Source organism: Lathyrus oleraceus, chromosome 1 (genome assembly GCF_024323335.1).
Source record: "Lathyrus oleraceus cultivar Zhongwan6 chromosome 1, CAAS_Psat_ZW6_1.0, whole genome shotgun sequence".
Lineage (NCBI taxonomy): Eukaryota > Viridiplantae > Streptophyta > Magnoliopsida > Fabales > Fabaceae > Lathyrus > Lathyrus oleraceus.
Window position 1 is genome coordinate 411,340,778 of NC_066579.1, and position 72,089 is coordinate 411,412,866.

The following is a 72,089-nucleotide window of genomic DNA, read 5'->3' on the forward strand; positions in this document are numbered from 1 at the left end:
CCAAACCAATGAAACCAATGTTAATTTGTTCAGACAACATATTTCAAATATTCTATCCGCGAGCCCGTCTATTCGAACCAATCATATTAATTTATATAATTTATATCATTATCATAGAAATTAGTATAAGATATTTAACTTTAAGAAAGAAGAAAAATAAAACTTCATTTGTGACATTCACAATCTATATAAAAAATGAAAAAAAGTAAATTTTTTATATTATTATAGTAAATTAGTTGATTAAATTAGAAAATTTTAATTTTTTTTACACATTTGTTTGTAATGTATCTGATCAATCCAACTCAAATCATTTCGTTATTTTCGATTTGGTTTGATTTAGATTTTATCGAAAAATATAAAAATCTAATCTAAATCAATTCATATATTTTTTTTATTGGTTTGAATACTATTAAGTTTTTTTATTTTAATGTTTCTCTCGTTTAGCGTAAAGATAATAATTTATAGAATATATATCAAAATGAGTTTGGTTGGAACTATGTATTAATTTTGAAAATGATGACTTTATAAAGGATAAATTTGGTTGGATTATTTTTTTTTTTTAATTTTTTGTTTATGGGTTAGGTTCTTGCATCCATCTTTTACTTTGCATTTTTCTTTTATTTAGATCATATTTATTTAATTAGAAAATTGAAAATAATGATTTATGTTTATTATTATTATTATAAAAAGAGATTAATTACTATACACTGTCAGTGTAAAAAGTTTTACACCGTCGGTTCATCACCATCACCTGTTTGTATTACTTTATAGATTTTTAAAATAAAAGTCAAACTTCTTTTAATATCCAACGTCTATAATTAAGTGATGGTGTAAAATTCTTTTATACTGACAGTGTATTTCAATTAATCTCTTATAAAAAATATTTATTTATGTTAGAAGTGTAATTGAAGCATCATATAGAGATGGAAAGTATGACTATTTTATATATTTAATTCTCAAAGAAGAGAAATGAATATTTTATATGATAATAGGTCAATAATAAAAAAAAAATCTTACAAGTCAAAATCAATGCCAATGAGCATTTATTTTATTCGGTGTCCTTATTATCATTTTGCTTTCTATAATGCATGTTTTTTCATTTATGCCACAAATATACATTTTGTAATGGATTCTGACTATTAATTTTGTAATAACTTATAGCATTCAATGTATTTTTATCTCTAAAAAAATTATTTTCATTGAATTCAAACAATAGAGTAATATATTATATTATTTATCTAGAAAAAACAATTTTTATTTAAAAAAAAATACTTACAATATGCTGCAATTTATATATTTTATATTTAATATTCTTTTTATTTGTAGGTTAATCTTGAAGTTTATTTTGGTTCCTTCACTTAAAAATATATTCTTATTACTTCTTTAATTCTTCAAAGTCTATTAGATGTGTTCCTTTTGTCTAACTAACGACCAAAAATTCTAAAATTGCTAGTTCAATTTGTCGTTGATTAGATAAAAAAGATTATCATGATATTTTTTAAAAAAATTAAAAAATTAATATAATTTTTTTTATAGTGAAAGATCAAAATGAACCCATAGATTAATATATGAAAAAATATTAAATTTATATTTTATTTTGACTTTTGCAGACTCCACCATCAGAAAGAAAATAATACTAAATGCATATAAGCAAAGGTTAATTTTAAGAGTTAAATTTGATAATAATATAAAATAGTATAAAATTAAAAGAGTTTTATACATGTATTTGTTAAGATATCACTATTTAAATGTTTATGGAATTTTTTTTATCAATTATTAGTGTAATTTGTTTTGAAAAAAATTCTTCTACGATAATCCAAATTTTGTAACTAAAAAAACTATTTTGCAAACAAAATAAGATAAAAATTCATATTCTATTGAGTTTTAAAGATCCTTCATAAAATTTGTAAAAAAAATGAAAGATAAATAGCATTTTTCTCCATTCCACTCAAAGATTAAAAAACCTTCTCAGATTTTGACTAAGAAAAAAGTCTTATATTTGATTAGGTATTTTTTTTCTTGTCTTTTATTTTCTAAATATCAGCTATACTGACGTGTCATTACGTGTATTTATAATTATCTAAAATTTAATATATTTTTTTGTTTTTATTTTCAATTATTTTTAATATATGTAATTATTAAAATCAAATTGTTAGGGCAAGAAATATAAGACTTTGGAAAAGAAAAAAACTTAGAAATACAGTTCATTAAGCTTGGAAAAAATTGAACAAAATAACTTTAAAAACATTGTAATACTTGCACAATGCGTTTGAATATTATTTTAGTTGGTATAACTTTAAATGTGTTTAAATACTGTTTTTAAAAAAAATATTTTTAAAAGAATAAATATTATATAAAATTAAAAATTATGAAAAATAATATGTAATATCCTTCATTTCAATCTTGATTAGTGAAAATTAATAAGAAGTTGTTAGTTAAGTAAATAGAATTTGTGAACTTAATTAAGAGAATGACATTGTTAGTAATTTGAAGTCAATTGCAAACACTTTTGGGTTATTTCTATAGAGGAGTGTGGCATACCCTAGTTTTTTTCCTCATTCAATAAATCAATACAGTCATCTTGACATATGCATCGTCTGCACATCATAGCATGCATTTCAATCTTGATTAGTGAAAATTAATAAGAATTGTTAGTTAAGTAAATAGAATTTGTGAACTTAATTAAGAGAATGACATTGATAGTAATTTGAAGTCAATTGCAAACACTTTTGGGTTATTTCTATAGAGGAGTGTGTCATACCCTAGTTTTTTTCTCTCATTCACTAAATTAATACAGTCATCTTGACATATGCATCATTTGCACATCATAGCATGCATTTCATATTGCATAATGCCTGAAATGTCAATCAGAATAAATTTTCGGATTTACAAACAGATCGGTCAAACTGATTCTGAAATATGCGTAAAATTATCAAAAACGAAAAATTTCAAAATCGAGCTTACAGACGTCGATTTTATTAATGTATGATTTGCGTAGTTTAACCTTGCGTGCGCGTTTTATTTTTAACTGGTCAAATTTTATTTTAAAAATTGATCAAAACCTCTGTTTTCGAGAAGTTTATTTCGTGATTTTCGTTTTGGTGCATTCAGTTTAATTTTTCAAGCATTTTTGTGCACATCTTCTATTCATTTTGAATCCGTTTATTTATATTTTTTTAATACATTCACAAGAAATAAATAAGATTATTCATATTTTCATTAAATTTTATTTTGATTATCTAATTTTGTTTGAATTTTATTTAGGTTAATTTATTTTAATTCATTTTGTCACTAAAGGGACATTCATGAATGTTACCGCTGGGTTGCTTTGTAAAACATGTATTTTGATTTTGTTCATATCCATATGATTTCATTTTTACTGATCATTATGACTTATTATTCAATCTTTGAATTAAATTTGTGCATAAAATAAAATTGATTTATAATGTTATTATTTTGTTAAGCAATTGTATAAGAGATCTTATTTATTTAATTTTGTTCTCTCGTATAATTGAGTTACTATGTCTAGTGATCTTTATAATTTTGATTAATTTGGATTAGCCACAACATCCTTAAATTAATTGAGATTATTTTTTTTTAAGTTTTGAGATCACATAAATTATTAGACATAAAATTGTAATTAATTATATGTGGTATAATGAATTTTATCCTACAAGAATTTTTATTATATTTGTATGATTAATTGGGATAAAATATCAAAATATTTTCATAATTTGCCCACAGGAATTATGAATTGGTACATAATTTGATAGTTTTATCATAAAGTATTAATTTTGGATAGAAAAACAAAATTATATCATGCACGTAAAGTGTGAGGTTTGAAAAATCTATCGCAATTTTTTTTAAAATCTTATTACATTAAAATTTAGCTCATGGGTAATTTTTATGTTGCAAGATTTATTTTATGGTATGTTTATATTGATAATACATACAATTTGGATAATATTTATGCCTCAAATTTTGACATCAATTTTGTTTATCTTTTTAGCTTCTCAACCTGCTAATTTTTCTGATATCCGACGTGATATTCCCGAGCTCAGAGGAGATAGCTATAAGGTGTGGAAGAAAAGAATTCTCCTCCATCTAGGATGGATGGACATAGATTATGCTATTAGGAAAGACGAATCACCTACAATTACAGATGAAAGTACTCCAGCTGCAATCGCACTATATGAGTGGTGGGAGAGATCCAACCGTCTCAGTGTGATGTTCATTAAGACTAAGGTCACAAGTGGAATACGTGGTTCTGCCGATCAACATGAGAATGTCTGTGATTTGCTGAAAGCCATTGACGATCAGTTCGTCACTTCTGAAAAGGCTTTGGCAAGCACATTAATTATGAAACTTTCCTCCTACTGACTCACCAGTGTGAAAGGTGTGCATGAGCACATAATGAAAATGCGTGACATTTCAGCTCAACTTAAGAAACTTGAGGTTGATATGTCTGACTCCTTCCTGGTGCACTATATTCTGAACTCTCTTCCGGTTGAGTATGGGCCTTTCAAGATCTCCTACAATACACATAAAGACAAATGGTCAATCAATGAATTAATGACCATGTGTGTTCAGGAAGAAGAAAGACTTGTAATGGAACAGAGTGAGAGTGCATTGCTGACAAGCACTCGCGGGAAGAACAGAGCTTTCAAAACTGACAAGTCACAAGCCAATCAGAAAGGGAAATTCAAAATACCACAACAATGTGATATCAAGAAAGAAGCAAAGTGTTACTTCTGTAAAAAGGGAGGACACATGAAGAAGGAATGCCCTGGATTTAAAGAATGGCTTGAGAAGAAAGGTAATTTATTCTCATTTGTTTGTTATGAATCTAATATGACCGATGTTAATATTAACACCTGGTGGATTTATTCTGGATCAACAATCCATATAACAAATTCCTTATAGGGTATGCAAAACCTAAGGAAGTCAGTGGGAAGTGAGCGGACTGTCCTATCAGGAAGCAGGATGGGCTCACATGTGGAAGCTATTGGAACTTGCAATTTAATTTTGAATAATGGTTTTGTTTTGAAATTAGAAAGGACCTTTTATGTACCAAGTTTCTCACGAAACTTGATTTCAGTTTCTAGACTTGTACCTTTTGGATATTCCTTTAATTTTAAAGACACCTTGATTGAATTATTTTATAATTCGGAATGTGTTGGGAATGGTATATTGTTCGATGGTCTTTATCGTATTAATTTACAAATCGAATCCATTTATAGTTCAATGCATGTTCAAACTGGCACTAAGCGGTGTAATATTAATGAGAATTCTTCTATGTTATGGCATCGAAGATTATGACATATCTCCATAGAGAGAATTAAAAGGTTAGTAAAATATGGGGTACTTAATACTCTAGATTTTGCTGACTTTGAAACTTGTGTTGATTGCATTAAGGGAAAGCAGACCAACATGTCTAAGAAAGGTGCCAATAGAAGTTCAAGTATATTAGAAATAATTCATACAGACATATGTTGTCCTGATATGGATGCACATGGTCAGAAATATTTCATCACTTTCATAGATGATTACTCACGATATATGAATATTTATTTTCTTAACAATAAATATGAAGCATTGGATGCCTTCAAAGTCTTTAAGGCTGAAGTTAAGAACCGGTGTGGAAAACAAAAAAAGATAGTGAGATCAGATCGGGGTGGTGAATACTATGGTAGATACACTGAGAGTGGACAAACACCTGGTCCATTTGCTAAGTTTCTTCAAGAACATGGGATTGTTGCCCAATACACCATGCCCGGTTCTCCAAACCAAAATGGTGTTGCAGAAAGAAGAAACCGAACATTATTGAACATGGTGCGGAGTATGCTTAGCAACTCTAATCTTCCTAAATCATTGTGGAATGAAGCACTAAATACGCCTGTGTATATTCTAAATCGGGTTCCATCCAAGGCTGTCCCAAAGACACCATTTGAGTTATTTAAAGGATGGAAGCCTAGTTTACGACATATGCGCGTTTGGGGATGTCCGTATGAGGTGAGGATTTATAACCCACAAGAAAAGAAACTAGATTCGAGGACCATTAGTGAGTATTTCATTGGATATGCCGAAAGGTCTAAAGGTTATGGATTTTATTGTCCATCTCATACAACTAGGATTGTGGAGTCAAGAAATACAAAGTTTCTTGAAAATCATTTGACTAGTGGGAGCGATCAAATCAAAAATTCAATTTTTTTTGCATGATCATATAGAGTATGAACCTTCCACTTCAAGTAATAGATTGGTTACTATTTACAACATCCCTCAAGTTCAAATGGATGTTGATCAACCAATCATCGAGACTCCACAAGCTATTGATGATCCAGTAAATCAAGTTGGTCATCAAGATGATGAACAATTAGTTGAACAACAAGATCCACAAGAAAATGTTGATCAAACATTAAGAAGATCTACTAGGACAAGAAAATCAGATATTCCTAATGATTACATTGTGTATCTACAAGAATCTGACTATAATGTTGGAGCTGAGAATGATGTTGAAGCTTTAGACAAGCCATGAGTTGCAAAGAGTCAAATTTGTGGTATGATGCCATGAATGATGAAATTAATTCCATGAAAAACAATGACGTATGGGATCTTATAGAGTTACCTAATGGGGAAAAGGTCATTGGTTGTAAATGGGTCTTTAAAACCAAGAAATATTCATTATGCAACATTAAGAGATACAAGGCCAGACTCGTTGCTAAGGGATTTACTCAAAAGGAGGGAAACGATTACACTGATACTTTTTCTCTTGTATCAAAGAAAGATTCTCTTCGTGTCATCTTGACATTAGTTGCACATTTTGACCTTGAGTTGCATCAAATGGATGTGAAAACAACCTTTCTTAATGGTGATTTAGAGGAGGAAGTTTATATGAAACAACCTGAAGGTTTCTCTTCTAATAGTAGTGAGCATTTGGTTTGTAAGCTTAAGAGATCCATATTTGGGTTTATTGAAAACCCCATGGATCAATGTATATACCAGAAGGTCAGTGGGAGTAAAATTTGTTTTCTCATTTTGTATGTGGATGACATACTACTTGCAACCAATGATAAAGGTTTTCTACATGAGGTGAAACAATTCCTCTCTAAAAACTTTGATATGAAGGATATGGGTGAGGCATCTTATGTCATTGGCATTAAGATCCACAGAGATAGACTTCGAGGAATTTTGGGTCTATCACAAGAAACCTACATCAATAAAGTTTTAGAGAGATTTAGAATGAAAGATTGTTCACCAAGTGTTTCACCCATTGTCAAGGGCGATAGATTTAATTTGAATCAACGCCCTAAGAATGATTTTGAGCGGGAACAAATGAAGAACATTCCATATGCTTCTGTTGTTGGAAGTATTATGTATGCTCAAGTATGCACAAGGCCCGACATTGCATTTGTTGTTGGAATCTTAGGAAGATATCAGAGTAATCCAGGTATGGATCACTGGAAAGCTGCAAAGAAGGTGTTGAGATATCTTAAAGGAACAAAAGATTACATGCTAATGTATAGGCAGACGGACAATCTTGATGTGATCGGCTATTCAGACTCCGACTTTGTTGGTTGTGTTGATTCTCACAAATCAACATCAGGATATATTTTTGTGATGGCTGATGGAGTTATTTCATGGAGAAGTACTAAGCAAACCTTGGTTGCTACTTCTACTATGGAAGTCGAGTTTGTCTCCTGTTTTGAGGCTACTTCTCATGGTGTATGGCTGAAGAGTTTTATTTCTGGGCTTAGAATCATGGATTCTATTTCTAAACCTCTGAAGATTTTTTGCGATAATTCAGCAGCTATCTTTATGGCTAAGAACAATAAAAGTGGAAGTCGAAGCAAGCACATCTACATAAAGTATTTAGCCATTAGAGAAAGAGTTAAAGATAAAATAGTAGTTGTTAATCACATTAGTACTGATTTAATCATCGCTGATCCTTTGACTAAGGGCATGCCACCAATAAAATTTAAGGATCATGTAGAGAACATGGGACTTGGGTCCTCCTTATGATTGTATACATACAGTTTATTAATAAAACTCTTATATTGTGATGTTTTCTCATTTTCATGCGCACATCAGTTTGAGAAAATATGTTACATCTGGACCAAGAGTAAACATTGGTTTTGTTCATCAAGTTAGTTACCACATTACAGATATATACTTGAAAATAGACATGTTGTAATACACATATGAGACTACTCGCTTTAAGAGGGACTATCTCTATGATTCACATATTTATTTCTTGAGTAAGTTTTTTGTGACTCATTTATGTCAATAATCAGTTCTATGGACCAAGTGGGAGAATGTAATGGTTTCTTATTTTTATTATAATAATTATTAATAGTAAAAAACCAATTTTAATGTGGTCCATAGTTTTGGGATTTTGGTTCTGAAAAGGGTATGATTTAGTTTGGTTTAAATGTAAATTGATATGACCATTTAATTGGATGGTAATGAGTTTTAATGGCTTTAAATTCTTGATGGTAGAATCAAGTCTATAAATAGTCTTTGGTCCTCAAAGCTTTCTCTCATCAGAAAAGAAATACACCATCTATATTGAGAGAGCAAGAACTTGGAAGAATCAAAGGAAGTACACTCACAACACTGCAACAATGGCTGGAGGTAAAACCTCTAATTTTATTTCCGCATTTTGTTTTCTTGATCTTGTTGTTCTTTTGTTATCAGGAACATATGATCAATATATAATATTAATCTAACAGATCTTTCATGAAATTGTATGATTTCAGTTTGATAGTAAACAGAGAGACTAAGGGCCTGTTTGATATGGTTTTGAAAAACTGTTTTTTAGTTTTTAAAAATTAAAAATTATAAAATTTGTTTGGTAGTCTAATTTTATAAAACTATTTCTCAAAACTATTTTCTATTTGTGAGTTTTTAAAACTAAAAATCTAAAATAGGTTTTAGAGGTTTTGATTTTTTGGTTTTTAGTTTTGAAAATTAGGAAGAAGACAAAACAAGAAAAAATGGTATTATATTCATCAATGGCAAATTTGTAACCATGTTCAACTTTAAAATAATTTTTGAAAATTAGATTACCAAACATGTTTTTTCCTCAAAACTTTTTTTAAAAACTTAATTTTCAAAATGGTTTTTAAAAACTAAAATCTAAAACTCATTCAAACGAGCCCTAAGTGTTTTCTAAAAAATAATAGGTGACCTTTTTACACAAATAACATAACATCTTTTTGGAAAAAACCAAAAAACAATGCCTTGAATTGGATTCCCTCATCTCACATATTCTCTCCTCAAGGCATACGGTAGAAACGAAGTCACCTACCTTTTTTCTTAACACCATATAACAACTTCAAAATCTCCATTACATAAAAAACACACAAAAACCACTTCTTCATGAAAAGAAACAAGGACCAATAGAAACACATAATAGCTCTCTCCACCATGCATCTCCCTCCCAACTAAAACGTGACCTCACTCTTCTTCATATATTCAAATACATACAACTCCCTCCTTACAAAAAAAAGAGCAGCACCTACTGTACCACATCTCACTCTCACCATAATAACTCCACCATCAACGTCTCTCTTCAAACTCTCATTACTACCTTGAACTCATACTTCAAACATCAAAATCATTCACATAGACTATACATCCTCCATGTAAACCACAAAACTAACATAAATAACTCACCCACAAAAAATCTCCATATTTCCAAACTACAACCATAACAACTCAACACCATAGAAACACTCCCAGTCGATCACTTCATGGCGGCGATTCCGTCGAAGAAATTTACACTTTACGGTATGTTAAGATTACAAAACTAGCAAGAGAAAGTAGATGAAGCTTGACAATAATGGTGGGCATTAATGGAAGAGCAACAAAGGCAAAATTTAAGTTTTCTTGGATTTAAAGACATAAGAAAAGTAAACATGGAGGATATCCGGAAGAAAGAAAAATGAAAAAGTTTGCATAACAGCTTCCTAATCTTTTTCCATCATATGAGCCATGATTCTTTCCCTCTTCTTCGTTTTTCTTTACTCTTTATTATTATTATTATTATTATTATTATTATTATTATTATTATTATTATTATTATTATTATTATTTATTATTGTACATAATGTTATCTTTTTTTTTGTTTTTATTAGTAGAATTAATATTCCTATTTTATTCTTATTTTATTTTTAAATTTGGTTTCAATTACAATATCATTTTAATATTGTTTATTGATTCTATTTGTAAAGCTTTATGTTTATGCATTTATGTATTTTTTTAGATAGTTCTCATGTAAATAATATAATATGATTAGATAGTTGTTGCATAAGGTATGTTAGAAATTGTTTTGCAATATTAGTTCCAAAATGACAAAAGAGTTAAATAGCATTTAATGCTTTGCTTCAAGTCCCACATAGAAAGTGTGACTTAATTGTGTGACAAAAGAGTTAATTTAGTTATTGTTTTGTTTGAATTTTGAATTCAATTTTCATATCTTTTCATGAAATAGTGTCATATATGAAACATTGTGTTTTATGGTGAAATGGTGTTGTTTCATCAAAGGTTGCAAACTTTTGAAACAACATCCATATCTCCTATAAATATGATTCTATTCAGAAAAATAACACAAGAACTAAAAACGTATTTCTCTTCCAAATTCCAGAAAAACCTTCCTTGCATTTCGGGTTCTTCACTTGTCTTGTGCAGACTCGAAATTAAGGCTGATATTATCCTGAGTGTTCTTGCATTTTCCAACTCTAAGACATAATAAAAGAGTGCTTGAAATACTTTTAAGGAAAGTGATTCTCAATCACGATTCAGTCCTGGATCCATTTAATTTTACCGAATTTTCTAACAATCTTAAAAGTATTAGTAACATAATGGCTTCAGACGCTGCTGTTTCAAGCATCAAAGTGATGAACCAGGATCTTGTCAAGTTAGATCGATTTGATGGAACAAATTACACAAGATGGCAAGACAAGATGACATTCCTATTGACTGCCCTGAAGGTTCACTATGTTCTTGATCCCGACCTACAACCAATACCTGAACCAACAGAAAATGATTCCGAAGAACTCAAGAAGGAGCGCAAGAAACGCAAGGAGGACTAACTGCTTTGCCGTGGACACATTCTGAATACTTTATTTGATCGTCTCTACGACCTCTACACAGACAATCCATCGGCAACAGAAATATGGAAGGCACTAGAATTCAAGTTCAAGGCTGAAGAGGAAGGTACGAAGAAGTTCTTAATATCTAAATATTTCGATTTTAAATTCTTAGATTCTAAGCCCATTCTTCCCCAAGTGCATGAATTGCAAGTTCTGGTCAATAAAATAAAGGCAGTAAAAATAGACATCCCTGAGACCTTCCAAGTCGGTGCAATTATTGCAAAATTACCACCTTCATGGAAAGGCTACCGAAAGAAATTGTTGCACAGTTTCAAGGACTTCTCCTTGGAGAAAATTCAGAAACATCTTCGAATCGAGGAGGAATCGAAGGAGAGGGAGAAATCAGAACCCCCTACTCATTTCAAAACAAACGATGTGACCAACAAGGGAAAGAAGAGACATGATAGCATGAAGAGTCATCTTGGACCAAAGAAAGAACATAACAAGTTCAAAAACTCTGGCGGTCATAAAGGTCCAAAGAACGGATGTTTCGTATGCGGTAAACCTGGACACTATGCTCGAGATTGCAGACAAAATAAAGCAAAAAATGAGATCAATGCAATTCGATCAGATGATGACATAATTGCTACAGTGAGCAAAATTATGGCAATCAAAGGAAAAGTTCAAGGTTGGTGGTATGACACTTGTGCTACGGTGCATGTTACTTATGACAAGGCTGCATTCAAAACCTATTCTGAAGCAATTGATGGACAAGAGGTACAAATGGGAAATGAAGTCCGCTCTAAAGTTGTTGGAACCGGTTCGGTCGAACTTAACTTCACTTCTGGAAAGAAAGTTACACTTGTAAATGTGCTTCATGTTCCAGACATGAATAGGAATCTTGTTAGTGGGGATTTATTGGGAAAACCGGGTATTAAATCTGTATATGAATCGGGCAAACTTATTTTGACCCGTAATGGTGTATTCATTGGAAAAGGATATTCCGCAGAGGGAATGATCAAACTATGTACTAATGATAATATTATTAATGAAATTTCTAATTCCGCTTACATGCTTGATTCCGTTTCTTTATGGCATAATAGATTAGCACATTGTGGTATTAGTTCTATGAAGAGACTAATTAAATCTGGACTAATTTCATGTAATATAAAGGATTTCAAAAAATGTGAATTATGTGTTGAATCAAAAATGATTAAGAAGCCTTTCAAAAGTGTTGAAAGGAAAACGAAATTACTTGATCTTGTGCACTCAGATTTGTGCGAATTTAATGGCATGTTGACACGTGGAGGGAATAGATACTTTATTACATTCATAGACGATTCCTCTAGATACACTCATGTATATCTCTTAAAGCATAAAGATGATGCATTTAATGCCTTTAAGACTTATAAAGCAGAAGTCGAAAATCAATTAAATAAAAGTATAAAGGTCCTTAGAAGTGATAGGGGTGGCGAATACTTTTCAATTGAATTTGATGCATTCTGTGAAGAGCACGGTATAATACATGAATGTTCGGCACCACGAACACCGCAACAAAATGGCATGGCAAAAAGAAAGAATCGAACATATCAAGAGATGATGAATGCCATGTTGATGCATTCTAAATTACCCCTTAACTTGTGGGGTGAGGCATTATTGTCCGCCTGTCATATAATCAATAAAATTCCGTTAAAGAAAACTGGTATATCTCCATATGAGTCATGGAAAGGCAGAGCGCCAAATATCGGTTACTTTAAAGTGTGGGGGTGTGTGGAATACTACAAAAACATGGACCCTAAAAGAACCAAGTTGGGTCCTCAAGGAATAAGATGTGCTTTTGTAGGATATGCACAACACAGTAAAGCATATAGACTCTTAAATCTAGAATCTAATGTAATTGTTGAATCCCGGGATGTAGAATTCTTTGAAAACCTTATCACAAAGGATAAAGGATCGGAGTCGGCCACTAATAAAGAATCTCATGAAGATAACTCTTCTCGGATTGTAGAAATACAAACTGAAGGACTCCTATAATCATTGAACCACAACCCGAGCCTAGGATAAGCAAGAGAATTCGGAAAACAAAGAATCTAGGACTGGATGAGATTGATTCTCAATCTATTTCCTTTTATCTTGTTGAGGGAAATTGTAAGAACTTTGTTCAACGCATTCCGATTATTCTTCAAGTGGAAGATGATCCAAAAACTTATAAGGAAGCAATAACTTCAAGGGACTCCACTTTTTGGAAAGATGCTATCCAAGATGAAATGGATTCAATTGTATCAAACCACACTTGGGAACTTGTTGACTTACCTAAGGGATCAAGGCCCATTGGATGAAAGTGGGTGCTTAAGAAGAAATACCATAGCGATGGTACTCTAAACACTTATAAAGCCAGATTAGTGGCAAAAGGATTTAGACAGAAAGAAGGCATAGATTACTTCGACACATACGCACCAGTAGCAAGAACAACTACTATTAGATTGTTGTTTGCCTTAGCATCTTTGAATGATCTTATAATCCATCAGATGGATGTTAAAACAGCGTTCCTAAATGGAGATCTCGATGAGGAAATCTACATGGAACAACCGGAAGGCTACCTGCTTCCTGGAAATGAACAAAAGGTGTGTAAATTTGTCAAATCCTTATACGGACTAAAACAAGCACCAAAACAGTGGCATCAAAAATTTGACTCTGTAATACTCTCAAATGGATTTATTCCTAATTCTTGTGACAAGTGTTTATACACAAAGACGTGCAAAACCACTGTAATATTCCTTTGTCTCTATGTCGACGATATGTTGATCATTAGTAATGATTTAAAAGGAATCTTAGAAACAAAGAAGTTTCTAACATCCACTTTCAAGATGAAAGATCTTGGACTTGTTGACACAATTTTAGGGATCAAGGTTAAGCGAAATAGTGGGGGTTATGAACTTAGTCAAACCCACTATATTGAGAAAATGCTTGATAAGTTTAAACATCTAAACTTTAAGGAAGTAACCACTCCATTTGATCATGCCAACAAACTTCAAAAGAATAATGGAAGATCAGTGGCTCAATTGGAATATGCAAGTGCAATAGGGTGTCTAATGTACCTAATGCAATGTACCAGACCCGACATATCATTTGCAGTCAGTAAAATGAGTCGATTTACTAGTAATCCAAGTAATGAACATTGGAAGGCAATTACAAGGATTTTTGGCTATCTACTGAAAACCAAGGACCTTGGTCTTCACTATGGAAGGTTCCCTGCCATATTAGAAGGATACACTGATGCGAGTTGGATATCTAATATTGGAGACCATAAATCTACAACTGGATGGATATTTACACTTGCTGGTGAAGCAATTTCTTGGGAGAGCAAGAAACAAACATGCATTACACTTTCGACCATGGAATCAGAGTTCGTGGCTCTCGCTTCCGCCGGTCAAGAAGCGGAATGGTTGAGGGATCTTCTGTTGGAAGTTCCATTGGCTAAAGACAATGTCTCAAAAGTGATGATACATTGCGATAGCCAAGCCACATTAGCAAGAGCATTCAGCGAAGTGTATAATGGAAAGTCTAGACATATAGGACTTAGACATTCGTTCGTAAGAAAATTGATTAAGGATGGAATCATTTCACTCACCTACATACGAACATGCTATAACTTAGCAGATCCGTTTACTAAGCCACTGGCCAGAGACTTAGTACGAACAACCTCGAGAGGAATGGGGTTGAAACTCCTTAAATAAAAGTTCCGACAGCGGCAGCAACCCAATCTTATGTTAACAAAACATTAACTTCAAGATTCAATGGGTAACAACAAGTCGTTGAATTGGATGTAAGTCAAGAATTTAGGAAATAAGGTTGACTGTGTTGAATTGAGGGTTGAGGTTTCCAAAACCTCTTAATGAAGTTCATTAACGAAGAAGAGTATCTATTGGAAAGGATGCTATATGAACCTCACCTATGTGAATTTTGAGATGGTGCCGTCTCAAAGTGAGAGTTGGAGTTTCTCTCATGAAAATTTCATGAAAAGGATAGCATATGGCCATAAATAAGTTCTAAGCGAGATATGTAAAGGAAGAACCTTTAAAGAGTGTGTGTAAGGTAACGCCGGTCTGATCCCATGGATTAATGGTTTAAAAGCTTTGCTACCAAACATTCCGATTAAACTTTGCGTTATCCTCACTAAGGTTAAGTTTAAAATCGAAAGATACCTAACTGTATTAACACTTTTTATATTTCACTATCTGGAATGATTTTTGTCATTATTAGAACTAGTGGGGGATTGTTGGAAATTGTTTTGCAATATTAGTTCCAAAATGACAAAAGAGTTAAATAGCATTTAATGCTTTGCTTCAAGTCCCACATAGAAAGTGTGACTTAATAGTGTGACAAAAGAGTTAATTTAGTTATTGTTTTGTTTGAATTTTGAATTCAATTTTCATATCTTTTCATGAAATAGTGTCATATATGAAACATTGTGTTTTATGGTGAAATGGTGTTGTTTCATCAAAGGTTGCAAACTTTTGAAACAACATCCATATCTCCTATAAATATATGATTCTATTCAGAAAAATAACACAAGAACTAAAAACGTATTTCTCTTCCAAATTCCAGAAAAACCTTCCTTGCATTTCGGGTTCTTCACTTGTCTTGTGCAGACTCGAAATTAAGGCTGATATTATCCTGAGTGTTCTTGCATTTTCCAACTCTAAGACATAATAAAAGAGTGCTTGAAATACTTTTAAGGAAAGTGATTCTCAATCACGATTCAGTCCTGGATCCATTTAATTTTACCGAATTTTCTAACAAGGTATACGAGAAAGAAGAAAAACTTAAAAAGCATGTTGCTACTGCTTTAGTTAATTTTTATTTTGATATTATATCAGCGTCATTTTATGGTTTATATACATAGGCGCGCTAATATTACAATTGGCCACTCATGGCCAAGTGGTAGAGGCATTTGGTGCTTCCCACAAGGCCATGGGTTTGATCCCTGAGGCCAACATTTTTCATTTTTTACACTTTTCATTTTCTGGGGAATTTATGTTATATATCCATGAGTTCATTAAGTTTATCAATAACCACTATGGCCAAGTGGCAGAGGCATTTGGTGCTTCCCATAAGGCCATGGGTTTGACCCATGAAAACCCCAGTTTTATTCTTATTACCACGTTTTTTACTATTTTTCACCTTTTTATATTTTGCCGTATTTTCTTTTAATAATTAATTAAACTTTGACTGTTTCTATTATTTTTTTCATGATTAAACATCTAGCCTTGATCTATGGATACAACACTCTCCATGTTGTTATTCCATGATTATTTTGTTGATTTATTGATAGTATTTCGCCGCGTTATGATTCATCGCATACGACATTTTGATTATTGTCAATATGCGCAAACCGGTTTTTGAGCACATTACCTAGGTTTTTGTTTGCTTCTCAATTTCCATTTGCTTTGCACGTCCTTGTGTTATGTGACTTTGATTCGCATTCTCGCATCACGATTTTGATCCGTGTACGTTCCGATTTTATTTCTTTTTATTTAATTTTTGAGTGTGTTGTAAATATAACTTGTTGTGTTTGTTATTTTCTTCACATGGCTTACTCTTGGGTCTTCTTATAATGAGAACTTGATCAATATCAATTTAGTGTTCAAAAGATCTCACCATTTTCCATTTATCATTTTTGCTATTTCCAAATCTTTTTTCAAACCAATGCAAATCAAATATCGATCAAACATCGAGTGATATTTCTTAAAATCAAATATAATATGAAAACCTTTTTCTAAATACACATGAAAGAAGAGGACCATTGAAATCTAGCATTCCGGTGGAAATCCTTGATTGATCGGTCCTGAGCCACGCGTTTTGGGTTAACTGTTCATTATTTTCTTTCGTTCTCTAAAACACTTTAATTAACTTGGACAAAATAAGGGTCATTGAGATCAAGCATTCTAGTGCAACTCTTTGAATAATTGATTCTTATCAAATGTTCGTTGTCCATCAAATAATTTTTTTAAATAATTCAAATGAAAAAGGATCGTTTATATATATATATATATATATATATATATATATATATATATATATATATATATATATATATATATATATATATATATATATATATATATATATATATATATATATATATATATATATATATATATATATATATATATATATATATATATATATGATCGTTGGGATTTTGATATCATGAATAAAGCTCTACACCCGAGCTTTGAAAAAATAAGAGAGAACATATAATTTAGAATTGGAAGTTGTGTAGTGTTAGTTCCCAAGGGTCATTGTGTGTCTAGCATGAAGACTCTCCTAGAGTAGACCTATTTGTAGATCTCGTTATAATACAACTATCATGTCGCATGACGTTGATTCATGAAGGGTCCATGACTCTAGGATCCCATCTTAGAACCAGTTTCTGCTTTGATGGTCATATAATATTGGACTCCAAGGGCCTCTCCTTGTTGCACCCAACATGAAAGTTCCTCTCAAAAGAGACTTTTCATCACTCTTGTCATAAAGTATCTAGCCCGTTGCATGACATTGATACGATTATGGTCCATGACTTTGGTAACCTTATGAAAAATTTAGAAATTGTCTCATGAGTGGGTTTATGGGTAGAAATCCTAGAACTATCTATTAAGAAACCTACCAAATAGGGTGTTCCGAGTTACTCATATTATCCCAAATCCTAACTACATGCGTTGCATTTTCTTTGCGTACCAAAATATAGTAAATATATAGCATCACATTGCATCCATTCACATGTTACCACATTTGCATTCATCAGCATGCATTGCATATAATTTTCCAAAATACCAAAAAACTCATCCATCATTTGTCCATAACCCGCAACTGATTTCCTAACACCTGTATCAGACTCGAAGTAGCTTTTGAAAGATCGTGGACCCTGGAGGGAAAAACCAGTTTGCGTCAAGAGAAGATGTTGACTTGATGAAGAACCAGTTAGTCCAACTCATGGAGGCTATGACATCTTTGACAAATAAAGAGGATAACATTCAACGAACTGTCATCACGAAAAATGTCACTCCATCTCAAGTGAGCGATCAAGATCAACCTCAACCTGTTCAAATCCCTATTGAGAACCCTGATATACAAGAGCATCCCATAGTCCGAGATAGACATTCCTTACCTCATGATGTTATTGAGTATCATAGTTTTGCATTCTCAAAGCCAAATTCCCAAGTGGCAATCCCGGTGAGGAAGACCAAGAGACTAGAGGTTATTGAGATTGTTGAAAAGTACCGTATGTTGAATGAAAGACTTAAAGCTATAAAGGGATGTGATGCTTTTGATATGGATGCTTTAAACATGTGTTTAGTTCTTGTCCTGGTTATACCCCTTAAATTTAAAGTATCCGACTTTTAGAAGTACAAATGGGATAGTTGTCCAAAGCACCATTTGGTGATGTTCTGCCGAAAAATGACCTCTTATGCCCTCGATGATAAGCTAATGATTCACTATTTTCAAGACAGTTTGAGTGGGGCATCGTTGAGTTGGTACATGGAATTAGAAATAAGTAATTTTCAGTCATGGTCAGACCTAGCTAACACATTTCTAAAGCAGTACCAATACAATTTGGACGTGGCTCCCAGTCGGTTTCAATTGAAAGATTTATCTCAAAAGAGTAATGAGTCATTCAAGGAGTACGTACAAAGATGGAAAGAGTTTGTTGCTCGTGTTTAACCGCCTCTCTCAGAGAAATAATTGGTGGATACGTTTATAGATACCCTACAAAGCCCATACTTCGAAAGGATGGTAGGTAGTGCATAAACAACTTTCTCCGACTTGGTGAAAGTTGGAGAACTCATCGAGAGAGGTCTTAAAAGCGGAAGACTCCAAGGTGTCTCGAGTGTGAAGAATATCGAGAGTGAATCCATTAGTGGTTTCCAAGAGGAAGAGGAGTGATCGGTCACCATTTTCACTATATTTTTGTTGCTTATCCGAAAAGAAACCAAGGATTTTGAGACACGGTATACGCATTATGGTACCTTTAAAGTTAATTCTCATTCTCGTAAGTTATTTAAGAAACTTTATTAATTGCCAGTTTTATTTTGTGTTTTCATGATTTTACACTTTGGTTTTCGTGTTTATGAGTTCCAGGTCTATGAAGAAGTCCAACGGACTCAATGTGAGAAAGTGGAAAGTTTCAGCGGTCGAAAAAAGAAGATTTCACAGTTCAGGAGGCCTGACATGGGCCGTGTCAGGAGGAAGGCCAAGAAAGAAGAAGTAATGCCGAAGACAGTGGCCTAACACGGCCACCCGTGTCAACTGACACGACCCGTGTCAGCCTGACATGACCTGTGTCATCCAGACACGGCCAGTGTCATCCTGACACGACCAGTGTCAGCCTGACACGACCATTATTAGCCCAAAACGCTAATTTTCCAGTTTTCGGGATTTTTCACCAGGCTTAAGCTACAGGGACGTTTTGGAGATTTCCACCTTCTGCCAAGGGATTGTCACTATATTAAGAGAGTTTCTACAAGAGAAAAGAGCATCTTGGAATGAGGCGAACACAGAATTGTCAAAAGATCAAGGATTACAGAGATCAAGGAATTCGGAGAGCAGAAGGTTTTCATGAGCGGAAGCGATTGAAGATCCAAGTCATCCAATTACTTGTAATGTATATTTTTTATCTTGAATTTGTTTTGAACAATATGAGTAGCTAAACCCCCCAATGTTATGGGGGTGTCCCTGATTTAGAGTTGTAATGACTATGAGTTTACGATTGCATTTATAATATTGTTTTTACGATAATCTTTTGATGTGTTTAATGCTTTCTCTTTCAGACAAATCGAGAGTGTTGTATGGTTATTAATAAGGTTGGACCGCCATTGATAAGGTTTTCATAAGATTACTCTGCAGTATATATCACCTAGGACTAGGGATACTCTGTGTGAATCAGAGCATTCTTGATATAATAAAGGTTAACTTCACCCTAATTGCCTATGGGCATAGAAATTAGGGTATAATGATTAAACATTTTCGGGAGAAAATACCCTTGAGAACTGGTAGTAATTGATATTTGTTGATGCAATAGTGACTCAGAGTTGTTACAGGGATAAATCATACACCTCTTCTGACATTATTCCTCTTACCTTGCAAACCCTTATTTTTCATTATTATTTTCCTTTGCCTTTATATTTATAATTTTGAATTTAAAAACCTCAATTATAATTTTTGTTTAATTGAACTCAGTATTAACTTGCAGTCCTTGAGATCTACATTCGGGGAATTTCCCCTTTATTACTATAACAGGCAAAATAGTACTCTTGCTATTTTTCCGATCAAATTTTTGGCGCCGTTGTCGAGGAACTGCCAAACTATAGAGTTCACTTTTAGTTCAATTAAAATTTTGTTGCTCTGCAATAAAATTATTTTTCTGTCATTTATATATTTGTATTCACTAATCTGTGTATGCGAGGAGAGTCCTCAGCAGAATTTCTTTTTGACACAGAAATCGAGAGAACCCTTCACTGGAGACGCAGAAACACTACATTGAATTCCAAAGAAGAAGTTCCTTCTAATCACTCCGATTCAGAAAAAGAAACTATGGCTGAAATTCCTCCAGTTCCACCTCTGGAAAGACTCCTAGGTGACTATGGAGGTGTAAACAATATGGTTGAGTATGAAGCTTGCATTATGGGGCTTGAAGAGACCATTGATCTCAGAATCAAATATCTTGACGTCTATGGAGATTCAGCTTTGGTTGTGAATCAAATCAAAGGAGAATGGGAGACTAATCAACCCGGTTTGATACCGTATAGAGATTACGCGAGGAGGATTTCAACTTTCTTTACAAAGGTTGAATTTCATCATATCCCTCGAGATGAAAACCGGATGGCAGATGCTCTTGAAACGTTGACTTCAATGATTGTGGTAAAATTATGGAATGAAGTTCCTAATTTAACTTTTATGCGTCTTGATAAGCCAGCTCATGTGTTTGTTGTTGAAGAAGTCAAAGATGAAAAGTCATGGTATTTTGATATCAAATGTTTTCTCCAAAGTCAGATTTACCCGTCTGGGGCATCTTTGAAAGATAAAAAGACTTTGAGGAGATTAGCCGACAATTTCTACCTGAATGGTGATGTACTTTACAAGAGAAACTTCGATATGGTTCTGCTCAGATGTGTGGATAGACACGAAGCAGACTTGTTGATGACTGAAGTCCATGAAGGTTCCTTTGGTACTCATTCCAATGGATATGCTATGGAAAAGAAGATATTGAGAGCAGGTTACTATTGGCTGACAACGGAATCTGATTGTTGCAAATTTGTGAAGAAATGCCACAAGTGTCAAATTATGCAGATAAAATTCATGTTCCTCCGACATTGTTAAATGTCATTTCCTCCCCATGGCTTTTCTCCATGTGGAGAATTGATATGATTGGCATGATTGAGCCCAGAGTTTCGAATGGACATCGTTTCATTTTGGTGGCTATTGACTACTTCACAAAGTGGTTTGAAGCGGCATCGTATGCGAACGTAACCAAACAAGTTGTTGTGAGGTTTATCAAGAATCAGATTATATGCCATTATGGTGTGCCTAGTAAGATCATTACTGATAATGGGTCGAATTGAATAATAATATGGTGGAAGCTTTTTGCAAAGACTTCAAGATTGCATATCATAATTCTTCTCCCTACAGACCTAAAATGAATGGGGTTGTTGAAGCTGCAAACAATAACATCAAGAAGATCATTCAGAAAATGGTTATGACGTGCAAAGATTGGCATGAGATTCTCCCATTTTCTTTGCACGGGTATCGTACGTCCGTCCATACTTCAACAGGGGCAACCCCTTTCTCACTTGTTTATGGCATGGAATTTGTGCTCCCAGTAGAGGTTGAGATCCCATCATTGCGTGTCTTGATGGAAGTCAAGTTGACTGATGCTGAATGGTGTCAGACCAGGTATGACCAGCTAAATTTGATTGAAGAGAAGAGGTTGAATGCCATGTGTCATGGTCAATTATATCAATAAAGAATGAAGAAAGCATTTAATAAAAAGGTCAGGCCTCGTGTGTTTAGAGAAGGTGACCTTGTGCTCAAGAAGATTCTATCTTTCAAACTAGATGCTATGGGCAAATGGACTCCTAATTATGAAGGCCCATATGTTGTTAAGAGAGCCTTTTCAGGCGGTGTTTTGATTCTTACAACTATGGATGGTGAAGAGCTCACGCGTCTGTCATACCCCAAAATTCGTCCCACCCTTCACATAATCTTATAGGTCACTAATCTCAAACGTTTGCATATCATCTTCATCCATTCATTTCATTCGGATAAGCATGGTTCAACACAAGGAGGTACGTGACTTGAATTCATATGTTTCTTGGTGCATTGATGCATTTGTTCAGTCATTTCATTCAACCATGGTTCAATCTGATTTAAAAGTAGAATCAGTCGAATTCATCCGTTCATTGCATATTGTCATTACAATTAGCATTATGTCATAACATTTTTTAATTGATTTTTTAAGTTTAGATTGATTTTTTGAGGTTGAATTTGATTTTTGAAATTTAAATTTGATTTTAGAAATAATTTCATCTTTTTTCAGATTAGTTCTAGGAATTGCATTACTTTGAAGTTCAACTTGATTTTAATGCCAAAATTGATTTTTTGAAGTTAAAATTGATTTGTGAATTCTGAGTTAATTTTAGAAGTATTGTAGCATTTCAAAATCAAGATTTCTGTTTCGATTTAATTGCAGAAGCTTAATCATTGTAGAATTTTCCTTCTTTTTCTTGATGGACCATAATTGTTGAAAATAGTTAAGCAGATTCATCTTTTTCATAAAAATCCATTTTAATTCAAAATCCTTTTTTTCAAAACCCATATCCATACAAAATCCATATCCATTTAAACCCATTTCAATTGTTATTCATTAATCAATTTTCATAATCCATTTTTGGTTATCTATCTAACCCATTTATTAAACCCATTGTCAATTTGTTTTAATATTAACATTCTAATTAAAAAAAGGTAAAGGAAACAATTGGAAAATAAAACAGCATGAAAAGTCCAAGCTGTAACAACAGCTACACCACTTCCAGAGCACTTTATCCATGAGAATGCTTACGGATTGGCCCGTTATGCCGTCATATGCCAAGAGAACGGACTTGTCCCCATTTGTTGAACCTGAGATCCTTGTTGATGGTTCACACGATATTCTCAAGTATGCTACCATTACCGAGCGTGTCCTTGCCGCAACTTACAAGGCCTTGAGTGATCATCAGTCATCCTTGAAGGAACTCTCTTGAAGTCAAACATGGTGACACCCGGATCTGATGCACCAAAGGTTGCCCCTGAGGTATCGCCGAGCACACCGTTAGAGCTTTACAGAGAACCATCCCTGCAGCTGTTCCAGCTGTTGCGTTTCTTGTCTGGTGGACAGAGTGAAGAAGAGGCCAGTGTTAACATCAATGTCATCAACCAAATCAAAGGTAAGAAGCCATGGACTCTTTCCTTCTCGTTCGGAAGGGCACTTCAACAGAGTAGTACTCTTAAGGCATGGGATGGAAAGACAGAAATGCAAAAGCTGCATAAACAGAACACAGTTTAGCTGTAACAACAACTACAACACAAACGCCAAAACCAAAGCAGAAATGACAGTGTCAAAACGCACCCAAGCCAATAAGCTAGCAGCACCGAAACTCAGCGCCAAAACGTAGCAATACCATGAGCGAAGCACTGCGAAAGGCATAACAGAAAAAACGCAACTTAAGCCAAAGTTGTACAGCTGTAAAACGCGGCAAGAAATGAAATGAAACACATGTTAAAATGATGGCATCAACGAAAAATCAAAACGGCATTGGAAAAGTAGAAAACGCAGCTCCAATTACAAAGGGAATCCACTTCTAAGCTATAAATACCTGATCAACAGAGTTTCCATTTTTCTTCTCCCCTCTGAAAATTTCCCCTTCTTTCGCTCCCCCTCTTTCTGCAAAACCGTTTCTCCCTTCTTGAATCTTCTTCCTACTCTCTCTTCCCCCTTACAAAACCTCTTTCTTCCTTCTTCGTCAGAAATTCCACAATCCTCCACCACTGATAACAACCGTAACAAACAAAATCTCCTCCACCTTCCCTCTAACCTAACAAACTCACCAAAGTCGCGCCACCACAACTCATCCTGGAACGGACGTAACCGGACCGGAGTAAGAGGAAGAAGTTCGATCTTGCCTCTGAGACGCATTAACGCTGCCACTTATCCTTCTTCCCGCACCACAACAATCTCACAACAATTACTGCAAATTGAATTCAAGGCCAAACCGCACCGATTCTCGCAACTCAATATCTCACCACACCAATTCATCACGAAACCAGGCATCGCAATAGAGGCAGATCGTAACGAACCTTCGCGCCTCGATTCATCAACATGGTTTCTTCAGTGAGTTTTTTAAGAAATCCAAGATCCTATCCACGAAGAAACGACGCCGAGCGTAAACCTGGATTCTTCATTTCAATGCCACGATCCAGTAATTCCTCATCCGCTTTATCAACCACGCGCCACAACTAGGGGAAATCGAACAACCGCATCGGACTTCGAAATCAGTGAGCTCTTTTCTCTTCAATTTCTGTTATCTAAGCCTAAGAACGAATGGAATGGAGAATTCAATTTCAATTTCATTTTCTTGAGAAGTTCCTGTAAACCGACGTGAATGATGTGATTGAGTGATAGAGGAAGATGAAGACTTCATTGCCTCTCCTTATCCATCCACTCTTGGGCTTCAGGTCCAAAACAGATACCAAACATATCCCTCCGTAATCTCCATCACGCTCACACACCTCCTATCGGATACACCCCCCATCCAAGGCCCATTTCCAGTTTGTTTTTCACTGTTCGTTAATCATCTTTCAATTAGCTTGTAATTAATTTTTAATTAGTTATTAGAAATATTCAGTAATTAGGAATATTAAACCTTGATTAAACTTTTAGGATTTTAGAATATTGATTAGAGTAGTCTAATAGAATTTTAGAATTTTAGAATTTTAGGAATTAATTAGAAATAATAATTTTAGAATTGTGAAGTTTAATTAGGAATATTAAATTTAGGCTAATATTTTAGATAATTAGATTTTAGTTTTCTAATTAGATCATTAGAATTAGATTAGAATAATTAGATTTAGTTTAGAATTTAATTGACTTTAATTAAGATCTCATAGTTAGAAATTTAAATAGAGATATGAAAATGATGATTTTACCCCTAGACTTAGAAATAAGCTAATCTTGCATGCTTCCATAGCTTTAGGACTTATAGAATTTTCCAATTGACCTAGCTATAGCTTTAGGATTTATAGAATTTTCCAATTGACCTAGCTATTATTTCTCATGTGGTTAATCTTGGTTTTAATTTATGTTTAGATAGAGATAGATTCTAGAATTAACTTTCACTTGATTTGATTTTTATTTCCTACATTCCCTTGTACTTTACATGTACCCCCTCCCTTTCCAATGTATGCTTTTACTTGCTTTGTCTTTTATTGCTTGTTAGCTACTCCATAGGCATTAAGAGCGCTCACCAAATCGAAATCAATAAGCAAACCCTTGATCCAACGTCAAACGGTCTTTTCTTAAACCAAACTCAAAAATACAATAAATACGATTAAGATTGTACTTCACGAGCCTTAAGTGGTAAAGAAAGGATGAGACTGGAGCTTTCCTACACGCATTCTGAATGCTTCGAACACAAGACGTTTGGCTTGGTAGTTCCAGGTATTCGCCTTTATCTATAGTCTTTAGTGCAATCCGAAATCAATAACACTTTCTCAAAACCTAAAAACTATTCAACGCATTCAAACCTTTTGTTTGAGCCTTAGGGCGAGATAATCGAAAACCCTTCTTCAAGGTAATAAAATCAACAAAATAAAAAAATATTTTAAACCCATGAACTACGGGGCTCTGATTTCCCACTTCAACAAGTGGGCATACGTAGGCATGAAGACCCAATCCTTTGCGAGCACACTAATTTAAAATCTACATCTACTCCACAAACCTATGGCAAGCAAACATTCGATAAACAACATCCACATAAGCGCAATCATCCTAGATGGTTCCCATGGAGTACCATGGATGTAAGGGGTGCTAATACCTTCCCCTTGTATAACCGACTTCCGAACTTGTTCGTGGTTGCGATGACCATTCTTTGGGGTTTTCTCGATATTTTCCCTTTCCTTAGGAATAAATAAAAACCGATGGCGACTCTGTTTTTTTTTGCGTAGCGACAGTTGGAGACTTTGCTGGGGACACCTCCCTAAGCAAGTCAAGCCTAATCTAGGTTGCTTCCTCACGTATGTGGGTGCTTATCCTTTTGATATTGCTTGCCTTATTTATTGTCTTTTGCTTTAAATTTTATGATCTATTATGTGGTTCCACGATTCAATGGTAGTGATGGATAGTACTTTGGTTGCAAGAAGCCTGGTGGGAAAGACTCTCTACCCGAGTCTAGAGTGCAAGTTGAGATAGGAGAGGTTGAGTAGTATGGGCCACCATGAAGCTTTTCTCGTAAGGGTCGATACGAGAACCTCTCTTAGAGTATATTCTTTTGGAGACGTTGACGATCGTCAAGCTTTTGACGTAAGCAATCAATGTTTTCATTAGGATCCATGACTCTAAGGACCTTCATAGAACATTGAACCTTCGGCCAATTAAGATTGATGGTCACGTAGTACGGGTCCCCGAGAAGGTTTTCTCGTGTGGGTCGGTACGAAGATCTCACTAAAAGTAGATTTTCCTTGTGGAGTTGTCGACCGGCAAGCTTTTACCGTAAGCGGCGAACAGTCAAGGAGGTCCATGACTTTGGGACCCTTGTCTAGAACCCGGTGTCGATGGTCGTATAGTGCGGGTCTCCGAGAAGCTTTTCTCGCGGGGTCGGTACGAAGATCTCACCCAGAAGAGGCTCATTTGAGGGAGTTGACGACCGATAAGCTTTTGCCGTAAGCGCCAAACAACCAAATGAATCGATGACTTTGGGGTCCCTATCTAACCCTAGACCACAACCGGTGAGATCCCCATTATGGAAAGCAATCAGAGTTATCTTCCATCCTTATCTCAAATCCGTGATATTATGCCAGCTGTGTGTTTAACCCGTGAGAACCATGCTTGTGTATCATTCATCCACTCATTCATGCATTCATGCATCAAAAAAATCTCAAATATAATATTCATGCATCATTCTGCATATCATCAGAAAAAATCCAGAAAACTTACCATTTGGCCCTTCTGTCCAGAATCATCCACAGTCAAGCTGACTTCCCGATATTCATACTACACACGCAGTAATCAAAGATTGCTCATGGATCAGTTGGAAGATTGCTCATGGGAGACTTATGCAAAAAAGAGCGTCTCGGTGGATTGAATACCCGAAAGGGAGATCCAGGCAATAGTTAGAGACATAAAATAGAATATTATCCCGATAAATTGAGTACCCCACCTTGGGGAAATTTCTGCAAAAATTAGGGATTATGACAAGTAACTGCATCCTACTGATCTTCAGTCTTAAAGACATTCTTGAGCATAACGTTTGGTTCTGATTCATCTTCAACCGAAGCCAGGAGCACAGTGGATATTGAAGTCAGTAGTAGGATTAGTCATCATTGTATTCAATGTATCCCTTTTCCATGTAAATTACCATTTTCCAACTTTTGTAAAGATCTATGGGGTATTTTCATTTACAGACCACCATTCTGTTAAATAAAGTCGAGCTTTTACCCAATTGTTTCCACTCTTGTTTATTTCATCCAAATAGAATTAAATTTTATGATGATCATTTTGAAATTGAATTTTTAAATCAAAATCATGTTTTCTTAAAATAATAAAAGCAGTTACTTTTAAGAGCAGTCAATTTCATTTAAAGAATATCAACAGCGGTCTGAGAACAGGTGAGCCCTAAAATGAGAGGCATTGTTGATTCTCCACAAGTAGCTGGTGTGATCTTTATTTCCTCGCCAACAGCTTTTCACCATCTCCAGCTGAGTTTTGTTGGTTTCCCCTGCTGAGTTTGTAGTTGCCTCATTTGTTTTGATGGTGCATTTTGCATAGATCCAACACAAGATTTTGTTTCCCCTCAAGTCGTCAGCGGATTTCATTCAGTACTGATTCTTGAGCAGTATTTCGGGTCCTCTACAAGGTTGTCTCCCATTTGATATAGTGTTGACCAAAAATTCCCCGCAGAGTGGATGATATAGATCCTCGGTAAATCTTTTCCTTTGCCCCAGCCAGGATTGAGCCTTTGAGATGGATAATTCGCATCCATACCTTACCTCTCTTTCTCCAGTTGATTCCCTTCTATTGAGATTGGTTGAGTGTTGTATTGATGATTCAGATCGATGACGTTTGTATCCTTTGTAATCGTTTGGTCAGCATAATCATCATACATATACATATACATTCATAGATTTCATTATTACATTATTGCACTTTGTGATTCATTATTTCTGATCCTCTGCTATGGTGGTATCTTTTCCCCCCGCGCAATTTCAGTGTGTCTGTCCTCTTTCGATTGTAGAGTGTCAGCCCTTAAGCAGAAATAATTTAACCTTTCTCATTCCCCACTGAGTTATTTCCTCGTGGATGATTATTATTTCAGCTTCCTCCCCAGTTGATTATCTGGAGGGAACCACTCCCCCTGAGTTATATCCTCATTGGGTTGAGTCTTTGATTGACCTTATATTTCTAGATCTTGCCTAGATAGATGCCTTTGGGTCTCCTGAGAGTTTGTCACCCAATAACTGGTAATATTCTTCTCAATTTGTGAATATTTTACTTTTGTCCAATACTCAGTAAAAGTAATTTATTTCCTTTTTCTCCCCAGCGGATTCGTTTTCATGTTTCCCCAAGAAGTCTATCCTTGATATGTTCATCCTAACCGATGACGAATATTTTCTTCCCCTTCTTTGAGTTTATCCTTGATATGTTCATTCTAAACGGTGACAAATATTCTCTCTTTTGGTATTCTACCCAGTAAAAAGGTAGTTGTAATCCTTATTTCCTTCCCCAAAGGGTTAATCCTTGATATGTTCATCCTAACCGATGACGGGTTTCCTCCTCTTTGCGGTTGTCATACGGTGAACTGACTTGGGGTGTTTTTCTTTTTATCGCAATGTCGCGGATAGCAAGAGTCGCCACCGACTTTTCTTTTATCCAATAAGGAAAGGTGGAAAAGAACAGGAAAGACCTCAATAGATTTTGGGTTCGGGAGGTACATTATACAAAGGGAAGGTATTAGCACCCTTTGTATCCATGGTTATCCATGGGCTCTTAATTGCTAGATCACTTATATTTTTGTCTGAAAAGTGTTGGTGAATTGTTTAAAATTGTTTCGAAAAGAGAGTTTAACTTTGTAATGATTCTCGTATGAATGTATACAAAGTATTTATCTCGTTTGATTTTGAAAAACAGTTTAGAAAAATATAACTTGGTAATGATTCTAGTATGAATTTATACCAAGTGGTGATTTTCTAGGACTTGCAAAGTGTGAGGGGTGGAAAATGTTTTAGGTTATGATCCAGCAATTGAGAGTTATACCTTCCTGAGGTCGTTATGAACGTTTCCTATCCTTATGAGGGTAAAACTGTCCTTACTATTGAGAAGTAAGTAATTTTACCCTTTGGATGTTTAAGGGTCATCGTAGGGTCATCGATAGGTCATTGAAGGCAACAGTTGTAAAGATACCTTAGCATTCGAAGGGACGATCATCATTTAACCGTAGGCTACACCGAAGGGTCATCGAGGGACAAAATCGTATTTTCGAAGGCAACATCCGAGGGACCATGATTTATTTTATGATGATTTAATCGAAGGGTCTTTGCTAATGTATCCCTACATTCGCGGGACATGACCGTAATACCGTAATATCGTAAGGCAAAAGAGAGGTCCAAGATCACATATTTAAAGGCCATATTGTAAAGTTAATTAGGTGATTATGATGAATCTCCACATTAAAATCAATACATTAAAAATAATACATTAAAATTAATACATTAAAATTAATTATTAAAATTAATTATTAAAATTAACACATTAAAATTAATTAAGCAATTTAGGGTGGATCTTCATAAGGGTATCCCACAAATAAAGTGGAAGGCCTAAACAGCACTCTTTTCCTGGGATATGTGAGCCTTTACAAAATTCAGCAAAACGGGTTAGAATACCAATCAGGGTGCAATCAAGAGTTGCATCAAAGCAGTAATAGTATCAGGTAAACAGAGCATGGTTATAATAAAACGGGTCAGATGGGCAAAGATCAAAACAGAGCGAAAAACAGCGGCAGTAATAGTAACGCAAACCTGTTTGCAATTGAATTGCAACCTTGAATTGGCCGATCGGATCGAATTGAGCGGTGCCGCTGGCTTTTCCTTCAGGGTTTCCTTGAGGGTTACTCGGAATAAGTTAAACAGTAGTCCTGAACACTCCACCACAAGCCGGTAGGATTTGTTCTTGGATTCTTCAACTACACAACAAATTAAAACGAAGGAAATAAACTAGATCCTAACGTAAGGTTAGATCCGGTAAAAAGGTACACAATAGTTTCCGTTGTAGAAACTATTGTGCAAAAAGAAGGAACTAAATGCTAAAAAGGAAATAGGAAATTGCAAGGGAAATAGTGTAGAACTCGTAGGAAAAACAATGCCTAAGCTGATGGAAAAGAAAATATGCAAAAGCGAAAACGGCAAAGGAAAAAATGTGGAAAAGCTTCCCGGGCCACTTTAGGTTTTCAAAGTGGCTATTTATATTGGTGTCATTAAGTAACTGCCTGCTGCCAAAAGGTCTTCAACGTGGCTAATTGCATGGCGTGGATATAGGGCCCAACACTCCTCAACGTCTCTTCAAGTCTCTGAGGCGTTACTTGCGCCCAAAAAGTAGGGGGATGGTGTGACGTTCGTCACACCATGTGTGACGTTCGTCACAAGGCTGTTTTGCGTGACGCTCGTCACGCCCTCCGTGACGTCCGTCACAGGCACAACATTTGTGTCTTGCGCTTTGGACTGGGCTTTGGCATTTGGTTCTTTTTCTCTCCTTTTTGCACCTCCATTTTTACTTGTGCTTCCAAATAATTTCATGTTATCACTAGGCGAGCGTGTAGCGAACAGGCCAGTTTGGGTCATTCGTGAGCTGGGCCTTCGTTCCCTTAAGATCAGTGTCATAAAAAGGAGTCGGAGTGCCCTGAAAAAAAATGTCTTGAAATATTAATGGGCAAATTTTGGGGTATGACAGCTGCCCCTGTTCAATATTCTTGAACCGAGAGAGTAGAATGGTATGTGCCGTTCGTGGTCTGGAGGTGAAAGATTATTGAACACTAGAATGCCCCAAAAATTTGTGCTTGTCAATCAGGAGCTAGTCTTGATGGAGATGGGCTTAGAGATGCCATCCAGGAAGTTTGATGACGAGCTTCCGATTGCGTCGTACGTTAGACGATGTCTGAAGACATGGATGTCATACCGGGTCATACGCTAGACCGTATAGTGGATCCTCCATCATGCTGTTGACTTCGCTGGGGAGTCAGAGTATGCTATATACTGCTGGGGATAAGGGATCAGAATGGATCATACGCTAGATCATATCTGAGTACCAGAGTGAGCTGTTCGTTAGGCGGATGACTTTGATGGGGATGAAAGATCAGAGTGGATCGTACGCTAGATCGTCTCTGAGTTGCAGAATGAGCCGTCCGTTAGGCTGAATCTGCCGAAGAGGGAGTAGTCGTATACCAGACTACCATTCAGAAATGTACCTGTCCGAAGGTAGCATCTGAGTAACAGAACGAGCCGTCCGTTAGGCTGAATCTGCTTAAAAGGGAGTAGTCGCATACTAGACTACCATTCAGAAATGTACCTGTCCGAAGGTAGCATCTGAGGGGATGAAGGTCTAACTTGGTCGTACATTAAACCATATCTGAGCAGAATGAGCCGTCCATTAGGCTGTGTCTACTTTAAAGGGAGTAGTCGTGTACTAGACTACCATTCAGAAATGTACCTGTCCGAAGGTAGCATCTGAGGAGATGAAGGTTTAACTTGGTCGTACATTAAACCATATCTGGGCAGAATGAGCCGTCCGTTAGGCTGAATCTGCTGAAAAGGGAGTAGTCGTATACTAGACTACCATTCAGAAATGTACCTGTCCGAAGGTAGCATCTGAGTAAGGGAGTAGCCGTATACTAGACTACCATTCAGAAATGTACCTGTCCGAAGGTAGCATCTGAGTAAGGGAGTAGCCGTATACTAGACTACCATTCAGAAATGTACCTGTCCGAAGGTAGCATCTGAGTAAGGGGGTAGCCGTATACTAGACTACCATTCAGAAATGTACCTGTCCGAAGGTAGCATCTGAGTAAGGGAGTAGCCGTATACTAGACTACCATTCAGAAATGTACCTGTCCGAAGGTAGCATCTGAGTAAGGGAGTAGCCGTATACTAGACTACCATTCAGAAATGTACCTGTCCGAAGGTAGCATCTGAGTAAGGGAGTAGCCGTATACTAGACTACCATTCAGAAATGTACCTGTCCGAAGGTAGCATCTGAGTAAGGGAGTAGCCGTATACTAGACTACCATTCAGAAATGTACCTGTCCGAAGGTAGCATCTGAGGATTTGAAGGTCCAAATGGGTCGTACGTTAGACCGTATTGGAGTCGGTTGAAGGTCAGAATGGATCGTACGTTAGACCGTATCTGAGCTGAAAGAGTCATATGTTGGGGCTGAATCAGAATGAACCGTACGTTAGGCTGTATCTGATAATCTTTGTTGTATTTGCAATGAATATCTGGGGTGGGCTTAGAGATGCCACCATTGAGAAGATGTCAGAACGTTCGTCAGATGGATTATATCTGAGAGCTGTATTCGAATCTTGAATGCGATCAGGAGGATAATCAGCCTGAAAAATAAAGTTAGTTTCATGCAATGTCATGATGCATGAGATGCAAATGTTGTATGCATGCGTGTGCCGTGATATGATGTGATGAATGAATTATGCGTCTGGAATAAATGCGAGCATTGTATGCATGTATATGAAATGATGTAACGTATATGATGCGGAATGAAAATTGTATATAGGTATGTGATGCACTATGCGTCTGAACATTCTTCCAGGGGACTCTACTGGGGAAATAAATCTCAGTCTGCTGGTCGGAGACATTGGTATTGATGACCCTGTCTCGGCTGGGGGATACTTGATTTCTGTCTGACGATGACAACACTCAACAGAGCCTGGCTGGGGATGGAAGAGATGACCTATCTGTCTGGTGGTGCCGACCTCTTCTGGGGAATAATTGGCGTTGCCGGGGAATCGAATTAGCAACGGATTCATTAGAAAGCATGGTTAGACCTTCTCCTTGGTCACTGAAGTCTTGTAGTAATCGCTATTTCTATTTTAGGCATATATTTTTGTAAACATTGATCATATTCAAATGCATATATCAATTCAAATTAAATCAATGGACGTTTATGCAATCAAAACAGAAAAAGTGAAAACAAAAGCATCTTTTTTTTTTTGGGATAAAATTGTATTGATTTTGAAAGAGGGCCTATAAACAGGCAATTTGTGTACAAGGAGACAGAAATCCTAGTAAGAGGAAATTGTCAAGACAACAAAGAGAAAGCCATGCGGAGAAAGTCCTATTTATTTTAATTCCACTACTGTCATCATGTCTTCAAGCATCTCATCTCCTGCTGTCGGATAGAGGTGATTGGCTTGTTCAGTCCCTTGGAACTTGGTTGAAGCTGACAGAGAACGGGACATAGTCATACGCTTTAATCCCTAATTTTTGCCTGGACCGCCTTTTCAGGTTTTCAGTCCACCGGGATACCCTTTTTTTTGCCCAAGCCGCCTTTTCAGGTTTTCGACTCGCCGGGTGTACATTTTTATAGGTTTATCCCTAATTTTTGCCCGAACCCTTTTGGTTCGCCGGGATGCCCTTACTTTTGCCTAGGTACGTCGCCCTAGCGGGTCTCTGTTATGCGTAGTATTTTTTAACTACGTCCGCGTTCACAGGATGCGGGAAGTCTTCGCCATCCATTGTAGCAAGTATCATGGCTCCACCGGAGAATACCTTCTTAACCACAAATGGCCCTTCGTATGTGGGAGTCCACTTGCCTCTGGGATCCCCTTGTGGTAGAATGATACGCTTGATCACCAAGTCGCCAATTTGATACGCCTGTCTCTTGACTCTTTTGTTAAACGCCTGGGTCATGCGTTTCTGATATATCTTCCCGTGACAAACAGCCGCAAGTCTCTTCTCATCAATCAAATTTATCTGATCGAGCCGAGTCTGAATCCATTCATCCTCGCCTAAGCCCGCCTCTTTCATGATCCTTAGGGAGGGAATCTGAACTTCCACTGGTAAAACGGCTTCCATTCCGTAGACTAAAGAGAAAGGAGTTGCCCCTGTCGAAGTGCGTACTGAAGTGCGATAACAGTGAAGAGCAAACGGTAACATCTCATGCTAGTCTTTGTACGTTACTGTCATCTTTTGTATGATCTTCTTGATGTTCTTATTAGCAGCCTCTACGGCGCCATTCATCTTTGGCCGGTACGGAGAGGAGTTATGGTGCTTAATTTTGAACTGCGTGCAGAGTTCAGTAATCATCTTGTTGTTCAAATTAGTACCATTATCAGTGATAATTCTTTCAGGGATGCCATATCGACAAATAAGACTATTCTTGATGAACCGTGCCACCACATTCTTGGTGACAGAAGCGAATGAGGCTGCCTCTACCCACTTTGTGAAGTAATCAATAGCGACGAGAATGAAGCGATGTCCATTAGAAGCCGTAGGTTTAATCTCTCCGATCATATCGATGCCCCACATTGCAAAGGGCCAAGGAGCTGTCAACACGTTCAATGGAGCAGGAGGCACATGTACTTTGTCCGCATAGATCTGACACTTGTGACAGGTTCTGGAGTGATGGTGGCAATCCGCTTCCATGGTAGACCAATAATACCCTGATCTCAGAATCTTCTTGGCCATTGTATGTCCATTAGAATGAGTCCCAAAAATACCGTCATGCATGTCTTCCATAATCCTTTCTGCTTCCTTTTTATCCACACAGCGAAGCAGAGTCGAATCATGATTACGTTTGTATAAAACTCCGTTACTCAGAAAGAATTTAGCGGAGAACTTCCTCAGGAATTTTCTGTCATTGATGGATGCCCCTTCAGGGTATTCCTGAGCTTCTAAATATCTTCTTACGTCGTGGAACCAAGGTTTCTCCGGTACCTTCTCAGTGTTAAGTTCATAACAGTATGCTGGTTCATCTAACCGTCCAATGGTGATCCTGGGAGCTTCTTTGTCCCATCTGACTCTGAACATAGATGACATGGTAGCTAATGCGTCTGCCAACTGGTTCTCTTCTCGTGGGATATGTTCGAATGTTATCTCTTCAAAGTATGGGATTAATGTCATCACCAGTTCTCGGTAAGGGATGAGATTCGGATGCTTAGTGTCCCATTCTCCTTTGATCTGACTGATTACTAATGCTGACTCTCCGTACACACTCAAAAATCTGACCCGCCGGTCTATAGCAGCCTTGAGTCCCAAAATACATGCTTCATACTCAGCCATATTATTGGTACAATGAAAACATAGTCTAGCAGTGAAAGGCGTATGATAACCCCCGGGAGAAATGATTACCACACCAACACCATTGCCCAATGCATTAGAAGACCCATCAAAAACCATCGTCCATCGGGATCCCCATTCGGGTCCTTCATCCGGTCTAGGTTTTTCATAATCAGTGACAAGCATGACATCCTCATCTGGAAACTCAAAATTCATAGATTGGTACTCGTCCACCGCTTGATGAGCCAGATGATCAGCTAGCACGCTTCCTTTGATTGCTTTCTGGGTAGTATACTGGATATCGTACTCTGTTAAGATCATCTGCCATCTCGCTATTCTTCCGGAGAGGGCAGGTTTCTCGAATATGTATTTGATGGGATCCATCTTAGAAATCAACAAAGTGGTATGATTCAACATATACTGTCTTAGTCGGCGAGCAGCCCAGGCCAAAGCACAACAAGTTCTCTCGAGCAGTGAGTATCTTGTTTCACAGTCGGTAAACTTTTTGCTAAGGTAGTATATGGCATGCTCTTTTCGACCAGACTCGTCATGTTGCCCCAACACACACCCCATTGAATTTTCTAACACGGTCGAATACATGATTAGAGGTCTTCCTTCAACGGGCGGTACCAGAATTGGAGGTTCTTGGAGATATTTCTTGATTTTGTCAAAAGCTTCTTGACATTCCTCATTCCATATTATCTCTTGATTTTTCCTCAGTAGCTTGAAGATGGGTTTGCAAGTAGCGGTCAAGTGGGAGATAAATCGAGCAATGTAGTTCAAGCGTCCCAAGAAACCTCTGACTTCTTTCTCCGTACGGGGAACTGGCATTTCTTGAATAGCTCTCACTTTAGCCGGGTCAACCTCAATTCCTTTACCGCTGACAATAAAGCCCAAGAGTTTACCGGATCTTACTCCAAAAGTGCATTTGTTTGGATTCAATCTCAACTTGTACTTCTTCAACCTCTCGAACAGTTTGTATAAATGATCGAGATGTTCTTCTTCAGTATGAGATCTAGCTATCATGTCATCCACATATACTTCTATCTCATGATGAATCATATCATGGAACAAAACCACCATAGCACGCTGGTACGTTGCCCCTGCATTCTTTAAACCAAATGGCATTACTTTATAACAGAACGTGCCCCATTGTGTCACAAACGTAGTTTTCTCCATGTCCTCAGGCGCCATCTTAATCTGGTTGTAACCTGAGAATCCATCCATGAATGAGAACACTTTGTGTTGAGCGGTGTTATCTACCAGAACATCAATGTGCGGGAGTGGAAAGTCATCTTTGGGACTCGCTTTATTCAAATCTCTGTAATCTACGCACATTCGCACCTTACCATCCTTCTTTGGCACTGGCACCACATTAGCAACCCACTGAGGATAAGAAGTAACGGCTAGGAAACCGGCATTGAATTGTTTCATAACCTCGGCTTTGATTTTCTCAGACATTTCGGGACGCATGCGGCGAACCTTTTGCTTGACAGGACGGCAGTCTTCCTTCGTAGGCAGCCGATGCACCACTATATCAGTATCCAACCCGGGCATGTCTTCATAAGACCAGGCGAAAACCTCTACATAGTCGTGCAACATCTGAATCAATCTTTCTTTTACACTGTTTTCCAAATCTGCTCCTATTTTGACTTCTTTTCTGTCTACCTCAGTACCCAGATTTACAATTTCGAGGGACTCTTCATGCGGCTGTATAGTCCTTTCCTCTTGCAGTAATAGTCTGGCAAGCTCTCCAGGGACTTCACAATCTTTCTCACTTCCATCTTCGGCTTGGTAGATTGGATTTTCAAAGTCATAATGAACAGTAGCGGAATTATTATCAATAGGATCCAGAGTGGATACGGATCTGCAATTTGTTACGTGAGTGTGTGTAAGAAAGCATAACTTGTTTGAAAGACGACAGGAAAAATAAAGAGCGCAATATTCGAATGCGAAAAAGTCCATTGATTTATTGAATATGAATATGCTTATGAAATGACAAAACCCTTAACAAATTAGCTATTGTGCCCCGGGCGTAGACACAATGCTTTAAGAAGTTCACTTGAAAAATTAAAGATTTGCAATACTAAATGGACAATAATAATTACTCCTGACTAAAGGAGATCGGGATAGTGTCTTCAGCCTTCCAATTATTGAGTCCGTCGCCAACTGTTGGGTAGATCCAGCTTTCCAGGTCGCAATCACTGTCAGCATCTTCTACAGCATTGATTTGATCTTTGACCATCTTTTCAGAGCTAAATCCCAGACCAGATTTATCAGACTTGTAGGGTATGCTGATCAGTTGACCCCAGCCAGTACAGCCACCATCTTCAACCACAGCTTGAGCGTCCTTCAGGGAAACCATGGCAGGAGGAGCTCGAATAACCTCGGGCACAAGGGGAGTTGGCTTAAGGACAGGACTAGGCGGAGGAACCACTTCAAATGACTGAGTCGGAGTCTCGAAGAATTCACCATCCATCTCAACGTATCTGAAGGTATGCACACTACTGACAATGTATTCTTCTTCCCCACACACAGTGACGATCTTACCCTCTATTGGATACCTCAGCTTTTGATGGAGAGACGAAGCTACAGCACCTGCCTCATGAATCCAAGGGCGTCCCAGTAAGCAGGAATAAGCGGGGCGAATGTTCATTACGTGAAAAGTAGTGTCGAAAACCTGAGGTCCTATCTTGATAGGGAGAACCACTTCACCATGGACAACACTCTTTGCACCATCGTAAGCACGCACCACAATGTCACTAGGCTTCAATTCAATGCTCTTGCAGTCAAGTTTATCGAGCACGGCTTTCGGTAACACATTCAAAGAGGATCCATTATCGATCAACACATGAGACAGGGTGATCCCTTTACACTCAATGGAGATATACAGGGCTTTATTGTGGTTCTTTCCCGCCGGCGTCAGGTCAGCATTGGAAAAACCTAGGCCACCGTCGACAGTCAGATTAGCAACATAGTTTTCGAACTGATCGACGGAGGTCTCCTGAGGTACATGGGCAGTCTTCAGGAATTTTATCAAGGCATTGGCATGAGATTCGGAAGATAACAACAAGGACAACATTGAGATCTTGGAAGGAGTATGCCCCAACTGTTCTACCACATCGAAATCACTCTTGCGGATGATTTTCAACATTTCTTCCATTTCTCGTTTGGCAACGTCTTCAGTAGTAGCTTTGATCGGTATCTCTGACTGAGAAGGGTTGACTGGTTCCTTTCCTCGGTTTTCGGGAACCGGAGGTGAGATTTCTGGAGAGAAGATCCTTCCGCTTCGAGTAACTTTACTAGTCCCAACAATATCATTAGGATTAGCAGAATTGCCAACTTGCTTTACACCATGGATGTAAACATCACCTCCATAATTCCACGGAATGGCTTTGCTCGAGGAATATGGTACTGGGCCAGGTGTAGTAATGATCAGGGGGGCTACCTTGGGCTGAGCAATGATCTTCACAGGTACTCTGGGAGCAGTAATCTTTACTGGACCTTTGGACCTTGCAATCACAGATACTTCTTCAATAGGGTTTTCCGCCTTAGAAACCCTTTCAAAGAGGATTGTACGATCGTCCATCAGTCGTTGGATACCATTCTTCAATTTCAAACAGTCTTCGGGCCGGAGTATGCAGAGATTGCAATCTTCAGTACAACCTGGAAATAAACCAGCTTGCAATAAATTCCTCTTTATGATCGGGAGAGGATATGTTAAGTCCGCTACAGTAGTGATGAGAGGATTGTCATCGAGAGCATTAACAGCCTTGTCATGATTAGGCATAGGAGCAGTGATGACATTAGGAGTCTCCGGAGGCTCGAACTCAATTTCCCCAGCGTCGATCATGTCCTGAATTTTATTCTTTAACAGCCAACAATCGTTTGTATCGTGCCCGGGGCTATCGGAGTGATATGCACACCTGGCATTGGGATTATAACGAGGCGAAGCAGTGTTGACATTTGCAGGAGGACCTCTGAGAGTGATTAAGTTTACCTTTAGCATACTTTGCAGTGCTTGTGCTAAAGTCATATTGAGCTTGGTAAACTGCCTTCTTGGTCTGTCTTGTCTTTGCTGGAAGTTTTGAGCCGGCGGGGCTGCGATCGTTACTGCTCCAATGGCATGGTCACCATTTTTCTTATTATGATTCTTCTGACCATACACAGCATTCGATTCATTCTTCCCATGGTAGGACTTTTTGCTGCTTGTAGAAGTAGCTGCCTGTAACTTCCCACTCCGAATGCCGCTCTCCACCCGTTCACCCGTCAGTATAAGTTCAGTGAAACCTGATGAAGAACTCCCCAGTAGGTGGCTGTAGAATGGGCCAGTCAGGGTACCCATGAACAGGTCTACTAATTCTCGGTCAGTCATAGGGGGTTTGACCCTGCCGGCCAAATCTCTCCATTTCTGAGCATACTCTTTGAAGCTTTCTTTAGATCCCATGGCCATACTCTGCAACTGCAGACGAGTAGGCGCTAGCTCAGAATTGTACTGGTACTGCTTATAGAAGGCTGTTGCTAAATCAGTCCAGGTGCGGATGTCAGAGCTCTCGAGCTGATAATACCATTCCAACTGAGCGCCAGACAGACTTTCTTGGAAGAAATGGATCCATAGTTTCTTATCAGTGGTATGCGGCTGGATCTTTCTCACATAAGCCCTTAGATGCATCTGAGGACAAGACGCACCATCGTACTTGGTGAAAGTGGGGATTTTGAATTTGCGAGGAATGGTCACATCGGAGACCAGACCCAAACTTTCGAAATCCAGACCAGGCGCCTTCTGACCCTCCATGGCTAGCATGCGTTCTTCCAGCAATTTGTACTTATCATCTCTTGGAGAGTACTGTTCATTTTCATAGTTCTCATCGTCATCCTCAGGGTTGGAGAAATCAGCATTCTCTTCCTCTGAGTCATTCTCCGCCTCCTCTTCTGGACCATTCGGGATTCCAAATTTGATTCCCGTAGCCTGTCCTTTACGCCTTCTTCTCGGGTTAATGAAACTCACAGCTTTCTTGTCTTTCTTCTTTTCAACCAAAAGAGCCTTCAGTTCCTCCTGCCCCTTGGATAAGCTTAGCATCATCTCCTTAAACTGAGCATTCTGAGTCTGGAGATCTTTGACAGTTTGTTCGAGATCCATTTTTCTGTTTAAGAGGCAGACCGTGAGAATATGGTCCTTTAGAACACCTGTTATGCAATGTTATGTTATGCGATGCAATGTATGAAATGTTTTCAAGGACTTTTGGAATTTAACTTTGCGTAAATCACCAACAAGGGAGAAATGTTTATTGCTAATTTTTTTTTTGACCAATATTCATTACAAAAAGAAAAATAATAAAAATACAATGAAAGCTCAAGTCTCCCAGGGGCGACTTCTTTTTGGGCGAAGATATGCATTGAGTCTTCGTTCCTCATTGAGCTGACTGGTAAGTTCTAACACTTTCTTCCTTTCTGCGACGAACTGAGTCTCGAAAGTACCCCTTTGTTCTCTCAACTGGATCCGGGATCTCTTTAGTTCCTCAACGTTGGTAGGCATATCTGGATAAGGAATGATCTGAGGAGCACCTCCTTCAGCTTCAGGTTCGACAATCTGAGGTCCGATTGCAAGATATGGCATGACAAGTTCACGAGCTCTGGCGCGTACCCATCTGAGATAAGGTTCCATAGGAATATAGTTTTTCTGTCCTAAAGTGCTTCTTTTCACCATGCCCCAAGCTCGTACAAACCTTTGACGGAGACCTTGAGAATCGTTGTCATAGTCGAATACAATGCCTTCGATGATCATTTCATGTGGACCATCTCTTCGAGCATGCCCGAACTGACGTAGGGCTAAGGCAGGATTATAAGTAATACCTCCCCTTATCCCCAGGAGTGGTACATTAGGGAATTCTCCACAACGGTCGATGATGATAACATTTTCTCTGAGGTTAGAACACCAACGGATGTCTGAATGGGAGAGTGCCATTATCCTTTGAGACCACTTCAGATTTTGATCATTCTTTAAAACTGATTGAGGAAGGTGCGAAATAAACCACCTAGACAATAGAGGTATGTAGCACATGAGAGTCCCTTGCCTCTTCATGGTACGAGTGTGGAGGGAATGCAAAATGTCTCCCAGCAAGGTAGGTACAGGGTTATGAGTGAGAAATATCTTAATAGCATTCATGTCTATGAATTGGTCTGGATTAGGGAATAACACCAAGCCATAGATTAGCAATGCCAGGATGTCTTCGAAAGCACGGACATTCATAACTTTTAAGAATTCTCGGGCCTTATTTGTCAGGAATTTGGCAAGTAAACCCTTAACTCCACTCCTCGTTACCCAATTAGCTTCGATGTCGGACTTCGTCATGTGTAAAGCTGCGGCAACTTCTTCAGACTTCAGAATCTTTTCTAAACCACTGAAAGGTATTTGATCAAGGATAGGTATCCCAAGCAGCTGGGAGAATTCTTCTAATGTGGGTACCAACTGATAATCTGGGAAAGTGAAGCAATGATGTTTAGGATCGAAGAACTGGAATAGGACTCTCATCATATCTTCCTTGAAACCAGTGGTAACTAAGTTGAGAAGATGACCATGTTTCTTGTTGAACTGAGCATGATCGGAAAGTTCTGACACTAAGTTCTTGAGTTGAGGAGAGATTGCTACAAGATTAATCCGGATGGTCTTCCTGGGAGCCATAGCTTTACAAAACAGAGCAAAGTTAAATCCCTAAGTCCTTGAAATGGTTAGTACAATGTTATGATGTCATGATGTTATGATGTTATGATGTTATGAGGTTAAATAAATAACAAGCGCAAGCAAGTCACACAACCATCATTCCTAGGTTTTAAGGCCTGCATGAGTTCCATAGGTAAGTACCCTCCCCACTGAAGTTTAGTTGGTTCAACCTGTCCTAGAATAGTAACCGGGTTCTAAAAGGATCTCCAATCATTGACCTTCCCTCAAGTCCACTTCAGTGCAACACCAAGTGGTTGACCGAAGCTTCCCTAAAGTCCAATCTCAAAGAGTGTAGTATCGAGTCTCAACCAACCCCAGTCGGAATCGAAGTCAGTTATCTCACTACTTTCTAATGGCCAGGATGAGTCAATTAGGGTTCTAAAAGTCTGGTTAATGCTTTGATGACACCACGCGGAAGCCAAATTTTTCCTCAAGTAACATGAGGAACATCAGGACAACCAAAGTATCACATTAACCGTAGCCATCATTTTAACCATTCCAGTATACGCCGGATAGTCGCGATGATCTATTGCTACTTACCTAAGGTACACTAGATCCGGGTGTAGGATCTTTCACTCAAAAATACCCAAGCAATCCCTTAAAAGTAAATCAGACAATTTTAAATAAGTGATCTTGTTTTTAAGGTAACCTCTCATTCTAAGTCCCCAGCAGAGTCGCCAGTTCTGTCATACGGTGAACTGACTTGGGGTGTTTTGCTTTTTATCGCAATGTCGCGGATAGCAAGAGTCGCCACCGACTTTTCTTTTATCCAATAAGGAAAGGTGGAAAAGAACAGGAAAGACCTCAATAGATTTTGGGTTCGGGAGGTACATTATACAAAGGGAAGGTATTAGCACCCTTTGTATCCATGGTTATCCATGGGCTCTTAATTGCTAGATCACTTATATTTTTGTCTGAAAAGTGTTGGTGAATTGTTTAAAATTGTTTCGAAAAGAGAGTTTAACTTTGTAATGATTCTCGTATGAATGTATACAAAGTATTTATCTCGTTTGATTTTGAAAAACAGTTTAGAAAAATATAACTTGGTAATGATTCTAGTATGAATTTATACCAAGTGGTGATTTTCTAGGACTTGCAAAGTGTGAGGGGTGGAAAATGTTTTAGGTTATGATCCAGCAATTGAGAGTTATACCTTCCTGAGGTCGTTATGAACGTTTCCTATCCTTATGAGGGTAAAACTGTCCTTACTATTGAGAAGTAAGTAATTTTACCCTTTGGATGTTTAAGGGTCATCGTAGGGTCATCGATAGGTCATTGAAGGCAACAGTTGTAAAGATACCTTAGCATTCGAAGGGACGATCATCATTTAACCGTAGGCTACACCGAAGGGTCATCGAGGGACAAAATCGTATTTTCGAAGGCAACATCCGAGGGACCATGATTTATTTTATGATGATTTAATCGAAGGGTCTTTGCTAATGTATCCCTACATTCGCGGGACATGACCGTAATACCGTAATATCGTAAGGCAAAAGAGAGGTCCAAGATCACATATTTAAAGGCCATATTGTAAAGTTAATTAGGTGATTATGATGAATCTCCACATTAAAATCAATACATTAAAAATAATACATTAAAATTAATACATTAAAATTAATTATTAAAATTAATTATTAAAATTAACACATTAAAATTAATTAAGCAATTTAGGGTGGATCTTCATAAGGGTATCCCACAAATAAAGTGGAAGGCCTAAACAACACTCTTTTCCTGGGATATGTGAGCCTTTACAAAATTCAGCAAAACGGGTTAGAATACCAATCAGGGTGCAATCAAGAGTTGCACCAAAGCAGTAATAGTATCAGGTAAACAGAGCATGGTTATAATAAAACGGGTCAGATGGGCAAAGATCAAAACAGAGCGAAAAACAGCGGCAGTAATAGTAACGCAAACCTGTTTGCAATTGAATTGCAACCTTGAATTGGCCGATCGGATCGAATTGAGCGGTGCCGCCGGCTTTTCCTTCAGGGTTTCCTTGAGGGTTACTCGGAATAAGTTAAACAGTAGTCCTGAACACTCCACCACAAGCCGGTAGGATTTGTTCTTGGATTCTTCAACTACACAACAAATTAAAACGAAGGAAATAAACTAGATCCTAACGTAAGGTTAGATCCGGTAAAAAGGTACACAATAGTTTCCGTTGTAGAAACTATTGTGCGAAAAGAAGGAACTAAATGCTAAAAAGGAAATAGGAAATTGCAAGGGAAATAGTGTAGAACTCGTAGGAAAAACAATGCCTAAGCTGATGGAAAAGAAAATATGCAAAAGCGAAAACGGCAAAGGAAAAAATGTGGAAAAGCTTCCCGGGCCACTTTAGGTTTTCAAAGTGGCTATTTATATTGGTGTCATTAAGTAACTGCCTGCTGCCAAAAGGTCTTCAACGTGGCTAATTGCATGGCGTGGATATAGGGCCCAACACTCCTCAACGTCTCTTCAAGTCTCTGAGGCGTTACTTGCGCCCAAAAAGTAGGGGGATGGTGTGACGTTCGTCACACCATGTGTGACGTTCGTCACAAGGCTGTTTTGCGTGACGCTCGTCACGCCCTCCGTGACGTCCGTCACAGGCACAGCATTTGTGTCTTGCGCTTTGGGCTGGGCTTTGGCATTTGGTTATTTTTCTCTCCTTTTTGCACCTCCATTTTTACTTGTGCTTCCAAATAATTTCATGTTATCACTAGGCGAGCGTGTAGCGAACAGGCCAGTTTGGGTCATTCGTGAGCTGGGCCTTCGTTCCCTTAAGATCAGTGTCATAAAAAGGAGTCGGAGTGCCCTGAAAAAAAATGTCTTGAAATATTAATGGGCAAATTTTGGGGTATGACAGCGGTCTTTTGCCCAGTAACCAGTAGTTGTAAGTCCAGCTTCCCCTTACGGAGTCTATCCTTGATATGTTCATCCTAACTGATGACAAATATTCTCTCCTTTGGTACTCTATCCAGTAACTGACAGATGTAATTCCTACTTTTTTCGGTAGTCTATCCTTGATATGTTCATCTTAACCGATGACGAATATTCTTCCCTTTTAGTCTATCCTTGATATGTTCACTTTAATCAGTGACGAATATTCTCTCTCTTTGGTCTTCTGCCCAGCAACCGATAGTTGCAAATCCTATTTTGGCTTTTCCCCGACAGTTTATTCTTACCCAGTAACTGGTAATGAATACACCTCCGATTTGCCCTCAGCGAGTCATCCTTGATATGTTTATCCTAACCGGTAACGGATGTCCTCTTTGTCAAATTTTGTTATATCCTTACCCAGTAGTCGGTAGTGGATAATATACTTCTGTTACTCCTGTGTTGAAGTTCATTTCTTCCCCAATTGAGTTTGAGTGTGTATTTCCTCAGTGGAATCTCCATCCCCTATTTGGGTCGAGTATTTCAGTTTTGTCTTGATTTACCCGTTTCTCATGCAGATTTTTTTCCTTTATCCCCGACTGAGTCTTTCCATTGATTTATTCTCATGGAATCTCTCGTGTCCCCCAGCAGTTTTAAGTTGTAGCCTGGCCTACGCACAATCTTTTATCTCCTAGAGTCTCTGTCTCCCCAGTGAGTTTTCCTTATGGAATGCACTATGCTCCTAGGGATTTTCAATCTCTTTGAATTCTTTTCCTTTATGGCAACATTTTCCCCACATAGATTATTTTTTACATTTCATATCATATGCATCATGAGGTCTCTTAGGGACCAAAATTTGTTTCTATGTTGTTGTTTAAGTCCATTCTACTGAGTTGATACGAAGATTTTAACCTTCATCTCCTCATCTAGAACATCCTTAAATAGGGGTAGCAGTAAGACCCCAATTTTGACCCTAAGATCCCTCATGTTATCTCATCATATGAATTAGCATTGGGATTACACCTTGGCATCCTCCTTACCCCTCATTCATTAGGTTTGCATTGGGATAGGTCACCAAGCACATTTGATTGTATCATACTTTGTTTTTCTTTATTTACTAACCAAAATACCAAAAATATGTCATTGTATAGTTTAACTCTTTTGTAGGTAGTGTGTATGCTCACTTATGCTCTATCCAGCTCATATCTAAGGTTTGAGACTCTCAATGCAAGGAGCTCAATCAAGAAATGGTTCACATTGGCTCTAGTATCATGTATGGATCCCCATGTTCTTCACATGTTATTTTGATCAAGAAATCATCAAGAGTTTGGAGTTGGTTTGCCTTGGAAACAATAATTCATATGGGTATCTTACTTCTTCAACAAGCTTCTTCAACAATTGATCAAATATTTCAAGGGATACTTCACATTACATAATCTTATACATATATGATCCTCCATGAGTCCCAAAAGTCAAGAGAATGTCAAGCTAGCAAGTTGGTTCATGATGGTTGACCAGAGAAAGTTAACTGGTCAAAACTGGGGTTCCCTAGACCCTATCTCCTACAATTTTTGTCATATGAAAATGATTCCAAGATAAAAGTTACTCAAAATGATTCCAAGAGCAAAGTTCCTTGGAAAGTCATTTTTTATGGTGAAAGATTGTAAGTCATTTTGTCTGAACCCCAGTTTGGAGGTCAACTTCCCAAGATCATAACTTGCTCAATTTTTATAAGATGAAAGCCATTCAAATTTCATGATCAAATTCAAGATGTCTAATTCAACTTTGATGTTTGTAGGAAGTGCAAATTCAACTTGCAAATGCATGTGCCAAGAGGAAACATTATAGGTCATTTTGGGCCAATACCATTGAACAAGTGATTTTCCTCAACTTCTAAAATGCATAACGCCTTCATGCCAAATACAAATGGGATCAAATTTGTGACCAAATTGAATATGTTTGAAATAGCTACAACTTTGATGAAGTAATGTTTCTCATTTGAAGTCCATAGAAAAAGTTATTCAAGGTGGAAGAAGTGAACATTGTACTTGGGACTTAGAATTTTTTTAAATATGTTTGATTTCCCAAACTTCCACCTCAAAATTCATCATGATCCAAGCTTCAAATGAAAAAGTTTTCAACATTAAAGTTGTTCCCATTGATCTCACCTTTCCAAAACATCCAAGATCATATCATTTGGATCAAAATTGAAGGACATGCACATTGGTGTAAGTTGAAGCACCATTTGGATAATTTCAAGTTCCATTTTCTACACACACTTGCATGAGCTTCCAACATGATTTCAGCATGATGAACATTGGATTATGGATCAGAATACATTATCTCATGGGCCTAGTGCACACCCATGCATCCACACAAGAGGGAATTTCAAAATTTTCCAAAATTGGAAGTGTGTGAAAATCAATCTCATGGCCTATAAATAAGACCCCCATTGCTCGGAATTAAAGACCTCATGCCCAAGCTTTGAACCTGCAACCATAAACCCTCACCATTGAAGGATAAACTTGACGATTTTCTTTAGAAATCGAGTTTCAATTTTCCATCTGTTTTGAGATTGAAACTCCAAGAGTCCATCCCTTTCCTTGATCTATTTCTCTTCCATCAAGCATCTGAAGCAAGGGCAAGCATAATCGGAAGCAAGACCGTGTCAATCTGAAGCTCCATTGAAGGTGAATTTTCAGATTTTTCATCTCTTTTATTCTTCCTCAATTCTCCATTATTCTTGTTGATTTTTGGTTTTCTGAAGTCCTACCAATGTAGGCAAGAAGATTGAGTTGCTTTGAGGTCAAATCGAAGCAACTCAGTTCATGATCCTCAAAATTCAATCCCTGTATCTTTTTATATACTTGGAATTAAACAAAATTGAGGTCAGATTCCTGTGTCGCATTACGCGAAAAACCGGCGGGAAAAAGAAACAACAGAGTCGCCACCGTGCGTTATTTATCCCAAAGGAGGGAAAGGAAACGCTCGAAGTAAACCTGGAAAAGACATGGTCTCGCGACCAGAGAAATATGGGATCGGGAGTCGGTTATGCGAAGGAAAGGTATTAGCACCCCTACGCATCCATCGTACTCGATGGGATCCACGCTCAAAAAGAATAGAAGAAAAGTTGCTAGAGATACTGCTCAAAACTGCACACACACTGGAAAGAAACACAGATGAAAGACGGAAGAAAATAACTCGGCAGGATGTCGCATCCTGGGCCTACGTAGTTTGTCAGATACAAACATCTGAGTCGACGTAGTTCGGGGATACGGGAAACGTGCTCGCTAGGATGTCGCATCCTATGCATACGTATCTTCTCTAACCAGAGAAGAATCAGAGCACTCGTAGCTCGGCTAACACACGCCAAACAAAACCATACAGGAAACCGACTGCCAATCGCTGGACTTACGTCAGACTCCACACAAACAGGTAAACATGGAAACCGAATTCCAATCGCTGGACTTACATCAGACTCCGAACCAACAAAACACACACAGGAAACCAACTGCCAATCGCTGGACTTACGTCAGACTCCAAACAAAGAGACACAGACAGGAAACCAACTGCCAATCGCTGGACTTACGTCAGACTCCAACACACACAAAGGGGTTGAAAAATAAAAAGGGCGCCCGGAGAGATTAGCTCATCTCCTGCCTACGTACCTCATCTGGTATGAGGATCAGGGCGACGTAGTTCCCCTAAACAGGGAAAGAACTTCTAATCTAACCAGAGACGGGGAAGTGACAAACTAGAAGGGAGCCTGACTCGAGCCTAATAGTTATCATGTAATCCACAATGGTCCTAGGTTGAGGTTTCTATCTAACTTGCACAGGGAGCAAGCTATCCTAAACAGCACAGTCAAACAAACACAAGCACATTAAAGCAAGCACACACACTATATGCAAACAGTTTGGGCTCATACAAGGCTAGGCTGCAAAAACAAGCCAACTGGAATGGGGTGTTTTTAGCTCTTAACCCTAACATTGAGAGTTAGGGTGAAGCAGATGAGATAGGAAGTGAGGGTAGGACCTCACAGCTCTTATCCCAGGCCTGGGAGAGCTTGACTCAAATAGAAAGTGTGGGAGTTCAAAATGTAGGAACTCTTCTCCACAGATGACTGACACTACAAGAGTTTGGGTTTTTTATTCACAATGCATCAACACATGGTGTGTGAGCAAAGTGAATGACACACTGAGTAGCAGGAGATGGATTACACATCTCTTTTATCTTCCAATTGCCTCTTAAGAGGTCTTTACCTGCTTGGCACAAAATTAAACATTCACAAGCATTGCCTCTTAAGGAGGGCTTCAGACAGGTGCCTGCCCACATAATAGGACAGGTCTTCCAGACTACATGAAGTCAGAAGAATTATACCTCAGTGGTTAAGCAACCAAGCAAAGCAAAGCAAAGTTCAAGTGAACTCAAAGCAGCTTAGGTACCTTCTTGAAGAGCAGAACCTGGAATCGTATGCTACAAGCTCAGCCAAGCCTCAAATCTCCTCCACGATGCTTATTGAAGTGATTGATGATGAATTTGAAGCTCAAGTATGCACGAATCCAACTCAATTTGCAATCTCCATGGAACCTTCAAGCTTTGCATATGATCCAAACTGGCACGATTAGCTTCGAATTCACGTCCAAACCTACTCAAATATGCTTCATGAACATGAATCAATCAATAGGAATAGCTCTTGTGTGAAGAATTTGCAAAAAAATTTGAGAGAAGATTTTGAGTGATTTTGAGATTCAGATCTGAAATTCAATGTTAATGCTGAAAACAGTTGGGATTATCCTTATATACCTCATGCTAATGATACTGAAAACTTGTTTTAACCAAAGCTAATCAAGATTAACAAGTTATGAAGTGTTTGCACTAATTGGTATTTTCACCCCCCATGCATGAAAAGCCACGTGAACAGTGCTTACTTCTGGCCCAAATCCACTTAAAATAAGTCCATGCACCCTTTGGAATTGGTTTTGTATGCACATAATCATCCAAAATGGTTTTATGAAATTTTCTTCACAAATCTTCATGAATAAGCCAAAGACCATGCAAATGAAATTCATGTCATGTAATGGTACATTTGGAAAGTGCATGTTATGAGGAGAATATTGCAAAAAGAACCACTCATTTTGGAGCTTTGGTTAAAAAGTTATGCCCATTTGAATTTTCAAACACACTTTGCCATGATTGGACCATATCTCCTCAACCACACATGAGAAATTCATGATCTTGGACTTTTTGGAAATGGGAGAGAAAGATATTCAACTTTCATGTTGGACAAAATTTCATTTGAAGCTTTCTTGATGATGTAATCTTGAGTTGAAGTTGGTCTAAAACCTTTCCATTTTTGGAAAATTCAAATTATAGGTCACTTGCTATTTTGGGAAAGTCTTGATCTGACTTCAAATTCTTCAATGTTGATGTTTGAAATGCCAAATGAGACTTGTTTGAATATGAATGAAGCATCTCTAACCACTTCCCACCTCCAAATCCACAGTTGACTTTGCAGTTGACTTCTGTTGACTTTTCTGGGCCTAAGATGATTTGCACATGCACTGATGAGCTCTGAGCCTTCAACACTTGGCCAAATTACTTCAAAGTGATCCTTGAGTCATGTAAGTTCATTGGAACCACCCTAGGGCTGTGATCTCATGTAAAATGCTCTTGTTGCCTTGCACAGTTGAATCTCCTGACCAGTCTTGCCTGATGAGATGTAACATGCTATGCAATGCTAATGCAATGTTAATGACCTAAAAATGAAATGTATATACAAATGGGAGGTGCAAATTTGAGGTGCTACATCGTGCTCCTGAGCATTTTTCCTTCAAAATAGTGTACTCATTTTCCATTTTTCTTTGAGTTGAGCTTGAACCAGTCTGGTGGTCCTCACCGGAGAAGATGACTGGAGCTAGGGCTCTGGTGGTGTGGTGTGCTGGCTTGTCCATAACCCTTTAATCTGATCCATAGCTTCTAATCTCATCTATCCAAAGTAATTACCACGCGTGTGAGACAGTTGACTCATGTACACATGGAACGCGCGTTTTCATCCATCTGATTTGTCACCTCAGTTAATGAGGGAGATCAGATGACTCACTTTTTTTTTGAATTTCTGAATTTTCCATTTAATTGCTTATTTTTCATTAATTCATATTAATTTCATTATTGATCCAAAAAAATATGGGACTTTCACCAAAAAAATTCAAATATTTTTCTCTTTCATTTTCTGAATTAAAACTATTTTTTGGATTAATATTGATATTTTTCATGATTTAATTGTTTTTGTGCATATTTTTAATTGTTTAAAAATACTTCTGACTTTTCAAAAATAATGAAAATTTTCCCCCAAGGTCCTTTGACCTTGTTTGACCTATGATAAATCTCTTGACCATTTATTTAGTGTTTTGAAGAGGTTTTAGGTTTTTGATCAAACATAATTTAATTTAATGCATTTTAGTTTGATTTTTTATTTATTTAATTATGTAGAAATTATGTTAAGCCATTTTTATTGACTTGTGAAGTTTGACTATGTGTTTGGGTCTTGGTCAAGGTTGATTTGACTTTTGTTGGATTAAAATCATTGGATTTAGGGGATTGATGAAATGTATATTTCATCTCCCAAAATGAATGAATGATTTTAATTTGATAAAATTCCTCCCATGACCAATTTGTGTTTGTCTCATTTCCCCTCCCTCTTCATCTTCAATCCCATTCTATCTCATCCCTTTCATTGACCAATGACATCTCAATATCCTAAGGTTAATTGGTTCATCAATAACTTTGTGTTAGATGAATCAATACAAGTATGGATGAGATTAGGTCTATCCTTTGATCATTTTCTTTTTTTGAGTGTGGTATGTTTTAGGAGTATAGTTCATTATATCATATCTCTAACATGCATTGACACCAAAATTTCTATTGCCCGACCTTAAATAGTTGTGACTTCTACATAAGTCCAATTACGATTGCTTAACATAGCGCTAAATTTTAACCCAAAGGCATAACATTCTAGTAAGTGAGATTGTAAGTCTCCCCCTTTCATGGTATTGTGTGGAAACTTGACATTTTTTTCTTCCTTTTTGGAAGATGTCTTGGTTCAAGGATCCATGCTTGTGAATAGAGGGTTGAGTGTTCTCCAAAGAATGACTTAAACAATTGAAAAGTGAAACTTCACTAACATCTAATCAACTAACCTTTGACTAACTTCTATTATAATTGCTTTAAATTTCAAGTCATTTACTTTATGCAATTTAAATTCAAGCCATTTATCATTTGCCATTTTACATATCATTTAACTTGTTTATTTTAATGTCATTTTCACTTTGCTCACTTGAGCCATATATTGTGATTGTATATATTTGTTTGTGTACCTTGTTTGTGTTCGTGGTCTTATGACCTTAAAATACTTAATAAACAACAAAAATCCTAAAAAAATGTTTGTGTGGACTGTTGGATTTGATCTGAGCTTTGGACTTAGAATTATGCAACATTCCCTATGCAAAAGGACTTGGTCAATGCCAATATTTCTGAAACCAAGTTCTTGTGATTTGAATTTTTATATGATGCAAGTGTTGAGATCCTCATGAGTTCATCTGCTACATGGTCTTGATGCAAATGTTACTTTGAACTTATGTCTAATGCCTTATTCTGAGCCATTCGAGGAGTATGACATCTGATACATGGGGAAGATTATGAAGAAGACTACTAAAGTTGCTAGCTTGGATATGGCTATCTTTATTTGATGCCTTTCTCTTCATCTTGCTTGTTTATTGTTATTGCTTGATTTAAAGTCCAAAGGAAAAATGAGTTTCTATATGACATTCTTGTCTATTGGATTTCATCCCATTGGTAAGATCTTTTCAATTCTTAACTTTTAAATTTTTGCCTAAGATTAGTCTTTTCATCTCCTCCCACTTCTTAAATTTTAAATCTCCCCCCTTTTCAAAAAAAACTTATTTGCTTGTGATTTCAAAACTTAGACTTTATTGCAAATTAGACACTTTGACCTTATGTCATTGCATTTTTAAACTCTTTTCTTAATCAAACTTGTAAATGAACTTAATAATATTGACTTCAAATTTCAAAAGACAAAAAGAACTAATACCCATTCAAACTTTTGGGCCCTTTATGCCTCTTTTACCTTAAAATTTTGATTAAAAGCAATCCATTCATTTTGAAATTGATACCACGAACTACGAAGTTTTGATCCCTCATTTTTATGTTGGTACATAAACACAAGTACGAAGGTCTTGTCAAATACAAAAATATAATCAATGAATTCTTTTCTCATCCCCATGCTATATTTGTTGCAAACATAATTTTATACCAAAAACACATAAACACATAAAAAAGACTCCCTAGGAATACCTAGGACACTTTGGGTGCTAACACATTCCCTCTGTGTAACCAACCCCTTACCTGTAATCTTTGTCATTTTATTAGTTTTGATTTGAAAACTTCTTATCTTTGGGTTTTGTTTTCTACTTTTTCCTTTTCCTTTGGAAATAATAAAAGCGCGGTGGCGATTATGATCTATAGTTTAATGATCATGAATTTACCGCTACAGCAGAATAATTCTATTTTATAGACTTCTCATTTTATGCTTCTAATACTATACTCTCTCCATTTTGTTAGAGTTGTTAGGTTCAGTTCTAGATAGTTATGTTGGTTAACAAAAGCTGTTACAATCCGGTTATGGGAATATAGTTAACTGAAATTCTGTTGTGAACTGGATTCTGTTAACTGTGTAATTAGTTATGGTCTGTTAGAGTGAGATTTTGTTAGTTTGAAAATTAATTTGAACGTCATTTAAAAAGAATTGGTTTACATTTTGATTTTAATCTGGAAATTCATTATTGGACCGCGGTGTTGTTAGCCACTGTTGACTTGATTTTTCGTGTTCAACCCTGCAGCAAAAATTCTTAGTATGCAGCCCAAGTCAGGAAACCGTCCTAGAATGAGATCGAATTCTACGGAACTGCAACTCATCAGGTCAGTGAAAAAATAAAGCAACCAGGGAAGCACTCCTGCTGGTGGATGGCTTTATTTGCAATTCTGTAAGTGATTCAATGCCTATTCATTACTTGGCTTTTTTTCTTAAATGCTAGTGATTTCAAGTTGCCATTATCATGTTATGATGAACTGTTGTATGTATGGTTCAACTTGATGCCTGATTGTGTTTGTAAGTGATACCATTGTATACTCTAGATTATGCAGAATGCAATGCTAGTGGATTGGTGTACTAAGTATCCATACGACTAGAACATACTACGACAGTGGATTACGAGATGAATATGAGTTGATGTAGGAAACAATTAGGATTATCATGCAAATATGTTGGACTGTTATGATTGAAATTCAAAACTTGTTTTTTTTTCTGCAGTGAACAGTAGCAGAGGAGCATCGAATTTCCCTGTTAGATGTAAGTTGCATTGTTTTTCCAAATCAGTTTCTGTTATGCTATTATGTTATGCTAATTGGAAATGATGAATGGTTTGGAATTGCTTGGATGTACACTTGAAAAGTAGCAATGTTTGGGTCCATGGCTGTTATGATGCTTAGTGAATGTGTATGTTAATTGTATGCTGTTTTAAGTTTTGGTCATTGGTTGATTTGGTTTATTATCTACTACATGTTAATGGTTCATTGCTTGGTGGATTTGAACACATGTTGTTTATGGTTGGCAGGACGCAAATCAAATCCAATCGGAGGTTTAAAGGCTTGGCTTGTCATGGCGATATGGTGACGGTTGCTTGGAAAGGTTGGGTCAACATGCTAGGTAATAGTCATGTGTACTTGTGACATTGGAATGTTGGCTCTGTTTGGTTAACCACTGAATGTTGTTAGCTCCCCGCCGTATTCTTCCAGAAATGTTGCCAAGTTATGCAACTTAATTTACTCCATGGCTCTTTTTTAGTAATAACCTGTTACTTGCTAGTTTGATTGGTAGGTTGGTGTAGCAAGGCAATGGTTTTGTCAAGGAATTAGTGCTTTGGTTGGCAGCATGGTGGCGAGGGAAATGCTTGGTTCGTGTCGAAGGATTGGTGAACCAACTTGCTTAGGTTTTAGTGGTTTGGACTTTGTAGATTTAGTTTGGTAGGATTGTCACGTATGGGATCGATTGTATGACATAGGTTTTGAATTAAAAGTTAGAACTTTATTTCATAAACTTGTGTTCTTTTGGATTTGAATTATATGTAGGATCATGTATTTGAACCTTGAATGTGAAGTTGGTAATTGAATGGACTGTTTGGATTTGTATATGAGTTAATCACGTGTAGGCTATGGTTTGGATGTGGTTGAAACCAAATCAATATGTAAACCAATGGTTGGAAATGTATAGAAGTGAGAATTGGTGTAGGTTGGATTATGGTTTTAAAATGTACTTGAATGTGTAACTTGAAAATTAGAAATGGTTCCAAATGCTTATGGTTCATGATAAAAGATCTTATGGTTCATGATAAAAGGTTTTATGGTTCATGATAAATCCGGTTGACTTTGGTCAAAGTTGACACAAAAGTCAACTATTGACCAAAGTCAACATTCAGTCAAAGTTCAATTTTTTTTTATTTTCTCATGTATGGACACTTATATGATTATACAATGAATGTGATTGATATTTTGGATGAAATGGATTGGATGAACTTGTATTGAATGAATCCTTGTATAGAATGCATTTTGAATGTTATGATTTAACATTGATTTGAAATGAACCATGAATATGACCTTGGATGAACATGAATCAAGACTTAATTAACTTTGAATTGGATTAATCAAACCATGGTTTGGGATGAATTATATGATATGCCCAATGAACTTTGAACAACCAACCACATAACCATATGCAATCAAAACTCGAATGAATGATATTTGACAAGACTTGAGTATGAATGGATCATGACTTAAACCAATGGGAGTATACAGATGATACAAGACTTAGATGGATTCTTAAACTCTAACCAGGGCCAAAGTGGACAGTGACTATAACCTAACCAAAGATCCATGACCAACAAACACCAAGGCGTTGAAATCAAGGAAGGCACGAACAAATCATGGACTAAACATGGAGAGGTGACCAGATGAGATGCCATGAGAATGGAAGAAAATCAATGTGATTGAAATAATAATGTAATAAATGATAGATATTTTGTACATTCTAGAAACATTGATTTTTATTTTATGATGCATGAAAATGATTAATAAAATTCAAATGGATATTTTGATAATAAATCAAATGATCATGAATTTATTTTTTTCAATATGCATAATGAAAAAATGCAATTTTAGTCAATTTCTTCAACATGTAAAATGTTGAATTTATGTTGATTTTTTTACTATAATGCATATATACATGATTATGGTATTTTTTTTTAAAATAACCAGATTTTTCAAAAAAATACGAAAATAACCATCTTTTCAAAAAAATTTCCAAAATAACCAACTTTGGGAGAGGATGCGCCAGATGCATCTGACGCCTCCTCTAAAGGAGGAGCCAATGCATGTGGCGCCTACATGGCACCTGAGTGTGTGTTGCTTGTGAAAATAAAAGTTAATTTTGCAACCAACAAGAAACGAACACACACCCTTCTGATCAAGAGTCAAACATGTTACCACTGCACCACAAATCATTTATGTTAATTTGTTTCATCATATATTTAATATATCGTGCATAATTACAGTAGATTAATAAATTACTAAAACTTAGTTGAAATTTTTTTCACTTAGTTTTAAAATAATGTATAATTACATTAGATTAATTTGTTTCATCTCTATATATTTGTCTTAATTATTTTCACTTAGAACTTTTATACCTATTTTAAAATTTTAAATTAACTAAATACATATTTAATTTTATTTTATCATTGTTTTAAAATATATAAGTTAAGAATATTATTTAATATTTGCATTTTAATTTCTTAAGAGTTTAATCGCAATTTTATATTATAACATTAAATATAAAATATAGATAATATCCATTCGACATATCAAATATGAACATAGATAGTTAAAATATTTATGTTTATTTAAAATTCATTATAATAAAATTAAATAATATATATATTTTTTATTTTATAAAAAGAATTGTTTAATAAAAAAGAGTATTATATAAAAGAATATTTTAATTTTATAAAAATAAACACTAAATAAAAGAAATTATGGATGAAATATAATTAGTTAAAATATTAAATAAAATAATGGATTAAACATAGTGTAAAATAAAATAAAAATAAAATAATGGATGAAACATAAAATTTTAATTTTATTTTACACTACGTTTAATCCATTATTTTATTTAATATTTTAACTAATTATATTTCATTCATAATTTCTTTTATTTAATGTTTATTTTTATAAAATTAAAATATTCTTTTATATAATACTTTTTTTATTAAACAATTCTTTTTATAAAATAAAAAATATATATTTTATTTAATTTTATTATAATAAACTTTAAATAAACATAAATATTTTAACTATCTACGTTCATATTTGATATGTCGAATGGATATTATCTATATTTTATATTTAATGTTATAATATAAAATTGCGATTGTACTCTTAAGAAATTAAAATGCAAATATTAAATAATATTCTTAACTTATATATTTTAAAACAATGATAAAATAAAATTAAATATGTATTTAGTTAATTTAAAATTTTAAAATAGGTATAAAAGTTCTAAGTGAAAATAATTAAGACAAATATATAGAGATGAAACAAATTAATCTAATGTAATTATACATTATTTTAAAACTAAGTGAAAAAAATTTCAACTAAGTTTTAGTAATTTATTAATCTACTGTAATTATGCACGATATATTAAATATATGATGAAACAAATTAACATAAATGATTTGTGGTGCAGTGGTAACATGTTTGACTCGTGTTCAATTCTTGTTGGTTGCAAAATTAAATTTTATTTTCACAAGCAACACACACTCAGGTGCCATGTAGGCGCCATTGCCCTTGGCTCCTCCTAATGCATCTGGCGCTTCCTCTAATTTTTTGGGGGGTGCGCCAACTCCCCCGGCGCATCCTCTCCCAAAGTTGGTTATTTTGGAAAAAAAAATTGAAAAGATGGTTATTTTCGTATTTTTTTTGAAAAACCTGGTTATTTTAAAAAAAAAATTCTGATTATGGTGACCGTATTTGATGCTAAATATGCATATGGCTAAAAAATATATAACTTGACAAATGGACATGTATTAGATAAATTTGAAATACCCAGACAAAATTGGGGTATGACAGAAAGGTATTAGCACCCTAAACATCCATGATACTCCATGGGAACCTCTTCGAAAATTTATGCATTTTGGTTTTAAAATGGTGTTGTTTGCAAATGATTGGAAAGATGAGAAGAGAAATGTTTTTTTGTGTGTTTGCCAATACTTTTGGAGTCTCATGCCTACGTACCAATAAAGTGCAATAGAGGATAAAAACCTCGTAGTTCATGATAAAAATAACAAACATGTTTGTTTTGATTTATTTTTAATGAAAAGGCATATTATCATTTTTAGGAGAACACTCAACTCCCCCGGCGCATCCTCTCCCAAAGTTGGTTATTTTGGAAAAAAAAATTGAAAAGATGGTTATTTTCGTATTTTTTTTGAAAAACCTGGTTATTTTAAAAAAAAAAATTCTGATTATGGTGACCGTATTTGATGCTAAATATGCATATGGCTAAAAAATATATAACTTGACAAATGGACATGTATTAGATAAATTTGAAATACCCAGACAAAATTGGGGTATGACAGAAAGGTATTAGCACCCTAAACATCCATGATACTCCATGGGAACCTCTTCGAAAATTTATGCATTTTGGTTTTAAAATGGTGTTGTTTGCAAATGATTGGAAAGATGAGAAGAGAAATGTTTTTTTGTGTGTTTGCCAATACTTTTGGAGTCTCATGCCTACGTACCAATAAAGTGCAATAGAGGATAAAAACCTCGTAGTTCATGATAAAAATAACAAACATGTTTGTTTTGATTTATTTTTAATGAAAAGACATATTATCATTTTTAGGAGAACACTCAACTAGTCACCCACAAGTATGAAAACTTTGCATCACCACATAGAAGGGCTCCAACTTGGATGAGATCAACAAGTATGTACTAGCTCTCTTGGGTGGAAAGGGATTATTGGTCGGTCACCATTTTCACTATGTTTTCGTTATTTATCTGACAATAAACCAAAGATTTTGGAACATTATGTACGCATTATGGTACCTTTAAAGTTAATTTTTTATTTTCGTAAGTTATTTAAGCATTTTTATTAATTGTTAGTTTTATTTTATGTTTTCGGGATTTTATGCGTTGATTGTCTGTGTTTATGTCCTCCAAGTCTAGGTAGAAGATCCAAGGGATTCAATGCGAGACAATGAGAAGTTTCGGTAGTCGAGGAAAGAAGAATTCCAACACAGGAGGCCTGACACGGCCACCCGTTTCACCTGACAGGGGCCGTTTCAGGTCACCTGGGGCGTATCAGGTAGGAAGTGGCAAGGAAGAGAGCTGACATGGGCCGTGTCAACCCACACATATTTTTCCAATTTTCGGGCATTTCACCGGGCTTGAGCTGCAGGGATGTTTTGGATATTTCCACCTTATGCCCAAGGGATTTTTCACTATTAAAGGAGAGTTCCTAAAAGAGAAGAGATATCTTGGAACGAGGAGAACACAAAATTGTCAGACGATCGAGAATTGCAGAGATCAAGGAATTCAGAGAGCGGGAGATTTTCATGAACGAAAGCGATTGAAGATCTAAGCCATCAAATTACTTGTAATGTGTATTTTTTTTTATCTTGAATCTGTTTTGAACAATATGAGTAGCTAAACCCCCCAATGCTACGGGGTGTCCCTGATTTAGATTTGTAATGACTTTGAGTTTACGATTGCATTTATAATATTGTTTTTACGGTAATCTTTTGATGTGCTTAATGTTTTCTCTTTTTGACCAATCAAGATTGTTGTATGGTTATCAATTAGGCTGGACCACCATTGGTAAGGTTTTCATTAGATTACTCTACAGTAGATATCACATAGGACTAGGGATACCCTGTATGAATCAAAACATTCTTGATATAGTAAGACTTAATTTTACCGATAATTTCCTATGGACATAGAAATTAGGGTAGAACGGTTAAAGATTTTCTCACCAAGGACTTGGGAGAAAATACTCTTGAGAACTGGTAGTAATTGATATTTGTTGATACAATAGTGACTCAGAGTTGTTACAAGGACAAATTATACACCTTCCCTGACATTGTTCCTCTTCCCTTGCAAATCCTTATTTTTAAATTATTATTTTCTTTTGCCTTTATTTTTATAAATCTAAATCTAAAACCCCCAACAATAGTTTTTGTTTAATTGAACAATGATTTGAACTCGATATTAACTTGCAGTCCTTGAGATCGACATTCAGGGAATTTCCCTTTTATTACAATAATAGGCAAAATAGTACACTTTCTATTTTCCCGATCAAGTTTTTGGCGTCGTTGCTAGGGACTGCCAAAATATAGAGTTTAATTTTAGTTCAATTAAAATTTTGTTGCTCTGCAATAAAATTATTTTTCTGTCATTTATATAATTTCATTCACTAATTTGTATATGTGAGGAGAGCCCTCAGCAAAATTTCTTTTTGACGTAGAAATCGCGAGAACCCTTCACCGGAGACGCATAAACGCTAGATTGAATTCCAAAGAAGAAGTTCCCTCTGATCATTCAGATTCATAAAATTAAACTATGGCTGAAATTCCTCCAGTTCCACCTCCTTCACCTCCAGAAAGACTCATAGGTGACTATGAAGGTGCAAATGCGTCGGGTGGTAAATTGACCATTGTCAACCAATCGATGAATGTAACTAATTTTCAACTATATCCTAGCATAATAAATCAACTTGAACGAAAATCTTTCACTGGAAATGTAAATGAGGATGCAAACAAACACCTGCAGAGATTCCTGACCATGAGTACTATTTTGAAAATTAATGCTCATACTAATGAAGCAAAGAAGTTAAGAATGTTCCCGTTCACTTTAGCTGAAGAGGCGGAAGAGTGGTTCTACTCTCTTCCAGCAGACAGTATTACATCATGGGAAGAGATGGAAACAACTTTCTTAAATGAGTATTTTCCAGCATTGGTATTTCTGAGAAAAATGTATGAAATCTTGAACTTCAAACAGAAGGATGGTGAGTCTTTGGGAGATACCTACAAAAGATTCAAAAGGGTCCTGGTAGCTTGCCCAACTCATAATATGGATCAGATTGAACAAATGCATATGTTTTCCAATGGGCTAAAAATAAAGATAAAACAGTTAATTGATACAACAGTCGGGGGCTCAAAAAATTTCTCAACAGCCATCGATATTAAAAAGATCATTGAAGCAATATCTACGAATAAGCATCTGGAATTAGACGACAGGTGTAAAAGCAAGCCTGAAGGAGTCATTGATCTGAAACTGGAAGCCAATAAAATCCGTCTGGAAGATACAGTAGCCACTGAAGTGGAAAAGAAATTGAAATCTATGAACATAAGTATCCAACAGGTGGCCCAGGTTCAACCTGCTCAGACCATCACGTGTGAAATCTGTAATGGACCTCACCATACTGTGTATTGCTTTTCCACCCCTCAACAAATTGAAGAGATAAAAATCTTGCAGCAGAATAACCCCTACTCGAAGACTTACAATCCAGGTTGGAAGAATCATCAAAACTTCTCCTAGAGAGACCGAAGAGGGAATGTTCCACAACAGGGTCAAGGTCAATATCAGACTCAATATCAACAACATGAGCAACATCAAGTTCCAAAGAAAGCAGTTTGGGAGATTTCCATTGAAAACATGACCGCTCAATGTCTGCAATTCCAAGAAGAGACTAGAAACAATCATAAAAACAACACCGCCTCTATAAAAAATCTTGAAATTCAGCTGGGTCAGATAGCACGACAAATAACAAGTTCTCGAACACCAGGTTCCTTACCAAGTGAAACAGTTCAAAATCCAAGAAATCGGGAGAATGTTAATACAATCACAAAGAAAAAGAAAATGGTCGCTAAAAAGGAAAAAGTAATACCACCTGGAAAGCCAACTGAAGAGAAAAATAAAAAGGATACTAAACCGGTGATTAAGTTACCTTACCCTCAGAGACTGACAAAGAAGGAACCAAGTGAGTCAGACTTTGAGAAATTCATGACAATGTTTAAACAGGTAGAGGGTCACATGTCTTTGTTTGAAGCACTCGAGAGAATGCCCGTGTACAAAAAATTCATGGAAGAGGTAATGGCCGAAAAGAAACCAACAACAGAAAAACCGGTAGCCTTGAACGAAAAGAGTAGTGCAAATTCACTAGAGTAGAAAATTCCAAACAAACAGAAGGATCCGGGAACGATAACAATATCATCCATAATTAAAGAAAGAACCTTCAAAAAGTTACTAATTGATTATGGAGCTAGTGTGAGTTTGATGCTATTATCAATCTATCACATGTTGGGTATTAAAAATGTCAGTGATACAAACACAAATATGAAGTTTGCGGATCACTCGAGAAAGGATGCATATGGTATAACAGAAGACGTACTGGTAACAATAGAGGACTTGAGTTTTCCTATTGATTTTGTGATCCTAGACATAGCTGAAGATGAAGAGACACCCATCATTTTGGGTCAACCTTTCATGCAGACAAGTCAATGCAATCTCGACATGAACCAGGGCACATTAACCTTAAAAGTTTACGATAAAGAAATAACATTGAATGCTATTGAAGGCCAAGCTCTAGAGATAGAGAAAGAACATCACTATCAAATAGGATTGATTAGGACAAAAGTGAGAAGGAAAAGTAACATGCCAACATCAGAGAAAGATACAAGAAGACCTTCTCAAGTCTCACCACTTCCATTAGCAACCCGAATGGAAAAACTCCTATTTCTAGTCTAAAATCCATGAGAAAGAAAAGAAAACAAAAATAAGGTAAGGATATGGAGGTTAGAAAGGACTTGTGGCACAAAGTAATCCATACCTATAAAAAAGATGGCTTCTTAGTTTGGGAAAAGAAGTGCAACAAGGTGTGGAGGCGGAAGTACCCCCTATAACAAGGGGAATGAACCGTAGAGCCATGCGATGTTAAATGAAGCGCTTCGTGGGAGGCAACCCCCGCGTTTTTAATCCTAATTATTGTTCGTGTTTTATTTGTTATTTTAGGTTTGCACAGTGCCTTGCATAAAAGGATGGAGTCACTCACATTAATATGAGAGTGGTACCGGAAGGAAAGATCATATATGAAAATAAGAGAGAGGAATTTTTTTGAGAAACCAGCAGCTTGACATGGTCGCCCGTGTCACCTGACACGGCCTGTGCTAGGAGCACTGAAGAAAAGGGTGAAAAAAAATAATGGCAGAAGCCTGGCACGACCGCTCGTGTCAGGTGACACGACCCGTGTCAGGACCACTGAAGAACACCATCCAAAGAGGTTGAGTTACAGTAGCCTGACAAGGCCCGTGTCAGACCTATAGAATTGAAACTATGCAATATTTTTGGATCATTGTTATGACCCCACCCTCATTAAAACCCAATACCCACATAGTATGATGTTGCACTTTCCGCCTCAGCCTCCTTAGTCGGGCACTATGAGTCACCCTCCTTCCATCTTGTTCTAAAACATTGAGGCTAATGTTTAGTTCAAGTGTGGTGGAATGTTTATCATGCTTTTTGTTTTATGTTTTATTTGATTATTTCCCAATTTTTACTGTTTTACATTTGGTTCATTTTTATTGTTGGGTATCATTTGCTGCATGTATTTCAGGTTCTTGGTGTATTATTGGATTAGGTGATGACCATTAGTGATAGTGGATGAAAGGATCACTTCATTTACGGTTGCTTGTTATGAAGGATCTTCCAAAAAAGTTGATACTTCTAAAGAAAAGATCGGATGCAACTTCTCGAGATCAACTAACGTAGATTCCCTATGCATTCCGAGTTGAGTAAGAAGTCGCACTATACTAGAAGTATTGTGGATGCTGTCAAGCTTTACCTAACATGGTGAGTGCAGAAAAAAGCCAAACGCATTTGTCATCATGAGCGATATTTAGGTATTTCTTTATCACTTTGACTTTGCGTAGGTTCTCTGGGAATATCACTGCATATACACACACACTAAGGCACATTGTTTGAATAATAGCCCTGAGCCTTTCTAGCCACCCCTTTAATATTATCCCTTATTAACCCCATTGAGCCTGTACCCTTTTGTTTGTTTATATAACCATAACCAAACACTTCCTTACCCTGTTCAGAGTCAATGTTATGTCTTTAAGATGTGTTAAATTCTAAGTTTGGGGTAACCCCACAAGTGTCTAAAAGTAAGGTGAGTATGGAAAGAAATTAAGAAAAACGACCATCGAAAAAAAGAGAAAAAATAATAATTTTGATGGTATGAGAAAGCACTCACCGAATGAGAAACACTCAGTTGAAAAAAAAGATGAGAAAATCAAAGGAAAAAAGAGAACTGAGCAATACAAACTGGAAAAAAAAGAATTGAAAATGCAATGTAGAACCAGCACAGTGAAAAAAAATGACATTGACTCTGAACCTAAACCCCTTGATTTCCCTTTTGTTTGTATTTACCACACTGTAACCCAAGCCTCGTTACAACCCAAAAGACCTCAAAAAGTGTGTGTTATGTGTAGTTGATACAAAAGGAGAAATTATTCAAACTTATGAGTTGATATTGCATATTTTGAACTGTGAGTGTAAACACTTTAACTTGGATAGACTTGGTGAGAGTGTGATATAAACTGACAGGTGAAGCGGTACGTCAATGTAAAAGTGCGGCAGCAAACTCATTAGGAAAAGCAGAGACTATAAAAGGGAAAGTTAAGGCGTTGACGAAAGATCTCAGCAGTATAGTGGTAAGAATTCAATTTTGGGAAGTGACACACTTTATCGTGTAGAACATTACTTGAGGACAAGCAATGAGCTAAGTTTGGGGTTGTGATCGGTCACCATTTTCACTATGTTTTCGTTATTTATCCAACAAGAAACCAAGGATTTTGGAACACTGTGTACGCATTATGGTACCTTTAAAGTTAATTTTCATTTCCGTAAGTTATTTAAGCATTTTTATTAATTGTTAGTTTTATTTTATGTTTTCAGGATTTTATGCATTGGTTTTCTGTGTTTATGTCCTCCAGATCCAGGTAGAATATCCAAGGGATTCAATGCGAGATAGTGAGAAGTTCCGGCAATCAAGGAAAGAAGAATTCTCAACACAAGAGGCCTGACACGGCCACCCGTGTCACCTGACATAGACCGTGTCAGGAAGAAGGCAACTTAACCATCAGGAAGGACCAAGACAGGGGCCTGACACGGCCGCCCGTGTCAGTTGACAAGGCCCGTGTCAGGTCACCTGGGGTGTGTCAGGTAGGAAGTGGCAAGGCAGAGAGCTGACACGACCACTCGTGTCAGCTGACACGGGCCGTGTCAGCCCAGACACACATTTTTCCAATTTTCTAGCTTTTCACCGGGCTTGAGCTACATGGACGTTTTGGAGATTTCTACCTTTTACCAAGGGATTTTTCACTATTAAAGGAGACTTTCTACAAGAGAAGAGATATCTTGGAACAAGGAGAACACATAATTGTCAGACAATCAAGAACTACAGAGATCAAAAAATTCGGAGAGCGGAAGATTTTCATGAACGAAAGCGATTGAATATCCAAGTCATCCAATTACTTGATATTTTTAGTTTTTATCTTGAATCTGTTTTGAACAATATGAGTAGCTAAACCCCCAATGCTAGGGGGTGTCCCTGATTTAGATCTGTAATGACTTTGAGTTTATGATTGTATTTATAATATTATTTTTATGGTAATCTTTTGATGTGCTTAATGCTTTCTCTTTCGGACCAATCAGGATTGTTGTATGGTTATCAATTAGGCTGGACCGCCATTATTAAGGTTCTCATTAGATTACTCTGCAGCAGATATCACCTAGGACTAGGGATACCCTGTATGAATCAGAGCATTCTTGATATAGTAAGGCTTAATTTCATCGATAATTTCCTATGGACATAGAAATTAGGGTAGAATGATTAAAAGTTTTCTCACCAAGGACTTGGGAGAAAATACTCTTGAGAACTTGTAGTAATTGATATTTGTTGATGGAATAGTGACTCAGAGTTGTTACAGGGACAAATTATACATCTTCCCAAGCATTGTTCCTCTTCCCTTGCAAACCCTTATTTTTATATTATTATTTTCTTTTTCCTTTATTTTTATAAATCTAAATCTAAAACCCCCAATAATAGTTTTTGTTTAATTGAACAATGATTTGAACTCGATATTAACTTGCAGTCCTTGAGATCGACATAAGGGAAATTTCCCCTTTATTACTATAATAGGAAAAATAGTACACTTGCTATATTTTTGATCAATTATCATCAATACTATGAGGATATGAGAATTACAATCTCAACTATGGAAACGACTCATGTCTAAACTTTGAGAAAAGTTTTAAAAAGGGAAAAGTGCACAAAGGGCACACAAATGATTAAATGAGTTATTCATTTTTTATTCTTTTGAAATTGGTCTGAATGTGCTTAAGATGTATTAGCATTTATTAATAAAAGATTATGAAAATCACTTGAAAAAAGTCAAGGTTTATTGAGAAAGTGGTTCAAATTTGAAACAAGAAGGTTTTGGTAAAAGAGAAAAGGTTTTGAGAATTAAAGAAGGAGAGGAGAAGAAGAGACTATCCTAGAGCATAAAGTAAAAGATAGGGAGGAAATATATAACCAAGATATAGTAAGCTTTATGACACAAGTCAAGTAAGATTCCTCATTTGGATTAAGCCTCAAGCAAGCCAAATAAGCAAAGAATAAATCATGTATCAGATGAAACCAGAATAACCAAGCCAAGTCTTCAAAGAAGTACAAAGTCAAAGGTATAAGATGAAACCATAATAACCAAGTCAAGTCTTCAAAGAAGTCTAAAGTCCAAGGTATCATATGAATCCCAAAGTATCAAGTCACTAACTCCCAGAGCAAGGGTCAATGTCCTCATTGTAAATTCATAACTTCACTAGAATACTAAGGATAGTAACCACAAATTCATGAATTCGGGGAACCAATTTTTTTTAGGGGGTTCTTCCTTTATTAATGTATTTGAAAGAAAGAGAAATTCAAATGGGCAAAGAACAAATAATATAAGCATAAACAAATATGATATGGGATTGTAAAATAAAAAGTACAAAATAAGTGACGAAAGAATAAGGGGCATAAGATAAATGACATTTAAAATAAGAGTTAGTACAAAGTAATGTTAGTAAACGATGTTAGTAATTAAAAAAGGGAAAGGTAATTTTATCATTTTTTGGAGAACACTTAATTATTCACCCACAAGCATGAAAATATGGACCTTTTCATCACCTATGAGAAGGGCTCCAACTTGGATAAAATCAACAAGTATGCCACTAGCTCTCAAAAGTGAAAAAGAGACAATATTTTTCACACAATACCATGAGGAGTAGGAGACTTACAATCTCACTAATGAAAATGACTTACTTTAGGGGTAAATTTAGCTATATGTTAAGCAATCGTAATTGGACTTATTAGAAGTCACAACTATCTGAGGTCGGTCAATAATAATATTTGTGTTAATACATGCTAGAGAGATGATATGTAAATCATTCTCCTAAAGATATGCCACAAAAAAAAAAGAATTGATCAAGCATAAAGGTTGGGAAAGTGGTCCATTACATTAGTCCATACTTCATAGTACTTAGGACAAACTTATGCATCAATTCAAAGTACCTTAAATGATCCATGACCAATTAAGAGGTAGATTTTAAATGATGAAAGTTCATCAAGCACCAATCCACACATCATGAACAAGATGGACACAAACCATCCAATTGATCAAGAATAAGAAAAAGAGGTGAAGAAAAAGGGGACAATAGAGGCCACACCCAAATTGGATCAAAGGTTTGATCAAGTCATCATCAAAATCAATCATCCATTTTGGTGGATTAGGGTTTTCACCCCATAAACACCTAAGATCCATTGAGTTTGATGAAACCTATGATCAAAACAACCATGATCCAAGGTCAACAGAAGTCAACAAAGGTCAAACAAATATAAAATGCAATAAAATAAAATAAAATGCAACAAAAACATTTTAAAAATGAATTTTAAAAGGGAAATAAAAGAAAAAAAATCCATAAAGTCCTTCAAAACACCAAATAAATGGGCAATAGAATTATGGAAGGTTGGAAATAAAATAAGAAGCATATAATAAATTTTTGAGAATTTTAAAATGTATAAAAGTATTTTCAAACCAATTAAAACAAAGGAGAAAAGAGAAAATTCAAGAAAAATAGAAAATCAAGAAAATAAAATAGTAAAAAATAAAAATCAGATGAAGAAATAAAAGAGAATTTTAGAAATTATTTTGGTATTTTTTTGATGTAAAATGAATTTTCTATGAATTTTAAAATAAAATGCAATTTAAAATAAAAAATGAAAAGAAATAAAATCAGGAAAAAAAACACTGAGCGTTGGATCTGACTTCATTAATTGACGTGGCAGATCCAACAATCACAAGGTTGGGACACACGGTGGAAATTAGCCAAAATAAAATACGGGATCTAGTTCAAATTAGACCAATCAAAACATTTCAAACGTCCAGCGTGTCTCCAAACTCAGATGACCTGAGATAAACTCAGGTCATCTTCCCCGATGGTCCCTCATCGGAGTTTTATTATTTGGTAAATTTTGAACATGAGACTACCACCAATGTGATTGCCTCCCCATCACGAATTCAACCTCATGCTCCAAATTCATTTATCTAAACTGAGCATGGGGAATTTTAGAGAAGTTTCAGAAACGAGTAAGCCACGAAAAATAAAATAAAATGATGAACACGATCAATCAACACCAGATAAGTTAGGGGAAATCATTAGAGAGTGGAGGACTATATTGTGGTAACTTGTTTGAGTTCAAATGATGCTCAGAACTACCTTGTCCAAATGGTGATCAGAAGTTGATGAAGCTCGATCCGGTTAGAGCACTTCAGGAGGTCTTGGAGTTTGGGAATTGTTGTAAAAGCTTCAGAGAAGACCGAAGATGCTAATGGAATCAAGAAATTGGATTGAAACAAGCTGGAATTCAAAACACAATAATTAAATTTTCTGGAAACATTTCAGAGTGAAGCATGGATTTTTTTGCTCTCAAAAGCTTGGAAATGAATGCAGTCGCTTCCTCTATTTATAGGGAATCTGTTTAGATCCAAATATGTATGGAATCTGTTAGAACAAGAGTTAGTTCTGCATCTATACCTTAAGTTTTGATGATAACAATAATGTATTTGTGTGAGAATAATTTTGGTACCCGAATGGTTTATTATTGTGTAGCTTTAATAGCCATTTCTATTTCTGAATATATGATCTGCAACATCATCAGTTTCTGAACTATGTGTTCCAAATCGCTTTTGCGCCAACTATTAGAAGTTCTGAAAGATGTTCAATATTGCTGCTGCAATGTTCTTTCTGCTTTTGTGCTGATTCACTCTTGAGAAGCTTCTGAGTATACATTATGTTGCTTCTGCAATGTTCTCTCATCTTATGCTTTTGGACCTGACTCTAATCACCAAACTTCTGAAGAATGGAAAGCTTCTGAAGCTGTGTTACTACCTAAAATTTTATTAGTTAAATCAAAGAAATTATGATGGAAAGACTTGTTGTGGTGTGACCCGTGAAACCTATATGATTCCTGTAAAAATAGGCATAAGTGTATAACGATATAATATAATATCGAATGGATTAATAAATTTCACCTAACTAATTCAAATCGTAAAACAATTACTACTTACTTACTTCCAAACCAATTATTTTAATTGAAATTGTAAAACATTTATTTTTGATGTTGCGATCACGTGGAAACAGTAAAAAGCTAGAAAGTTATAGGTCAGAGGTTCATTAGGCCTGTGTTAAACTCAGACCCGTGAAACCTATTTGATTCATGTAACAATAAAACAACACTTAATGTTTGACTTTGATTACATATTTAACCTGCCGGACCCACTTATTCTGTTAGGGTTTTTTAATATACTCCTCTTTTTTACCTTCTTCATCTTCCTAAACCCTAAAATATTAAACCTATTAATCCACTTTTTAAATACACATTTAAGTTATTATTTGCCAGTGTAAAAAGAAAACACAAACTAGAAGCTTGAAATCACCAACAGTTGCTCATGCTCCCAACTGGTAGCCCACTACTCTCACATCGAATGTTTTGATTTCTTCCTATTTTAACAAACAAAAAGTTTTCATTTTCTTTCTCTACTCAGATCTTATTCCAACAAACAAGGAGCTTCCATTTTGTTCATTTTTCCAATTTCTTAACCCTCCTCCTCCTTAGATCCTTCTCTCTCTCTCTCACATTTAAAAGATGCTAAAAAGTTGACCACTATAAATAAAAATTAAAAATATAATTAAAAAAATGTAATTAGATATGTGAGAATTAAAGGATAAGATAAAATTTCAAATAAAGATATTATTTATTATAAAATATTATTTAAGTTTTTTATTTCTTCTCAATGATAATTTTTTTTATAGCTATAGCTCAATATTATTATTATTATTTTTATTTCTTCTCTATTATAAATTATATTTTTACTTTTCTATAGCTATGGCTCAATATTATTATTATTACTATTATTGTTATTACTATTATTATTATTATTATTATTATTATTTACTTGTTATTATTATTATTATTATTTTTATTATTATTATTTACTTGTTATTATTATTATTATTATTTTTTTTTTAAATTAATATTGTGTCAATTTAATAAATAATATATTACTTATTATAAAATCTTATTTATGTTTATTTATTTCTTCTCTATTATAAATTAATTTGATTGGTAAAATGACTTTGTATAATTTAATCCTTATTATTATTATTATTATTATTATTATTATTATTATTATTATTATTATTATTACTTTTCATTTAAAGGGGTGTTACAACTCTCCCCCACTTAAAGAATTTTCGTCCTCGAAAATTACCTGAAGAAAATAGCTCCGGGTAAGACTCCTTCATTTTGTCCTCGAGTTCCCATGTAATGTTGCCCCCGGCAGGTCCACCCCATGTCACTTTCACTAAGGCAATCTCTTTTCCCCTCAAGTTCTTCACCTTTCGATCTTCTATCTTCAAGGGTAATACTTCAACGGTCAAATTGTCCCTCACTTGTACTTCATCCATTTGAATCACATGTGACGGATCAGGAATATACCTTCGAAGTTGGGACACATGGAATACACTATGTAGGTTTGAAAGTGACGGCGGTAAAGCAACTTGATAGGCTACTTCTCCTACTCTCTTAATAATCTGATAAGGTCCAATGAAACGTGGCGTAAGTTTCTTAGATTTTAGGGCGCGTCCGACCCCCGTCGTTGGAGTAACTCTTAGAAATACGTGGTCTCCTTCGTGAGAGAGAAAAGAATGGTAGTGGAAGGATACTGATTTCTTTGTTAAGTCATAGAGTATATGGCCCACCACTACTAGAGACTTTATCTTCTTGGTTAATAACCTCAGTACCCTTCTATTACTTGTTTCCATCTAAAGTATAAATTCCTAATTACCAAAGTAACTCTAATGATTATTACTACTAATAATTAAAATGGAATGTTACAATCTACCCCCCTTAAAAGAATTTCGTCCTCGAAATTCATATATTTACTCATCAACTCAGGGTAAACTGTTCACGTTCTTACTTTTAGTTACCAGACTTCTTCTCATACTCGACTACGGAAATCATCTTACAAAGTTGTTGGTTATTATG

The 72,089-nt window shown here is 36.2% G+C and overlaps 1 long non-coding RNA gene and 1 pseudogene across 1 annotated transcript; one reads left to right on the top strand and one right to left on the bottom strand.

Moving 5' to 3' along the window:
* The first annotated feature begins 20,552 nt into the window (after positions 1-20,552).
* On the top strand, positions 20,553-23,808 carry LOC127112371 (fructose-bisphosphate aldolase, cytoplasmic isozyme 2-like; annotated as a pseudogene).
* A 528-nt stretch (positions 23,809-24,336) lies between these two features.
* LOC127076639 (uncharacterized) lies at positions 24,337-27,199 on the bottom strand. Its single transcript, XR_007786847.1, has 2 exons — positions 25,446-27,199; positions 24,337-25,405 (listed from the first exon to the last, which is right to left on the bottom strand). It is a non-coding gene; the product is annotated as an uncharacterized LOC127076639 (long non-coding RNA).
* Positions 27,200-72,089: the final 44,890 nt, after the last annotated feature.